We start from the raw sequence: 72,089 nt of genomic DNA on the forward strand, positions 1-72,089 counted from the left end.
GCAGTGGTCACTGAGTTTGGTGAAGCACATCTTACAAGCAAAATACTGTGTGTCTACTCTTTCTTTGGTGAGATATGGTTGCCGCCGGTAGCAATTTTGAATAGATAGAACAGAGACATCACAGCACTGCAAGAAGCACAAAGTAGCTCAGTTAAAATACGCATACAGTGTTGTTTAAAAGAGGAGGAACACAAATGAAATGTCTGAAAATTCGTGGCATGCAGTAGTTGCAAAATGGCGTGTGATCCAGTGAGGTGCACAGTTGAAAAAGGGAAAGGATAAGAGGTTACCTGAGACCAGCAACGACACCAGCTGGCATTATCTTTGAAGTTTCAAGGTATCTTTGTCCCATAACAAAGGTCAAGGCCAGTGCACAAACTGTTTGACACCAAAAGAATTGCATAGTTAGAACAGAAACAACAAGCTCAATGACTCATGGTTCAGGAAAGGCCCCAAGAGTAGATTGATTTCTCACGTAAGCACTGGTACCCTATGCCTATGGTAAGTTCCTACTAGAAAATATAATTTACAGTTCAAATTATATGAAAGGGCGATTTGACAAAATGCTCAAAACATTCCAATACAGAAGTGTTACTCAAAAAGGAAAACTACAGCTCATTGAGTTAGAAAATTACCATCTCAAACAAACGATGCTAGGCTAAATTAAGTCAGTGCGGACAAAATCACAGAAACTTCAACTGTTTTGGTGATGCGTCCACAAGCTCGTAATGATATAGGTATCATGCTCACATCATTGCTGATTCGAGGTAGAAAAATAAATAGATGATCCTACTACCAACTGATGCATACCGTATTGCTGAAACTAATTCTCAGCAGAGCATATTCAATCCATAACTGTTCAGTTCAGAACACACATGCATGTAAAAGGATAGAAAGATAAAAGGAAACACGCTAGCATTTACGTGAGATATCACAGTTAAGTGAATGATGGTTAAGGAATGAAGGGCCTCTTTGATTCCAAGAATGTTTAAAGGATTCCAATCCTTAGGACTTTTTTTCTAAATAGGTTATTTAGTTTCATGCAATAGGGGAATACTGTAGCATTCCCATGAAAGAATTCCACAGAAATCTAGACACCCATGGCCATCTCTTTTTAAGATGATTTTTACGGTAAGGCTATCCATTTGTATTGATCTAATGGTTTGTATGAATTCATACTAGTGCCTAAAACTAGAGTAGTGGAAATCGCACTGCTGACTACAGGGTCATAATTGGCAGAGCGTCAACAAGAAAGCCGGTAAATGGAAGGCCTCAGGAATTCCCGCAGCAAATCCCGTTAAGAATGGAGATTATCCAGATTTTTTTTTCGAAAAATTGTTTCCCTTAGGTTTCTCTCCTAAAATGTCCAGATCATGCCACATATCAAAAAAGTATTAATATAGGAATTTACACAAGCTGCTGATTGAGAAGGGCAGCCTGGCTAATTACGTTGCCATGTATTTTGCCATCTGGAGGTCCGCCATCATGCGCACAACGGTGAGCTCTGACGAGATAGATTATGGCCATTGCTTTGTAGCATGGATGAATGACACGGATGATCCATATCAAGACAAGTGAAGAGACAAAGGAGAAGAACATGGAAATCGCAAATTTAGATCTAGTTAACAGGATTTTAGGCAAGATTAATGGGATAATAGTGGGGTCAGTGCTATCATAATTGATTTTCTACTTAAAAAGTCTATAATGGCCCCAATAAAATGGCTAGATTTAAATCATACTACTCGCATCACAAAGGTAGTTAAAGGTACCGTACAAACTTCCCTTTTCAAATCCTACGAGGCTTTTGTTCCGGTACAACCCCCTCCCCCAAACTCAGATAAACTCAAACACAAAGACGGCTGAGATCGCTCGATACCCCTTCATAATTAAGGGCATGATGGTCTTTTAAAAAACTAAATGGGTATACGTATACAAAACCAGGTTGTATGTACGCCGTTGCCGGCTCATCGGTGACAACTTTGCCGGATGGTGGAGGCCGTGGCTCGAGGGCGGGAGGAACGGCAAGGCGGTGCTTCCCGGCCAAGTGGCACTGCAAGGCGGTGCATGCCTCATCCTATTTCCTGTGTTTCGAAATCCTTTGTTTGGCAATTGGCATGTCCATTCCTATCATATCTCTGTGTTTTGCACTTCTCTGTTTTATGTGTGTATTCCTATCATTTTTTGCCCTGTTTGTGTCAAACAAAAAGCCTTGTTTCGGATCAATTTAAGCAGTGATCCATCATCCTCCATAGAATGAGAAACCCAATATTTCCAAGACACGGGAACAACAACAAAAAATGGCAGGGTAATCCTGACAATGTGCACCTTTCTCTTTCTTTTATTTTCTGCAGTGGTACTAGAAAGCAAAAAATGTGGAGCTGGAATTGCAGAGAGATGGGGGGATGCGTATCGTACTGGTCTCGAGGGCGAGGGCGAGGTAGGAGTTGCGTCGTTTCTCGAAAGCCTTGAGGCTGACGAAGCCCGCGAGGAGGAGCAGGCCGCCAACGCCGGCGCCGCCAGCCAGGGAGGCGGTGCTGCCGCGGCGGAGGTAGCCGAGCAGTCCGCCGGCCAGGACCGCGAAGCCGTAGGGGATGGTGAAGCAGAAGTCGTGCATCTCGGAAGCTCTCAGATCTCTCTTTCGGCTGAGATCTTGGGAGCCTTCTTCTCTCTTTTTCTTTCTTCTTCCTGTGTGTGTGTGTGGCTTGGTCGTCGACTTGTGCGCGCAGGCAGAAGAAAGGGAAGGAGGCGATGTGGTGTGGTGGCTGACGCGGAGGGGCGATTTGGTCAATTTAGGCGACCGGGAAAAGTGTGTCCTCCACTCGCCACGCCCCCAACACGACGCACGCTGGCATTGGCGCGTTTGGTTGTCTGCATCAAAATCATGGCTTACTGAGCGAGATGGACTCACCTGCCGTGAACGGGCCATGGGCCATGAAAACCGGGTTGTTTGGTAGGCTATACAGTCTTTTGCACGCCGGAGAAGAAAGTCAGGCCCCATCATGTGGTTACATACGAGCCTAGTTCTAGCCTCACCATTTATCCACACGGTGATCTTACCTCTCACATCTTTGGCACGTCGACGATCACGAAGGTAGACACCACCATAGCACCACTGTCACGCCAGTCAAAGCTATCACCACGTCGCCGACCACGAAGACGAATAGCACCATGACACCATCGGTGACGCCGGTCACACGCATGAGCATGTCGCCGACCACGAAAACGAAGACCATCATGACACCATCGGTGACGTCGGTCACACGCATGGGCACGTCGCCGACCACGAAGACGAACACCACCATGACACCATCGGTGACACCGGTCACACGCATGAGCACGTCGCCAACCACGAAGACGAAGATCACCATGACACCATCAGTGACGCTAGTCACACGCATGGGCACGTCGCCGACCACGAAGACGAACACCACCATGACACCATCGGTGACGCTGGTCACAAGCAGCACCATGTCGCCGTCCACGAAGAGGAACACCACCAGAACACCGCTGGTCACGCCGATCACAAGCATGGGCACCGCAAAAGAGTATACTTGTGAGTCAATTATGTATCAGCGTATGTACACCGAAACAAAAACCTGTCAACACGAAAGTCATGCGGAATGGTGAGGTGAACCTACTCGAGAAAGAAAATCTCAAACGGTTGAGCGTGTGCGACGAATTTGACAAAATTCGCTTAAAACTTCATACACGAAATTGATGATTTAGGACTGACGAAACTCGAAACCGATTGTGGGAATTGGTTCGTATCATCGACACGCATCTTTTTCGTGTACATCTTATTTTGATTCGGACTATGTTTGTGTTGATTTGAAAGAGGGTGTGTGGATTAGTGTAAGGGAGAGTGAGCCTAAGCAAGAGCTTGTGCAGCCGTTGCATCGCTGGAGCCATTGTGCAGCCGTTGCATCGCTGGAGCCAAAGTGGCGTGAGAACAAGCCTGGATCTGGAGAAACTGCCGATTCGAGCGTTCCTCCAGATGCAGGCAAAAGGCTACTTTAAGAACCGTGCGATGCAATAACGCGATTGGGCCCAGGCAACCAAACGAGCCAAAAATTGCTTGGCCGATCCGAGCCAAGAGGCATGCAGGCCCCCACACGCGCCCCATACTGCCATGTTCAACTTGCGAAATGCTTTTCAAATTAAATTTTCCGTGGCGATGGCGCATTGGCGTGCACCTAACACGATAATGCTTCTATGGTAAAACATGGTATTTTTAGGGAATGGAATAACATGGTTAACCTAGAACCAGCGCGAGATAATTTTGTTCATTAAGACCTAGTAGGCAGAGGATGCGTCACTGCTCACGCCCGGGGGGCTTCGTAATGGGACGTCCACCATTGCCATGGATCGAAACTTCTTTGATGATCCGTCAATCTCAGGCTCCCTTCCCTTATCCTCCGCTACAGTAAATCGAGAGAGAGAGAGAGAGGAGGGCGGCGCAGTTGCTCCACCGTTTCCCCGGCGCCGCCGCGGGTTCCCCTCTCCTTCTCCGACCGCTGCGGCGGCGGAAGGGTGGGGGAACCCCGGATCTGTGCGTTTCGGGTGTAAATAGGGTGTGGGCGTGTGTTGCCGGCGGCGATGCTTCGGTTGGAGCGGCGGAGCTGCATACGGCGGTTTGGTCTTCCAGATTCGAGCTCCTCCTCGTTGTCGCTCCGTGCGGGGACGGCGAATCCGTGGAAGTTCCTCCGTGCGGATGGTGTGGCGACAAGGCCGTCCGTGCTCGGTGGGGATCCCTGTCCTTGCGCCCTTTGTCGACGCGTCGTCGTCTCCTCCAACGCCGGCGTGGGGTGGTCAAGGTTAGTGTGTAGGAGGTGGCTTTCTCCGAAGCTTCCGGAGTGGGGCTGCGGGAGTTGGTGGTCACCGTCGATGTATGCTCCTGCTGCGGCGGGAGTTGGCGTCGGCGAGCCTACGGTGGCTCGGGGTATTTCCCCGCCGATGTTCCTTCATCGTCCTCGATTCCGGCGGTCACGCCGGATGGTTACTGCGGTTCTTCAAGGCAGCTTTGCTGCGGACGGGCTCCGGTTGGCTCTGGATCGGTGGTGCGCTTGCCGTCTTCGTCTTTGGCGCCGTTTGGGCGGTGCTGCTGTTCGTAGACCTCAGGCTGTGTGGTGGTTCTCCAGTTTGCTTTGTTTGCTTCAGTGTGTGTGCGTGTGTTGTAATCTTCTTCAGGTCTGAACACGTACACTTTGCTCAAAAAAAAAAAAAAAAACTTCTTTGATGATGCTAGGTTCTCCGAGCGTGAGCAATGACGATGGTAATGAAATGCGAGGAACCGTGCCGATTTCCTTTGTGTTTGGTTGAGGTCATTGCCATCCTCACCAACATCTACAAGACTGAAGTTTTTTTTTCGATCGGTTGTGATTTGTGATGACTTGGACTAATCAGATTGGAAAGTTTCCACGCAAATATTCAAGGTAGCCTCTTCATTTGAGAGAGCTCAAGAGGGCAGATTCTTTTTACCCTCACTGACTCACTGATAAGATTGGTGATTGGTGCGCATCTTGCGGGGTGTCATATGCACTGGATGAGCTACAAGCTCACAAATAAATAGTCGGCAGGCCAGGCTAAAGCAGATAATATTATTTTCTGGAATATGGTGACAACCTTTTGATCAAGGAAAAAAATAGAGAAAAATAAGCATAGAAAAAATAAATACAAAACAAGTTCTATCTCAAGAGAATAAAACGTGTGAACTCGAGTGCAGGCGCAGAATCAACGGCGCTGTCATGGGAAGGCGTCAGAGTTAGGCTGCAAAGCTAAGAAACGGCAAGCCGAGGCCATTCCCAACAGGTTAGCACCTCCCACGGGGCTTCGCGCCCGATCCATGGAGGGTGACCGCGAGCACTCGGGACAGAGACGAGAGACGTGTGGCGATCTTGATGAGAGGGGTGAAAGGAGAGGTGGACGACGGGAAATCTTCTCCGTGGCATGGCCGAAGCGGCTCAAATCTATGGCAGGAGGTGGTGGCGGCGACATAAAGGATTCCGAGCGTACTCGTGCTGAAATTTTAGGTGATGTCTTTTCCCTAGTAATGGGGGAGGTGGCAAATATGGTCCCTGCGAAACGAGTATATGATGTTTGCGGAGGTAAATTTGCAGAAACTGTAAAATGAAAATTCAGGGCGACAAATTATCCTCTTCCTTTATCCTCTAGGTATAACATTTGCATCAATAGAGAACATTTTTCCTCCATATGAATCTATATTATTCCATTCTAATTTCTTCTCGACATTTCTCAAGAAAAATCCCAAATTGGGTCTAAAATTGATGGGTTAATGTGAACTTATCCATGCGGTTAGGCGCTTTTCAAATAGGAATCCATTTTCTAACTGGCTTTCGTGCTTCGGTGAGTCGTTCGAGATCTTTTCGATGACCTAAGTTGTGTTGAAGGGATATCCATATGATCCGATATATGATCCGATCGATTGCATAAGACCCATGGTAGCAACAGAACGAAAAAGTATACAGAAAAGACAGTTCTTTTCGATTTTAATTATCTATATATTAGTATTAGTTAGTAGTATTACTTAGTACCTTTGCGGTATTGTTTTTCTATGTGAAACCACAAAAGGACATTTATTATAAGGTTTACGCATTTTTGCACTATTTCTAGAATACAACACCTGCTACCGATATGAAACTCCAACTTCTTTTTGAGAGGAAAGCGAGCAAATAGGCCCTCTATATGAATCGAACCCATGGTCACATGGAAAAAACTTTTTTAGGGAAGAATAGGCATTTTATTAATCAACGGTTATATGGGGTACAAATTATGGTGGTTCAATGAGTAACACGGTGACTAAAAGGAAGCGAAATAGAATTCCTAGCAACTCGGTGAACTTCCTAATGACAATTTCTATTCTCATGTTGCAAACTAACAAACTCAAAGTTTCTAGATCTAATATTAATCAATTCGCAAAAAAAATCTAATATTAATCTCCTTCAAAATAGCACTATAAAAGTAGAAGCTCTTGTGCTTCATCAGCTTAATAACCTCTAAACAATCTGAAGACACCATCAACTTTGACAATCCCAGCTAGCGATTGAGCAACAGCCCCATCAACATTAATTTTCATCAAGCCTACGGGTGGTTTCGTCCAACGACCAACTCAGGGTAGTGGACCTGGCAATATATTTGTGTTGGCGTCAGAAACCCACCGGCGGGCAGTGACTGGCAACACAGTAGAGCCGGGAACAACTAGGGCTGCGGCTGGCCCCAGTCCCTCAGAGCGACGGCCCGCAAAGCCTCCTGGTCACACGTCCGATGCTATCGCAAGGGCGTGCCACCCGACCTATACCCGGTCGGGAAGGTGTTGGGTGATGCCTCGCTTAGTTTCCTGCATGGCATACACGTAAACGTTAAATACGAGCCTCGATCGGCTCTCGGGTTATCTCGTGAATCGGCTCAAAGAGCCGATCCACCCATGATTCGTACAAGATGTCCGAATATATGGTGGTCCCGCTTGATCAAGATAAAGTTAATGCGATCTACGACGATTTAGGGTTTTCACCGCATAATCGGATCATCCTACTCACGATTGGGCCTCGCGCTCGCGCACGGTGACCGTAAGCCGATCCTAGACAGGGCCTAAAAACCAACACGAGGTTGATCCCCGGAACGTCCTGTCTAGGGCTAGCAAACTCCACCCTACACGCCGCTGGATCCTCCAACCCTTTGTAAGGCCTAACTATTGCGGATGTTAAACTAATCCTTGATGAACAAGGAGCAACCGTAACGGATCGGATCTACTAAACTATGATCAAGCGGGGTGCCGCCCCTACACCTAAGATAGGTGTAAGGGCGGCTAGATGTGCAAGGGTTGCATTACGAAAGCATATGATACGAAGAACAATGCTAACCCTAACACATCTAAGATAACTACGTTGCTCGCCATCAAAAAGGCTTCAGCACGAGCAACGCATGAACAATGTGGGCAGGCTTGTGCTGCCTAGATCGCAAGATGCGATCTAGGCAGCATGGTGCTTACCGGAGAAACCCTCGAGACGAAGGAGTTGGCGATGCGCCGAGATTTATTTGTGTTGAACGTTGGTTGTTGTTTATTCCATAAACCCTAGATACATATTTATAGTCCAGGGGACTTTCTAATTTAGGCGTGCACCTAACCGTGCACGGGTAAAACTCTAACTAACCGACACGTAATCGAATATGTTACATGATACAAGGGCAAATTAGCCCAAACGTTGCACAAGGCCGATTCACGTATTTCTTCCATGTATATATCTTCAAGTCCATCTTGATCGCGGCCCACCTCTGACTCGGTCAAATTCTGGTGATAACACATGCCCCCCTGGTTTTGGAAATGACATTTCCAAAATCATTACGCTTTCCTTTCGTCGGGTCATGTCGTGGCAGAGCGTAACCGCCGCAGAATCTTCCATCATTACGCCTCGCCTCCCGAGCTTCTCTGTACGAATTGACAATTTCGGCATCACGTCCTCGAGAACCGTCATGGCATTAAATCTCCACTACACTCCTTTTATTTATCTGTGCCAAACGGTTCACCACTCCATCCCCTTGCTCTGCTCTGTCCACCAACGCCAAAAAACCCTCTTACCCTCGCAGCCATGTCTTCCTCTTCCTCCTCCGCTTCAGGCCTCCCCTCCAATCGTCGCCGAAGAACAAGGAAGAGGACGACCTCCACTCCGGGCGAACCCCATCTCCTCCGACAAGGAGAAGAAGGAAGGAGAAGCAGAGAAGACCAAGGCCTCCCCCTCCGCCAGGCTCCCGTCGAAGAAGCGCTCCCGCATGTGGGCGGACAGCGAGGACGACGATGACGACGAGGAAGGAGAAGATGAGGAGGAGGAAGACGATTCCTCCTCCTCCGCTGGGTATCCTCCAACGAAGCGCTTCCGCAGCTGGGCGGATAGCGAGGATGATGATGATGACGAGGAGGAGGAGGAAGCCCCAGCCGACGGCTGGGGCAGCAGCGGCGAGGACTTCTCCGGCAGTAGCGCCGATGGCGACGCCGACGACGACGCTAGCGAGGAGTAGTTATGTAGGAACAGTAGTCCCTTGAGCAATCGGCTCTTCTTTTGTTCTTCTTTCGAGCAGTCGGCTCTTCATTGTAAGAAATCCCAATATTAATGAAGAATTTCACTTAACTTGATTTCGCCGATTTCTTTCATGTTGATTTAGCCGATTTTTCCTCATCTGACTTTGTCGACTGTTGGCCTAATCCATGCTTAATGACTGATGGCAACGCATCAGTTTCTCACGATAATCTGCGAGACGAGCCAATTCGGCTCATCCCTCCAAACTAGCCGCTTCGCCGATGATGATGGCACAGCCGTTCTTAGCAGGCTGGCGGCTTGATCTTGAGCAGGCGTCTTTAACAGAGCCCTGGAACTGTCTTGGATGCTCAAACTGATGACTCCGTAACAGAACACCACTCTCCAGACCAGTTGCGATGTAGGGCTCAAATCATGATGTAGCCAGCCGTTTCCAACAACATCGGCTCCCCAGAGCAGAGAACCTTCAGGGTGAGCTGCCCCCCGAGCTTCTTCAGTCTACTTCTCGCGCCATTGATCCTCTGATTATCACAGTTATACCTCTCGAGTCGATGGCCACGCATCAGCTTTATATCCTTAAGTCGATGTCTGCTGCATCGGCTGTGCTTAAATTTTTTTTGAATTTTTTACGGCCGATTTATGTATCGGCCCCCATACCTCAATACCCATCATCAAAGAATATCTTGGGTTGCTGGGCACTTGCAAGACATTCCTACTACATATCCTCGTGTTTCATCCACTCGGGTGCCCCCCGAGCCGATTCGGTCAAGAGAATTGATGGTATCGGCTCTTTAGGTATTCCCTGTTGGATCAAATGTTGAACCCAAACAGAATGGAAGGTCAGGATAATTTTGGCCGATTGCTGGAATCGGACTCCACGTTGCTTGTTCGATGAAGGTTTTGTAATGTTCCTCCATAAACTTTTTGGGGCCGATCACAAGGATCAGCCTCACCACGTTTGCTCATTGATTTGCTCCAGCTACATGGTGAAAGATCGAGATGTCGCCTAGAGGGGGGGGTGAATAGGCAATTACAAACTCTTGCGGATTTGTCTTGTATGAATGCGGAATTAAACTATCGTTTAGTTTACAAGCACAAACCCTAAATATGCTAAGCTCAACTAAGTGTGACAATAGCAACTAGAGCTAAGCAAGATAGGCACAAGATATATGTAGCACAAGTGATAGCAAGATATATGTACTTCAAGCACGATGGCTATCACAAGGAAAGAGAGCTCGGGTATAGAAATAACCGAGGCACGCGGAGACGAGGATGTATTCCCGTGTTCCCTTGCTTTTCAACAAGGTACGTCACGTTTGGAGGAGTGGAGGTCCCACGAAGGATTCCCCGCGCCACGAAGGCTCACCCTATTCTCCGAACCACACCCACGAAGGATAATGGCCCTTTCCTTATGGTTAGCTTTTCCTCCGCTCCGGAGATGGCAAGCTCCACAACCACTTCACAAGCTCCACGAAGGAGAAGCCCGGACCTCTTCACAATCTTCTTGAAGAGATCACCGGAGCACCAATCACCAAGCCAACTAGGAGGTCACCCTCCAAGAGTAACAAGCTCACGGTCTCTCACTCGAACAAATCGTGGTGGAGAGCTCAACACTATGCAATGATGCAAAGCAAGAACACCGGAGGTGTTCAAGTCCTTCACACTCAAATCCCACCAAAGCAACGAATGCTAGGATGAGATTGGAGAGGAAGAACAAGGGGGAAAGTCAACCAAAGACTCCAAGATCTAGATCCCAAGAGATTCCCTCACTTAGAGAAGAAACGGTTTGGTGGAAGTGTAGATCTAGATCCCCTCTCTCAAATCCTCAAATATGAGCAAGAATGGTTGGAGGATTCAAGGGGAAGAGCAAGTTCTTCAAATAGTAGCAATGGAGGAGAGAGGATGGGAAGAACTAGTTGCTCAAGGTGGAAGAAGGGCTATTTATAGTCTAGGGAGAAAAATAACCGTTGGGGAAAAAACCAGATGAAAAACGGCTAAAAAACGAGCTAAAAAACGAGCCCAGCCGGTCAGCAGGCCGGCCGACCGGAGCCTGGGCCGGAGAGGCCGGAGGCCTGCCCGGTCGGACCGGCCCACCGACCGGGCGCTGCAGAAGGCGCGCTGGGCGGCCAAATTTCTTCAGGCCGCGCGGAGGCAGCCAGGCCGCGTGGGCCGGCGGCGGCCCAACGGTGCACGGGCGGCGCGGAGCCAGGCCGCGCGGGGGAGCAGGCCACGCGAGTGGGCCGCGCGGGGCGGAGCGGGCCTCGCCGGGCGAGCAGGCCACGCCTGCAGCGCGTGGGCGGCGCATAGGCAGCGGGCCGCGCGCCCGGTTGGGCCGGGGGCAGCGCCGGGTAGGCCGGTTGCGGATCGGGCCCCAAACCGGTCACAGGCCAAAATGCCCCTGGATCCCGGCCGGATGGCACCGGTGCCAGGGCCGGTCTTCGACCGGGTGGGCCGGCCGGCTGCCCCATTCCCCTTTTTTTCTTTTATTCTTTTCTCCATTTCCTTTTTCCTTTTTCTTTAATAACTATTGCTCCCGAACCCCGAACGACATGAAACCAATTTTGTTGGAAAGGTAACGACGAATAGAACCCCAAAAAAAACTGGAAATATGGAGACTCCTCACATAACATTTTTAGATGATTTTAGAGAGGGAGTCTCCCACCGTCAAGAAACGGTGAAGACGTCCAAACTCGAAAACGCAATAGAAGATGCACGCGGATTCCGTTTTCGATGAACTTGGGCTTGTTGTAAAGCTAGCAACAAGCACAAGAACCTCACACAGAGAAACACCAAGAAGCAATAAGGATATGCAAAGTATGCAAATGATTGAGCTCCCTAAGACGATGTGATCAAGTTACTCAACCGAAAGCCCCTCTTAATAGTGCGGCTATCTATCCTATAATCCGGTCTCCCAACATCCACCTTGAGACCGGTAAAAGGAAAACCTAGCAAGGCCATACCTTTGCCTTGCGCATCCCGCTTGATCTTGATGATAACTCTTCAAGCTCTACACAAGCCGGAATGCCTCACTTGATCAATGTTGCTTCGTGAAGACTCACAAATACTCCCCCATACACTATGATGGGAAAGCTCCATTGATGCACATCTTCACATGTCCATTATCACCAAATGGACGGCAAGCTTCAAGCATGTGATCCACTTGAGATGCTCATCTTGAACTTGCCCAACTCAACCTTGTATCTTCTCATACTCACATAAGATAGAGCATGGCTAATATTGAGTTCCACATAAGAACTCCATCTTCATTTCTTCTTCTTGATCATATCACATATGTATCTTCATACCGATGATCTTGATGCCAGTACACAAGATATACCTTTATCTTCATGGCATCCATACTTGAATCCAACACATGGAGTACAAGTTGTACCTATGGAATATTCCTTCATATAAACTTCAATGAAAACATTAGTCCATAGGGGTTGTCATTAATTACCAAAACCACACATAGGGGCAATGTACCCTTACAATCTCCCCCATTTTGGTAATTGATGACAACCACAATAAGAGGGTTTATATAATGAATATTAGAAACAAGTACGCAACTTATCCGAGAATAAGTTGTATACAAGAGGTTGTATTTGATATGGTCAAGTAACACAAAGCTACTAGCCCATATCAAAACCGGCTCTACTCACACAACTACAACAAATGCAAGAGATGTGAGTAGAACCAATATATATAGAGAAAACTCCCCCACAATGTATGCACGTGTGATGAACATGAATTCATTGCATATATTGTCAAGATTAACCTTTGGGATAGTTTCCACTATATATATACAACCATGCAAGACATATAAATATGGAATGCATGAGAGGCAAAACACTTAAGCACAAACCAAACTTAAGTATAAAACCATTCCCTTAAACCCTCTAAACTTCTCCCCCATTGGCATCGATTGTCAAAATGGGTGAAAAATTTAGAAGGCCAATATAATGTGAGTTCCTCCCCAACGTGTGCACTTCTCATAATTTGAGTGGAATCAAGTGCACATATCCAATGATGAATACTTGAAGGAAGTCAAACTATATTGAGGATCAAAGATTGCATAAAGATAACATGGTGAAGTGAGCTTCAACAAATAAAGCAAGCAATCAATGATCCAATTGGACAAACAAAGATATCATGATAAGTGAGATATAGTGCTCTAAAATAAAATAAGAAAGCTCCCCAAGGTTCGTGCATAATTTATAATGTTTGCATTTGAATACAATATGCACAAACATGGAATCCTCACTCCCTCTATATCATTTAGAGCACACCCAAGATAAAAATAATATGCTTATCAAGAATAACTTGAGTCCAACAATTACGAGATATGAGTGCATGAAGAAAAACAAGTTAACCAAGCACTCATAAATCTTCTTTACCAACACACTAAAAGCAAAAGGGTAAAAGATGGTTGGCAAGGAACAAGGATATCAAGTTGATGGATTAACGCTCTCATGTATATAAGTTTCTAAAGTGGACATAGTGATCCATAAAGAAACATGCACACACAAGAGGTTAACAAAAATAAATAAGACATGATATCCAAGATGAAGTCATAAAATATACCAAGGATGTTTGCTTAAAAAGCATATATAGCCTATGGCTCCAACTTTCACTTATGGTATATGAATGACCTTCAACCAAGTTAAATCTCAAAAACATCACAACTAACAATAAGGGAAGTAGAGCTAGTTGGAGTGTTTTGAGAAAGGCAACAAGTATCATAAATATGGATTTATTTCGCAATTTCATCAATATTGCACATAAGAGCTCTTTGAGGAATTGATATGAAATAAATTGCTAGAGGACATATTTGAGATAGGTGAACCATAAACATGATATATATATATATAAATATTCCTATCATATGCATCTTCTCAAATTACTCAAATGTACAATAAGAAGTTTTCTTTAAAAGGATTTTTCAAGAATCGCAATATTTTCGAAATAAAGAATTTCATGCCAAGATGCAACCTACAAGAGGTTGGATGCTATATGAGTATGCATGAAAAAGATACTTGTTACCGAGATACCAATGGCATGATGTAGTAGATAAGAGTTCATCGATCATCCTAGCTTGACTCCAATTTTCATATGGTGACAACACCTTCCTTATAGATGAGACAAGCCTCCATTGCATCTCCAATGTACCTAAAACAACATTCAAGTACATCTTGGTCCCCAAACTTATTGGGTCCAACATGGTTAGACTAACCACAATATATAGGACACACTCCATATAAACATGTGCATATTTAGATGAAGTTTGAATTTCATGCACATCTTAGCCATTTAGGATTTGACGGAGTATATCCTACATAATGGATCGAAAGAAAGCAAGCATGCTACAAGTATAAACATATTACATATAAGCATGCACCAAAACTTTTAAAGATCCAAGAAAGATATACTTTGGACAAAACACCATAGGAATTAAATAAGGCATAGAGGTGTCACAAAACAAATTTTTTTTTGTCCAAATTATATCTAAGAAGCAAATCACAAAAGATTTGTTCAACAAAGTTCAACAAATGAACTAAGAAAAGACCATTGAGTATAAAGGATGAAATAAAGCAAACACGCTCAAAGATCTTATCTCATTCAACATATAAAGCATAGAAGAAGGAATGAGATAGCAAAACTCCCAAAGGAGCAAGGTTCGAACAAATAAACCAAACCCACTACACTTTTCACAATGGCACAATGTACCGTAAGGAAAAGGTATGTATTCCAAAACAAACACTTGATATGAATCAAGGGGATTTATCAAAAGATTTTTCAAAGGGACAAGGAAGACATATGGGAGTTATAAAGATTTCTTTGAATAAAATAAGGAAGTAAGAAACAATCCAAGGTGAAGATGATCCAAAAATTCAACCACATACAAGGTTATCAATTGTCAAAGACAATGAGTATATTGGAAATAATTTCCGGTGGAGTATTGACAATGATAGTAAGGATCAACTTCACAATAAAAGGCATAGGATAAGTATATAGAATTATGCACTATGCACGGATGAAGATTCTTGATAACTTCAACTAGTCACACAATCACGCACGGCAATGATTAGAATAACTTGAAGCAAACGGTGTCCCAAATAAGATATAGAGATATGTATTTGAGGAAAAACCGCACCAAGAATTTAATATTCAAACAAGAGCCCACAAGATGAGTAATAAAATATTTTTATTAGGAATGGAGCTTGTTTGAGCAAACATGCCACCTAGGAGCAAGATAATTAAGAGCATCAACTCTAAGTGGCATAACCTCATATGTTCACATTTTCTAGGCTTGTGATATGTACAAAACATATTACTCCCCCATAATGTGATAAAACATTTCTTCTAAATAAGAGGCAACTAAAATTCAACTAGAGATGATTAATGGATATTTAGAATTTGAATTTCTCATGAGTATGGCACACCACATAGTGACTAGATAATCTTGCAATATCAATACTAAGTGGTGGTACCCATGTACACACATTTTAAAGGAAGAGAGATGCACAAAGCATATCACTCCCCCAAAATGGGATGGTCCATTAATCACTTCAAAGAGAGCCAAATAAGATATCATCAAGATGCATTAGGCTCAAAACAATACACAAGTATATGATGAGTCAAACAAACATACTTGAATACACAAGATCGGCAAGTAAGACACAACACATACATACACATATTTGGTACAAAACCAAACATGCAAAGGGGCAAGTAACTTACAATAAACATGAAGAGTTGAAGTATAAGTTACCGCAAAGAGGAACATTGGATATAAGATATAGATGATAATCCATACGACTTGGCTTGGTAAAAATATAATATATGAAGATCCCTTAATTCTTCATGAAGTAGCCAAGTCTCCAATGACCTCCATATACACCTATTGATCAAATTTGAGCTTGTTGGTCCCCAACCAAGTTGGGTCCTAAGAGGTTAGTCACAATAGGCTTGGCAACCCAAATGGTTCTTTTCTTGAAACCACTTTGAGTTCCAACAAACTTGGCAAACACATTGCCATTCTTATCCTTCCCTAGAGAATAATCATCATCAACAATTATAGGGTTAGATAAGGTACCACTTAAGCAAGAAGAAGCAAAGTGCCCCTTCTCACGGCATAAGTAGCAAGTGTTCCCCTTTCTCTTCTTTATTGATTTCTTCTCTTGGGGAACATTATCTTGATTCTTCTTGGGAAGTGGCCTATCTTCAACTTGAGGTCGAGCATGAGCTTGACCTTGACCTTGTGGCCGTTTCCCTTGTTGTTTCTCACTCAAGTGCTTCTTCTTCTTCAATGGGCATGATCTAACATGATGCCCTTTGTGACGCCCCGTTACGTTCGATTAAATCAAGCGTAACGGAAACCGTCACTTCAGAGTTGCGCCAGGACCAGCCAAGGAGAATAGTAGCATGTACATAGTGGAAACTTTCACCGTTTGAAAGCGGTGTCCTTTATTACATCGTCACACAAACTAAGACAATACAATCCCACCCGCTTGAACTACAAGCCTTAAATCTACTCCTCATAGCCTTGGACATCGACTTCCCCATACTCATACTCCACTTCAAGCAAAGTCGAGTCAAAGTCACCACAAGTGCCGGATTCGTCATAAGCACCGGTCTCTATCTCCTCAGAGTTGTCATACATCACGGCCTCTGGAAAACAACGGAGAAAGCAAGGCTGAGCACGTATAAAATACGTACTCCGCAAGTCGCCGGGGGTGGAGGGGTGGCGGGTGATTTAAAAAGGAAAGTAAAAAACTCAACGGCTAATGAGCCGTCCCGACCGACAACACTCTTAGGAGAAAAACTTCCCCGATTTCTAGTTTGTTGCAAAACCATATTTTTATTTATGAAATCTGATGGCGGCAAACAACGTGGGATCTTACATCCTGTGTTAGAGGAAAACCCACACGACGCACTTCCAAACCCGGAAGCTGGGAGTGATATCACATTTTACTCTGATCAGAGGTGTACTGCTTTTCCCATAGTGTCACTTGGTCGATTTCGTTCATGCGCTACCACGGCGCACAACTAGACCAAGGGACCAAAACCTTTAGCCAGCCCGTACACTACCTCTGCTTTTCCACCTTGCCTTAATCGCCAAAGGCCCGCGAGTCGAGACCCCTAACCGGCGGTCTCGCCCTAGGGTGACTGCACCTACCCGGCTACAGTCACCTTCTCACCCGTGCAGAGGTAGCTACTTGGCATGGTTAATCGGTTAAGCCCGTCCCATTCCAGGTCTATGGTCGGTACGGGTTGCGTCGCTTTTGAAGTAAGCGCCGGTTGGTTATATTTTTATTAGATAATCCCGTGTAGAGGAGCTCGACTTCCAAGCCAACCCTGACCGGGATGCTTCCACCAATTCCGGCTCCTCTACCACCAAATAATTAAAACACAACCCTGTCCGGGTTTTGGTGACATACCTCATACAAACCACCGGATCTGGTCCATTCGCCAAATCGGTGGATCTTTCTGATCCACTTCTCACATTTCATTTAGAAAACCAAAAGCTTTGTATTTGGTTCTCATGCGAAATTTTGGGATAAACCATAACTCATAAAACATTTTAGCAAAAAGATAGGAGCCCGACAACTTGCCTGGCAGCGCTCCGACCGACTCGGAAACACCGTCAGCGTCTCCTAAATTTCCATGATCGACTCCTAATATTTATTCACAAGTATTCTCAATATTTTAGTTAACTTAAAAATCAGTGAGCATCGCATTTAAATTGGGCAAATCCATTTACATAGCTAACAAGCATATGCTACGGTGCTACTGACCCATCGTGCCGTGAAATACCATGCATACATACATCAGGCCAGAACGAATATGCATGTCTATCTCCACCAAAGAAAAATAGTTTATCATTTGGTCCTGTGCTGTTGGAGCCGAGGCTAGCTATCCCAGGCTCCCGGCGCTCTGTCTCTCCCCCGTACTACTCTCTCTCCCGAAACAGAGTAGCAACGCCGGACGCAGCCGGCTCGATCTACCACTCCCGGCCACCTCCGGCGCCATCGCTGGCATCCACGGAACCCCCTCGTCCTCCTCTACTCGTTCCCCACACTCGCCACCTCCGCGGCCGCCTGGAACGACCTCGCCACCAGACCCTAGCGCCATCGTCCCCGGGTCCGGTGGGCTCGCCGCCGTCCCCTACAACGACGATTCCTACCTTCTTCTTTGCGCTCTCCATCTACACCGTCTCGTCCAGCAGCGCACACGGCCATGCCCGTCAGGGGGCAGCCATCACCGGCCGTGCGGCTCGACGGCCATGGTCGTCGCCACCGGGGCCGAGCCGGGACTCTCGCGGCCGAGGCAGCGCCACGGCATGCGCGGTATCAACGACACTCCTACTGCTAATCCTCTTCTACCAGGTCAGTGCTAATCCCTTTTCCCTCCTAATGCAACAGAGTCTACAGATGCGTCTCGCTAGTACTCGTTTCTCAGTTCACACTATGTACTGTGTATTGATCCATGTAAGGACCGGGTGGTTCTAGCTTGATCTCTAATTAATCTTTCTAAGTCCAGACCAAGTCAACATTGCATTAGCATACATAGGGGATGAACTAGTACAATCTCAGAAGCAAAACGTGTAAGGCAGCAAGTTGATTAACAATCTCTAGCTCTTATTATCTGTAAAGGCCTGAACTATATATAGCGCATCTCACATTTGTGAAGGAAAGGGGGTAGAGATATGCTAATCAGGCTAGTAACCCTCGGTGAAAACAATTTATATTAACTTCACATCGTACTGCAGATTTGGCAGAAGCAAGCAAAACTATGCCACAAGTACTTTATACATTCAATACTACAGATTACAAGCAAACCGAGTGTCCAATATGGTGCCAATACATGATGAAGCAGCGACAAGGTAGCACAAGCACAGCAGTGAAAAGGAGTGGAAGGGAGTGGCGCTGTCTGGGAGAGGCGGAGTGTGCGGTCGAAAATGCCAAACAGTGAAAAGGACTGACTATTTATAGTAGGGAGAGGCTAGGTCGGTTTAGCACAATTTGTGCCAGGTGGGCTGCATGCACAGCTTTGATGTACATGCGTGTTTACACTTGTATCTCTTCTAGCTGTAATTTTTACAAGTGGGTGAAAGTGAGCTGGTGTGAGTTGGCTATTACCTTGCCATTAAGCAATTGTAGGCAGGGACTAATTTGTAAATTTCGAATTTTTATTAGGGGATGAAAAGTGAAACTGATGTATAAGAACTTTGTAAGAAAATATTGCTGGGACTTTGGTGATTGAATTTTATTTAATATGAGATTAGCGTGAAATCATGTTTAGTGATATGTGATCAATACTAATGTTGTAAAAATGGTGTTTTTAAATTTTCGGGTTTTCACATCCCTTCCCCCTTAAAAAAAAATTTCGTCCTCGAAATTTAGGGTCGCACCTCGAAAAGATGGGGATACTTTTCCTTTAGATCACCCTCTTTTTCCCATGTCGCTTCTCGCACTGGATGGTTTCCCCATTGCACCTTGCAATATCTAATTGTTCTATTCCTTAGTTTCTTTTCTTCGGTGTCGAGGATTCGGCTAGGATGCTCTTCGTAGGTTAGATCATTTTGGAGGGTTAGCTCATGTTCCGAGACCCGCTCCAACGGTGGGTTGATGCTCTTGCGTAGTTGAGAAGCATGAAAAACATCATGCACCCCTTGCAAGTGTGGTGGTAATTCTATTTTATATGCAACCGTCCCTTTCCTTTTTAAGACCCGATACGGTCCAATATACCGTGGACTTAATTTTCCTTGTACCCCGAAACGCTTGACTCCTTTCATTGGCGAGACTTTAAGATATACGAAGTCACCAGGCTGATATTGAATATCTCGGCGCCCCTTGTCCGCATAACTCTTTTGCCTACTTTGAGCCGTCTTTAATCTCTCTCTAATGATGCGGACTTTTTCCTCGGTTTCTCGGACCAAGTCGGGCGGTAGGAGTTTCTTCTCTCCGGTTTCTACCCAACATATCGGCGTTCGACATCTTCGACCGTATAAGGCCTCAAATGGGGACATACCAATACTAGCTTGGTAACTATTATTGTACGCGAACTCGGCCAAGGGTAGATGTGTGCTCCATGAGTCACCAAAATCAAGCACGCATGCCCTGAGCATGTCCTCAATAATTTGATTAACTCTCTCAACCTGACCACTAGTCTGTGGATGGTACGCGGTACTAAATTCTAGCTTCGTGCCCAATGCCTCTTGCAATTTTTCCCAAAACTTGGATGTGAACATTGACCCTCGATCTGACACAATTTTGGATGGTGTTCCATGTAGAGCCACAATCCTCTGAATATATAGCTCAGCTAGTTTTTCTCTGGAACATCCAGGGGCTAAAGGGATAAAGTGTGCAGATTTTGTGAGCCGGTCTATTATAACCCATATTAATTCTTCTTTTTTCTTGGTCTTGGGCAAACCGGTGATGAAGTCCATATGGATCTCATCCCATTTCCATTGAGGAATTGGGAGAGGTTGTAATAGCCCAGATGGTCGTTGGTGTTCAGCCTTGACCCTCTTGCATGTGTCACACTCATCCACATATTGAGCAATTTCTTTCTTCATATTCCTCCACCAAAATGTGCTCTTAACATCGCGGTACATTTTTGTGCTACCGGGATGTATGGTGTAGGGGGTGGTATGTGCCTCCTTAAGTATTGTTTGTTTAATCTCGGATATGTTTGGCACACATAGTCGGTTTTTATACCAGAGTGATCCATCGTGTTCTACTTGGAATTGTGAAGGCTGACCATCTTGTATTCTGCGTTTTTCCTCGCAGATGAATTCATCCTTGACTTGGTTCTCCTTTATTTGGTCTAATAGATTGGGTACGACCGTTAATGTTGCTAGGATATGCTTAACCGGTTTATGCACGAACTCAACTCCCATCCTTTCCAACTCATTTGTCAGGCGTCTATCAAAGGTTGGGATCTCCATATGGTTGCATGAGGTTTTTCGACTAAGAGCGTCTGCAACCACATTAGCCTTTCCTGGATGGTAGTTAATACCAAGGTCGTAATCCTTGATAAGCTCCAACCATCGTCTTTGCCTCAAGTTCAACTCCTTTTGCGTGAAAATATATTTGAGGCTTTTATGGTCGGTGTATAATTCACAACGATTCCCATACAGGTAGTGCCTCCACATCTTCAAGGCAAAAACCACGGCTGCTAATTCCAAGTCGTGGGTGGGATAATTCTGTTCATGGGGCTTTAGCTGTCGAGAGGCATATGCTATGACCCTCCCATCTTGCATCAGCACACAACCTAAACCGACTCGGGAGGCGTCGCAGTAAACTGTGAAAGCTTTGCCCGGCTCAGGAAGAGCCAATACGGGTGCAGTTGTTAGTCGTCTCTTTAGCTCTTGAAAACTATTCTCACACGCTTCGTTCCAAATAAAAGGGGTGCCCTTTTTGAGAAGTTTGGTCATTGGGGCTGCTTTTTGGGAAAACCCCTCTATAAATCGTCGATAATATCCCGCTAGGCCAAGGAAGCTGCGAATTTCAGTTACATTGGTTGGTGGTTCCCATGCCAACACTGCTTCTACCTTAGAAGGATCTACGGCTATCCCTTTTCCTGATATAATGTGTCCTAAGAAGGCCACTTCCTCTAGCCAGAATTCACACTTTTTGAATTTGGCATACAGTTGTTTCTCTCTCAAGGTTTGAAGCAAACTGCGAAGGTGTTCGGCATGTTCCTCAGTGCTCCGAGAGTATATGAGGATATCGTCGATGAATACTACCACGAATTTATCCAGGTAGGGCATCAGTACTAAGTTCATTAAGTTCATGAAGGCTGCCGGGGCGTTTGTGAGCCCGAATGGAACAACTCTGAATTCGTGGTGCCCGTATCGGGTGACAAAAGCGGTCTTTGGTATATCCTCCTCCTTTACTTTTAATTGGTGGTATCCAGACCGGAGATCTATTTTCGAGAACACGCATGCTCCCTTTAACTGGTCAAACAAATCATCTATCCTGGGTAGGGGATACTTGTTTTTAATGGTTGCTTCGTTCAAGGCCCGATAATCGAAGCACAACCGACTACTTCCGTCTTTTTTCTCAGTGAATAAGGCTGGGGCGGCCCAAGGGGACACACTTGGTCGAATTAGGCCCTTCTCTTCCAGCTCATTTAGTTGCTTTCTTAATTCCTTTAGTTCTCCAGCGGACATGCGATATGGTCGCTTGGATATGGGTGTCGTTCCAGGGACGAGATCAATTGCAAACTCAATTTCCCTGTCTGGCGGCATACCGGGCAATTCTTCCGGAAATACGTCCAAATATTCTCGGACTACAGGGACGTCTTCGGCCCTCTTTGTGTCTAAGGCCGTCAATAGTTCCTTGTTTGGTTGCGGTTTGGTTCTTTTACAACTGTAGGTGATCCATGTACCCTCTGGGCTTCTCAAGGTTATGGACTTTCCTTCGCAATCGAGTTTGGCTCCGTGTCTTGCTAACCAATCCATTCCCAGTATAACGTCTAACCCGCTCAGGGTGATGACGTACATGCTGGCCTTAAAGGTTATATTCTCAATACATATAGGACGGTTGTGGCAAACATGCTCCACTACTATTAGGCCTCCGGGTGAGTGTACCTCTATATGCTTAGCCAAGGACGTGTGTTCCAAGCTATGCGTCTCAACAAACTGCCGCGAGATGAAAGAGTGTGTTGCCCCCGGGTCAAACAACACGAGACCTATTGCAGGAGGGATTAGTAGGTTACCTGTCACCACATCTGCTGATGCGTCCACTTGTGCCGCATCCATATGAGTTAGACGGACTGGTCCACGTGCTAGACCGCCACGACCACGTCCGCGATTAGCTACCGATGTATTTCCACGTACTTGTGCCGAGTTGGCCTGCCTTTGCAGCTGATTTGGCACAGCTCCACCTGTGCCGGGTTGTTTCTCACCCTTGTTCGGACACTCATTTTTGTAATGGCCCTTTAGTCCACACCCATAACATGTGATAGTTTTTGTCGGGCATTCACGAGCCATGTGGGGTCCACTGCATATGTGGCATTTGATAGGAGCCTTGGGAGGTCTAAACACCGGTCTTGACGGTTGGTCGAATGTGGGTTGAGGTGGTCCGGTTATCGGTGGACGGGGTGGTCCGGTCATATAAGGACGGGGTGGTCCATTCATTGGTGTACGAGCGGGGCCCGCAGGACGGCTCCCACTCCTCAGGAGGAACCTCGGGTCCAACCTAGCTCTCTTCCGTCGTTCTTCGTCTACGGCAACTTGTCTGTTCTCAATAAGGATGACCCGGTCCACTAGCTCTTGAAACTCTGTAATCTTTACGGGAGCTATGTGGAGTTGTATGGAGGGGCTCAATCCTTCTATGAATCGATACACCTTCTTGGCCTCGGTGTTTGTGTCATCCGGTGCATAACGGGATAAGTCATTAAACCGGTCTAGGTAGGCTGTAATGGTCCTTGACTCCTGCTTAAGGTTTAGGAATTCCTTCCTTTTTATTTCCATTATACTTTCTGGGACGTAATTCTCGCGAAATCTCTTCTTAAATTCGTCCCAAGTAATTATGTGATCTTGGGGGATGATATTTTGCACATTTCTCCACCATGTAGCAGCAGGACCAAATAACTGATGGGTTGCATATCGGACCTTCTCTTGGTCTATGCAACCAACAGTCTGAAGCTTTTGCTCTATGTCCCTCAACCAATCGTCCGCCTCTAACGGGTTAGCCGTAGTCGAAAAGGTTGGAGGTTTAGTCTTTTGGAACTCCCCAATACTAACACCTTGTTCTGGATTTTTAGATTGCTGGCCTCTCACGACACCAAATAGTTGTTCCATAAACTTATTCTGCTGCTCTAGTGAATCTCGACGGGACTGCTCCATCCACTGAAGCATTAGAGCAAATTGATCGGATCCTAGGACATGTGGAGGCAATGGTGGTGGTGGTGGTGGTAATCCTCCGGATGGTAAATCCCCCATGTTCCTTAATGACTCGGGCGCTATTTCTGTCGAGTTTCCGGTGCCTCCGTGCGAGTCACTACCGGACGCCATGGCTACCAACCTGATGGCAAGGCCTAAGTCATTTTACTAACTATCGTATGGGCAAGAAATTTTAGCAGTGACATTTTGCAAAAACCACACACGGGTCAATCGACCTTACTCTAACCATGTGAGCAGTAGTAAATTTTATATATACAAATCAGTTAAATACACCTACTTCCAATTTCGTTCAGGGCACTTTGTTCATTCCAATATCAACAAAGATCAGCTCAACGTACAAACTTAAATGTGTACGCTGCCGGCCAGTAAGTATACGAGAATAGAGACAGAGAGCTGAAACATGCATGTGCATCGATACAGTTTAGCAATGTATACACAAATGCAAATTCACCTCGTTGAGAACAAAAGAACAGACACCAAGCTAGGAACTAAAAGCATGTGAGCGTAACAAAAACAAAAAAAAAACCTCTATGCATTCACTAGGCCGATCCTTGCAGTAGCTGTAGTAATACGTACAACAACTTCTTTGCTAAGGATAACATAAGCATGGTAAAAACAAGGGAAAAGAATTCAGAGATGACATGTAGTGTATCACTCAAGATCATCTAGCAGCAGGATAGCATCACATCATACTTTCACGAGTCCATACAGAAGTACATCACAAGTCCAGAAGTCCATACATCAGCACATCACAAATTACAGGAACATCACCACATCACACACCATCAGGTTATCACGGCTATCTACACGTGTACCTGGAACAAAAGTATACCCCGACTAACTGTCCATCGGGATCAGTCTATCTAGCTACGGCTGTGCAACTCGGGAAGGGTAGCTACGGCTACAAGACCTTTCCAGAGATGTAGATGAACCAAATGACAGCCTGCACATATCTGCGCCTATCATCTACTAAGTGCTGAGACTACTCTGGGAGGAGCAACTATATAGTAGGCTGCTATAACCTTGCCAGAGCATAAAAGTCAGTGAACTACCACCAGCACGTCAGTCCTCCCTAACAAGGGGACTAGGTGGAGTGGTGAGGAGCAAGTCGGGGTCGAGGGCGGCAGTCGGTGGAGGCAGGGACACACTCGCCGCAGGAGGAAGGGAGGTCGCTGCGGCGTCAGACTCAGGTGCGGTGGAGTCGTGGGTGGAGCTAAGGGGGTGCTCGGAAGGAGTGACGTCGGAAGGGACACTAAGGTAGCCGGAAAGATCAGGAGATCCGCGGCCGGTGTCAAGTGCCAGAAGCTCCGAGTAAGTGAGGCCAGCAACCGAGTAACTAGGGGTGTAGTCTGGTGAAGGTGGAGAAGGGTCTGAAGGTGGAGACCCAGCTGGAGAGTGAGGAGTGTACTCGGGAGGTGGTGGAACAGGAGTGGAACTCAGGGTAGCACCAACCTGAGAAGGAGGCTCGACAGTGGCAAGAGACTCCTGGTCAATCGGGTATCCTACCCGGTCTGGAGTGGCAGAAGGAGAACTGTCGACCGGGACAGGGTTGAGGGCCATACCCGGACGGGTGTAGTCCCTCAAGGTAGCAGACAACACGCCGTTCTCCCGCTCAAGCTGGGAGCAACGCCTCTGTAAAGTGTTGACCCGGTCCATCAGGTCCTGAACAAACTGTGGTGTAGGTGGGCGTGTGTAAGGTGTAGAGGAACTAGCGGCAGCTCGAGAGGAGGAACCTCTGAAAACTCTAGGACGAGCTGACTGGTCGACCCGAGTGGGTGGAACTGTAGGGTACAAGGGTGGAAGAGGAGCTGTCGGGGCTGGTGGTGGTACAAACGTGGGAACGACAGGAACACAAGGTGGAAGTGGTGGGACAACCGAAGTGGACGCTAGTGGTGGAGCTGAGGTAGAACTCGCTAACCCCTCCAAGTGGTGAGGCCACTCTGTGATGCCCGCGAGTACAAGTGCGGCGCGATAAGTAGTGAAGATGTGAAATGCCGCCGCTCGTGCCGCTCCCTGAATCGCTAACCCGATGTCATAGTGTGCTGCACTATGCCTAGTAGAAACACATGCCTCCCCTGGGAGGTATACCGTAACTAGATACCCCATGTCACTAGGGCTCTGGTAAAAAGTGTAGGTCGGCATGGTCATCACACAAATAGCGGCAAGCAGCTGAAGCAAGAACAAAGCATAGCCACCATACTCATGACCCGTACCAGGCAACCTACTCTCCACCATCCTACATTTATCAAAGACAGATTTGATTAGTTATTATAATACAGGAAGATTTGATTAGTTATTATAATACAGGAAGAACTTCGACTTAGCATACAATGGTTAAACGGTATACTGCTACATGCGTACTACATTCGTTGTGATTGCAACAAACCTAGTCAGGTTGCTATTTATTTAGCTAGCAGATTCAGATGTCTTAGTATTGCGGTCACTTCAGGATTTTCAGTTTTAAATTTTGTTCTTTCATAATACACTCACTGCAGACCAAGCATGAAAAGGAAGAGACAAACAAGTATGAAAAGATAACTATTCTAAGACAAGAATTTGATTTAGGTAAGAAGCGATACTAACTTCCTAACGCTCAGGACAGTCTCCAACTAAGTACATGACTATTTCCTTAGCGGCGCTCTGATACCATCTCTTCTGTGACGCCCCGTTACGTTCGATTAAATCAAGCGTAACGGAAACCGTCACTTCAGAGTTGCGCCAGGACCAGCCAAGGAGAATAGTAGCATGTACATAGTGGAAACTTTCACCGTTTGAAAGCGGTGTCCTTTATTACATCGTCACACAAACTAAGACAATACAATCCCACCCGCTTGAACTACAAGCCTTAAATCTACTCCTCATAGCCTTGGACATCGACTTCCCCATACTCATACTCCACTTCAGCAAAGTCAGAGTCAAAGTCACCACAAGTGCCAGATTCGTCATAAGCACCGGTCTCTATCTCCTCAGAGTTGTCATACATCACGGCCTCTGGAAAACAACGGAGAAAGCAAGGCTGAGCACGTATAAAATACGTACTCCGCAAGTCGCCGGGGGTGGAGGGGTGGCGGGTGATTTAAAAAGGAAAGTAAAAAACTCAACGGCTAATGAGCCGTCCCGACCGACAACACTCTTAGGAGAAAAACTTCCCCGATTTCTAGTTTGTTGCAAAACCATATTTTTATTTATGAAATCTGATGGTGGCAAACAACGTGGGATCTTACATCCTGTGTTAGAGGAAAACCCACACGACGCACTTCCAAACCCGGAAGCTGGGAGTGATATCACATTTTACTCTGATCAGAGGTGTACTGCTTTGCCCATAGTGTCACTTGGTCGATTTCGTTCATGCGCTACCACGGCGCACAACTAGACCAAGGGACCAAAACCTTTAGCCAGCCCGTACACTACCTCTGCTTTTCCACCTTGCCTTAATCGCCAAAGGCCCGCGAGTCGAGACCCCTAACCGGCGGTCTCGCCCTAGGGTGACTGCACCTACCCGGCTACAGTCACCTTCTCACCCGTGCAGAGGTAGCTACTTGGCATGGTTAATCGGTTAAGCCCGTCCCATTCCAGGTCTATGGTCAGTACGGGTTGCGTCGCTTTTGAAGTAAGCGCCAGTTGGTTATATTTTTATTAGATAATCCCTGTGTAGAGGAGCCTGACTTCCAAGCCAACCCTGACCGGGATGCTTCCACCAATTCCGGCTCCTCTACCACCAAATAATTAAAACACAACCCTGCCCGGGTTTTGGTGACATACCTCATACAAACCACCGGATCTGGTCCATTCGCCAAATCGGTGGATCTTTCTGATCCACTTCTCACATTTCATTTAGAAAACCAAAAGCTTTGTATTTGGTTCTCATGCGAAATTTTGGGATAAACCATAACTCATAAAACATTTTAGCAAAAAGATAGGAGCCCGACAACTTGCCTGGCAGCGCTCCGACCGACTCGAAACACCGTCAGCGTCTCCTAAATTTCCATGATCGACTCCTAATATTTATTCACAAGTATTCTCAATATTTTAGTTAACTTAAAAATCAGTGAGCATCGCATTTAAATTGGGCAAATCCATTTACATAGCTAACAAGCATATGCTACGGTGCTACTGACCCATCGTGCCGTGAAATACCATGCATACATACATCAGGCCAGAACGAATATGCATGTCTATCTCCACCAAAGAAAAATAGTTTATCATTTGGTCCTGTGCTGTTGGAGCCGAGGCTAGCTATCCCAGGCTCCCGGCGCTCTGTCTCTCCCCCGTACTACTCTCTCTCCCGAAACAGAGTAGCAACGCCGGACGCAGCCGGCTCGATCTACCACTCCCGGCCACCTCCGGCGCCATCGCTGGCATCCACGGAACCCCCTCGTCCTCCTCTACTCGTTCCCCACACTCGCCACCTCCGCGGCCGCCTGGAACGACCTCGCCACCAGACCCTAGCGCCATCGTCCCCGGGTCCGGTGGGCTCGCCGCCGTCCCCTACAACGACGATTCCTACCTTCTTCTTTGCGCTCTCCATCTACACCGTCTCGTCCAGCAGCGCACACGGCCATGCCCGTCAGGGGGCAGCCATCACCGGCCGTGCGGCTCGACGGCCATGGTCGTCGCCACCGGGGCCGAGCCGGGACTCTCGCGGCCGAGGCAGCGCCACGGCATGCGCGGTATCAACGACACTCCTACTGCTAATCCTCTTCTACCAGGTCAGTGCTAATCCCTTTTCCCTCCTAATGCAACAGAGTCTACAGATGCGTCTCGCTAGTACCCGTTTCTCAGTTCACACTATGTACTGTGTATTGATCCATGTAAGGACCGGGTGGTTCTAGCTTGATCTCTAATTAATCTTTCTAAGTCCAGACCAAGTCAACATTGCATTAGCATACATAGGGGATGAACTAGTACAATCTCAGAAGCAAAACGTGTAAGGCAGCAAGTTGATTAACAATCTCTAGCTCTTATTATCTGTAAAGGCCTGAACTATATATAGCGCATCTCACATTTGTGAAGGAAAGGGGGTAGAGATATGCTAATCAGGCTAGTAACCCTCGGTGAAAACAATTTATATTAACTTCACATCGTACTGCAGATTTGGCAGAAGCAAGCAAAACTATGCCACAAGTACTTTATACATTCAATACTACAGATTACAAGCAAACCGAGTGTCCAATATGGTGCCAATACCTGATGAAGCAGCGACAAGGTAGCACAAGCACAGCAGTGAAAAGGAGTGGAAGGGAGTGGCGCTGTCTGGGAGAGGCGGAGTGTGCGGTCGAAAATGCCAAACAGTGAAAAGGACTGACTATTTATAGTAGGGAGAGGCTAGGTCGGTTTAGCACAATTTGTGCCAGGTGGGCTGCATGCACAGCTTTGATGTACATGCGTGTTTACACTTGTATCTCTTCTAGCTGTAATTTTTACAAGTGGGTGAAAGTGAGCTGGTGTGAGTTGGCTATTACCTTGCCATTAAGCAATTGTAGGCAGGGACTAATTTGTAAATTTCGAATTTTTATTAGGGGATGAAAAGTGAAACTGATGTATAAGAACTTTGTAAGAAAATATTGCTGGGACTTTGGTGATTGAATTTTATTTAATATGAGATTAGCGTGAAATCATGTTTAGTGATATGTGATCAATACTAATGTTGTAAAAATGGTGTTTTTAAATTTTCGGGTTTTCACACCCTTCAACCTTGCACTTGAAGCAAACCAACTTGGCCGAATCCTTGACTTTGTCTTGGCCCTTCTTCTTGTTGTTCTTGCTCTTGGACTTGTTCTTGTTATTGGAGTTGAATCCAAGTCCACTCTTGTTATTGGGGGATTGTTGCACACTTAGCATCTTGTCAAGTGTGGATTTCCCTTCATGACGCTTTTCCAAGTCTTTCTTCAAAGAAAGGACTTGGGCCTCGAGCTCTTTTATTTCCTCTACATGGTTAGTAGAAATACAAGTACTAGAGGAAGTAGAAGCTTCATTGTTAGAGCAACAAGGCAAGGCAAGTAATCCAACACAAGGTGTATCACTAGTTTGACTAGATGGATTACAAGGACTAGCACATGGCAATATAGCATTTGTAGTAGAGATTGTGCTAATGTCCACATGAGGCTCACAAGATGTTACCTTAGTGATGCTAGCCTCATGAGCTAACTTTAGCCCATCATAGGAAATTAGAAGGTCATCATGAGAGCCCGAGAGCTTTTTATGACTTTCTTCCAATTCCCTATAATTGCTAGTTAGCAACTCAAGTTGAGCCATCAACTCAACATTCTCCTTTAAGATAGATGCTTCACAAGAATTAGAGTTAGTAGCACAAGCATCAATAATAGTTTCCTCATTTTCATGCACATAAGATTCCATTTCTTGCTTAAGACCATGAGTTATGCACCTTTCGTCTTTCAGCTCTTGTCTAAGGAGATTGAATCTCCGTTGCTCATTTTCAATATGAGATTCCAACTCCTCAATGGACTCATTTTTTTCTTTGAGTGTGTCCATCAAGTAATCGAATTTGACAAGAGCATTACCACGAAGAGTGCATCTAACATTAAAGAGTTCCTTAAGCCTAGCAACTTCTTCTTGTTCATCATCATCACTCTCATCATTAGAAGATGTGTTGGGATTCAAGGTAGGAGTTACCTTTGGTCCCTTTGCCATAAGGCACATGTGCATACCGGAGGATGACGATGAAGATGTTTCGGAATCTTCATTCATGAGAGTCTTATGCCTCATATATTGTTCAATTTCCTCTACATTGTTAGACAACAAGCAACTAGAGGAAATAGAAGCATTTTGTTCATGGCAAGAAGACAAAGTAAGCATATCATCATGGGATTTATGCAAGCAATTCACACATGATATGCAAGGACTATCAACACAAGCATGTAGATTGTTTTTAGTGCTATATGTGTTCAAGTCCAAAGAAGAAACAATGCAATGGGATATAGATGAAGAATCATCACTATTGAGTACAATATCATCATTGCAATTTTCCTCACCACTTACCATATCATTACCTCGTGTCTTTCTACACGTTGGTGAAGTGGAAGAAGATGAGAACTCATCATGGCCGGAGGTGGAAGCAACTTGGAGCTCTTCATGATGTGAAGGGGAAGAGAGCTCCTCGGAGTCACCACCGACCAATTTAGAAGTGGATCCACCAAACATTTCCTTGAGCTTGATCCACATCTCATGAGACGATTTTCGCTTTATTTTTATCAAGAACCTATGAAAATCGGGTCTCAAAGAGAATAAAAGCTCATTAGATACTTGAGCTTCAAGATGTAAGTTTTTCTCATCCTCTAAAGATAGATTTTGAGAATCCATCGGAGGAGAAAAACCTACATCTAGAAATTGCTCAATGTTTGGACACAAGGTCCGAAGTTTACAAAGCAAGCAATTTCGCCACAAATGATAATTTGTGCCAACAAAGATAATTGTGTCATTGTGCACTAAATTACTAGCCGACATCTTTACTCTCAAGGCGGTGAAGCCTAAAACAAGGAGAGACCTTGCTCGATACCAATTGAAAGATCGAGATGTCGCCTAGAGGGGGGGTGAATAGGCAATTACAAACTCTTGCGGATTTGTCTTGTATGAATGCGGAATTAAACTATCGTTTAGTTTACAAGCACAAACCCTAAATATGCTAAGCTCAACTAAGTGTGACAATAGCAACTAGAGCTAAGCAAGATAGGCACAAGATATATGTAGCACAAGTGATAGCAAGATATATGTACTTCAAGCACGATGGCTATCACAAGGAAAGAGAGCTCGGGTATAGAAATAACCGAGGCACGCGGAGACGAGGATGTATTCCCGTGTTCCCTTGCTTTTCAACAAGGTACGTCACGTTTGGAGGAGTGGAGGTCCCACGAAGGATTCCCCGCGCCACGAAGGCTCACCCTATTCTCCGAACCACACCCACGAAGGATAATGGCCCTTTCCTTATGGTTAGCTTTTCCTCCGCTCCGGAGATGGCAAGCTCCACAACCACTTCACAAGCTCCACGAAGGAGAAGCCCGGACCTCTTCACAATCTTCTTGAAGAGATCACCGGAGCACCAATCACCAAGCCAACTAGGAGGTCACCCTCCAAGAGTAACAAGCTCACGGTCTCTCACTCGAACAAATCATGGTGGAGAGCTCAACACTATGCAATGATGCAAAGCAAGAACACCGGAGGTGTTCAAGTCCTTCACACTCAAATCCCACCAAAGCAACGAATGCTAGGATGAGATTGGAGAGGAAGAACAAGGGGAAAGTCAACCAAAGACTCCAAGATCTAGATCCCAAGAGATTCCCTCACTTAGAGAAGAAACGGTTTGGTGGAAGTGTAGATCTAGGTGGTCGCCGTCTCATCCTCAAATATGAGCAAGAATGGTTGGAGGATTCAAGGGGAAGAGCAAGTTCTTCAAATAGTAGCAATGGAGGAGAGAGGATGGGAAGAACTAGTTGCTCAAGGTGGAAGAAGGGCTATTTATAGTCTAGGGAGAAAAATAACCGTTGGGGAAAAAACCAGGTGAAAAACGGATAAAAAACGAGCTAAAAAAGAGCCCAGCCGGTCAGCAGGCCGGCCGACCGGAGCCTGGGCCGGAGAGGCCGGTGGCCTGCCCGGTCGGACCGGCCCACCGACCGGGCGCTGCAGACAGCGCGCTGGGCGGCCAAATTTCTTCAGGCCGCGCGGAGGCAGCCAGGCCGCGTGGGCCGGCGGCGGCCCAACGGTGCACGGGCGGCGCGGAGCCAGGCCGCGCGGGGGAGCAGGCCACGCGAGTGGGCCGCGCGGGGCGGAGCGGGCCTCGCCGGGCGAGCAGGCCACGCCTGCAGCGCGTGGGCGGCGCATAGGCGAGCGGGCCGCGCGCCCGGTTGGGCCGGGGGCAGCGCCGGGTAGGCCGGTTGCGGACCGGGCCCCAAACCGGTCACAGGCCAAAATGCCCCTGGATCCCGGCCGGATGGCACCGGTGCCAGGGCCGGTCTTCGACCGGGTGGGCCGGCCGGCTGCCCCATTCCCCTTTTTTCTTTTATTCTTTTCTCCATTTCCTTTTTCCTTTTTCTTTAATAACTATTGCTCCCGAACCCCGAACGACATGAAACCAATTTTGTTGGAAAGGTAACGACGAATAGAACCCCAAAAAAAACTGGAAATATGGAGACTCCTCACATAACATTTTTAGATGATTTTAGAGAGGGAGTCTCCCACCGTCAAGAAACGGTGAAGACGTCCAAACTCGAAAACGCAATAGAAGATGCACGCGGATTCCGTTTTCGATGAACTTGGGCTTGTTGTAAAGCTAGCAACAAGCACAAGAACCTCACACAGAGAAAAACCAAGAAGCAATAAGGATATGCAAAGTATGCAAATGATTGAGCTCCCTAAGACGATGTGATCAAGTTACTCAACCGAAAGCCCCTCTTAATAGTGCGGCTATCTATCCTATAATCCGGTCTCCCAACATCCACCTTGAGACCGGTAAAAGGAAAACCTAGCAAGGCCATACCTTTGCCTTGCGCATCCCGCTTGATCTTGATGATAACTCTTCAAGCTCTACACAAGCCGGAATGCCTCACTTGATCAATGTTGCTTCGTGAAGACTCACAAATACTCCCCCATACACTATGATGGGAAAGCTCCATTGATGCACATCTTCACATGTCCATTATCACCAAATGGACGGCAAGCTTCAAGCATGTGATCCACTTGAGATGCTCATCTTGAACTTGCCCAACTCAACCTTGTATCTTCTCATACTCACATAAGATAGAGCATGGCTAATATTGAGTTCCACATAAGAACTCCATCTTCATTTCTTCTTCTTGATCATATCACATATGTATCTTCATACCGATGATCTTGATGCCGGTACACAAGATATACCTTTATCTTCATGGCATCCATACTTGAATCCAACACATGGAGTACAAGTTGTACCTATGGAATATTCCTTCATATAAACTTCAATGAAAACATTAGTCCATAGGGGTTGTCATTAATTACCAAAACCACACATAGGGGCAATGTACCCTTACACATGGTTAGGCCAGTGGATAAAACCAGCCCAACCTCTGACTTTATCATGTTGGTGCGCTTGCCGTCGTCCACCTCGAGTGCATCGTGTAATCGTGGAGCACTAAGCTTCGTCGGAAGGACGAGCACCATGTTTGTGCCAGCCGATGTTTCATCATCGGCTTTCCTTTGCTTGGGGCGCCACTCCATTTTCCGTGGACGACCCTCTTCATCCAGGGTTCGCTGAACTTCCGCGGCCAGATCAGGTCGTGCCTTCCTCAGTGTATGCAAGTATAGCCTTTCGGCTTCCTCTAGGCCGCGCAATCGCTGAACCCTGCGCTTTTGGGAACGGCTGAGCCCATCAGGGCACCACCTTGGTCGATGGTACTGTCTTCTTCTTCCCCCTCGTCTTCGAATCCTCGAGATCTTCTAACCGAGGGAACTCAGCACGTTTGCTTTGTGGCGGGAGAGGCCCTAGGCGCTTGAACACGGACACGTTGGCTGTCTCCTTCTTCTTCGGTTGCATTCGGGCGGTTGCCGATTGTGGGCAATCGGCTCATTCCTGAATCCCAGCAGTGTCTGAAGAAGGGACAGTCCCAGTGCCTGTCCTCGTCGTCTCGCTCCCCTGACTTTTCCTTGGCACGGCGCTCGTGCTCCTCCTCATCGCGATCGTGCCGACGACGTCTTCTGGCTTCTCTAGCCAGACGATCTCTTTCATCATCATCGCCGTATCGCCGGCGTTGGTCATACTGACTCACATACTTGTTGAGGAGGTGATCAGAGAGAGGTCGCTGATATCTTATGTTTTTCACTTCTCCCTCTGTAACGTAGCGCTTGCCGTCTTGGCGGAGCCGATCGCGTGGAGCGACTTCCTCTGTATCTTTGCTATGAGAGCAGCTGCCCTCATCTCCGTCCTTACCAGAGTGGTGCCCAAGCTCTACCATGTTGATATTGCACGAGAGACCTGGCTGGCACCCTCCATGGTAAGTATACTCCACCATGTTCACGGCGGGGAAGGGGTGTGTGTCGACTTTCATGGCGTACTGGTTGAAAATTAGCCGTCCATTTTCTATCGCCATTTGGATCTGCTGCCGCCACACCCGGCGGTCGTTGGTGGTGTGGGTGAACGTGTTATGCCACTTGCGGTATGGCTTTCCGTTCGGCTCCTGCACCGTGGGGATCTTGTGGCCTTCGGGTACCTTTATATGCTTCTCCGTGAGTAAGAGATCGAAAATCTGCTCGGTTTTGGTCACGTCGAAGTCGAACCCTTTTGGAGGGCCTTGTGGCTTCACCCATTTGCGGGACACGGGGCCCGCCGCTCGAGTCCATTCAGCCACTGCTACCTCTCGATCTCCCGCAGCACCTTCATCCTCGTCCGCCTCAACCAGGGTCACCGCACGCTTGAACTTGTCCCGGTAAACATCCGGGTGGCGCTGTTCATATGCCGACGGCTTCGCACCATGTGCGCCAATGAAGGGTAGTCCGCTTGGGAGGCCACGTCCTTGATAGATGATGAGAGACCCACCACCGCCAACTCGACTGCTTCTTTTTCACTTACGTGAACCGAAAAGCATCGGTTCCTAATGGTCTCGAAGCGGCTGGATGTACTCGACACTCGTCTCCCCGCGCTTCTGTCGTACTTGTGCTAGATCGGCGATGCCAGCCTCGGAAGCCTCTGAGTGATACTGCTCATGGAACTGCTCTTCCAACTGCTTCCAAGTCCGGATGGAGTTCGGTGGCAGCGACGTGTACCACCCGAAAGCCGATCTTGTGAGGGACTGTGCGAAGAACCTCACACGCAACTCGTCTGATGCTGAGATCGTGCCCAGCTGTGCCAAATATCGGCTCACATGCTCGATGGAGCTGGAACCATCTGATCCACTAAACTTTGTGAAGTCCGGGAGCCGATATTTGGGTGGTAGTATCAATTCGTAGTCGTTGGGGTACGGCTTGGTATAGCCGAACGTCTTCCTTTTCGGCATCATGCCGAACTGATCTTTCAGAATTGTACAAATCTGATCCGCGGTGATGGCTGAAGGTGTCGAACCCTGAAGATTCGTCGGGGTGGCATACTTGACCAGCCATGCTTGCTTTTCCGGTTCTAAGCCAACTGCAGGAGCTGGGCTCTGGAGGTTTGTCGGAGTGGCGTACTTAGCTAACCACGTTTGCTTCTCAAGGTCGGCTCCCGACGTTCCTCCTGCTGTTCCAGAGGCCCCTGCTGTTGCAACCTGGTTCGAGAGTGCCCAGGTATTGCAGTCTGGTACGTATGCGCACGCGTATCCGTGCGGGATCTCCTTGGGCGCCTCGGGTAGGAATTGGTAGTCACTAGGATCACCACCAATCTTGTAGACGACGTATGCCGATGAGTTCGGCACTTCGGTGCTGCCCATGCGAACGGCAGCGGAGGATGGGACTGGAGTGGCATCTCTCCTTTGTAAGTCCCTAGAGCTGGTCCCGACGGAGAATACCGGTGGCTCATGATTTCCTGGACCACACGCAGAGCGACACGCTCCAAAGTGTTCACCAGGCTTCTCAGAGTGGCGGTGCAGCGAATGAGCCACCATGTAGTTGATCTCCTGACGCAGCGACCTGGTGCGTTCTTCCGACGGGGCGGACAGGTCCACTCCATCGAGTGCGCCTTCAGGTGTGAACCCCTTCCACCTGACGCCATGGGAGCGGGTTCTGTGAAAAGAGCCGATGAGTTCGGCTTCGAGGACTGCCTTGATTTCGTCATGCTTCTTTTTGAGCTCGTCAGTCAGATCCTCGTACTTGACCGGAGTGCTTTCCGCCATCTCGGATGTAGATGGCGATGTGGTGGATGTCGAAGGTGGTCCCACCGGGCGTGCCAGAATGTGTTGGCGTCAGAAACCCACCGGCGGGCAGTGATCGGCAACACGGTAGAGCCGGGAACAACTAGGGCTGCGGCTGGCCCTAGTCCCTCGGAGCGACGGCCCGCAAAGCCTCCCGGTCACACGTCCGATGCTATCGCAAGGGCGTGCCACCCGACCTATACCTGGTCAGGAAGGTGTTGGGTGATGCCTCGCTTAGTTTCCTGCATGGCATACACGTGAACGTTAAATACGAGCCTCGATCGGCTCTCAGGTTATCCTGTGAATCGGCTCAAAGAGCCGATCCACCCATGATTCGTACAAGATGTCCGAATATATGGTGGTCCTGCTTGATCAAGATAAAGTTAATGCGATCTACGACGATTTAGGGTTTTCACCGCATAATCGGATCATCCTACTCACGATTGGGCCTCGCGCTCGCGCACGGTGACCGTAAGCCGATCCTAGACAGGGCCTAAAAACCAACACGAGGTTGATCCCGGAACGTCCTGTCTAGGGCTAGCAAACTCCACCCTACACGCCGCTGGATCCTCCAACCCTTTGTAAGGCCTAACTATTGCGGATGTTAAACTAATCCTTGATGAACAAGGAGCAACCGTAACGGATCGGATCTACTAAACTATGATCAAGCGGGGTGCTGCCCCTACACCTAAGATAGGTGTAAGGGCGGCTAGATGTGCAAGGGTTGCATTACGAAAGCATATGATACGAAGAACAATGCTAACCCTAACACATCTAAGATAACTACGTTGCTCGCCATAAAAAAGGCTTCAGCACGAGCAACGCATGAACAACGTGGGCAGGCTTGTGCTTGCCTAGATCGCAAGATGCGATCTAGGCGGCATGGTGCTTACCGGAGAAACCCTCGAGACGAAGGAGTTGGCGATGCGCCGAGATTTGTTTGTGTTGAACGTTGGTTGTTGTTTATTTCATAAACCCTAGATACATATTTATAGTCCAGGGGACTTTCTAATTTAGGCGTGCACCTAACCGTGCACGGGTAAAACTCTAACTAACCGACACGTAATCGAATATGTTACATGATACAAGGGCAAATTAGCCCAAACGTTGCACAAGGCCGATTCACGTATTTCTTCCATGTATATATCTTCAAGTCCATCTTGATCGCGGCCCACCTCTGACTCGGTCAAATTCTGGTGATAACAATTTGACCTTCCAAATCCTTAAGAAACCTCTTCACAAATTCAAACGTGCTGACCTTCCTTTGAAATTGGTCCTCATGTACCGCCTTGCACCTAGCTGTCCTTACTACGACGTGACCAACATCTTGACAAAACGATTATAAAATCTGTCAGATTTTGTCAATTTCGTGTAGCTAGAAAACAAATTAGTTTGCATTGATATTTTTCACCATATATCATTTGTTACCTCTAGAATTTTGTTCTGGATTTGTTTGAAACTTTGAAACACGAATTTTAAGGGTTACATGTAGCTCGGCTTCCGTTTGAAGTTTTTCATATCTACAACAGTCTGCTTACCACATCTTCGTTCGAAACGAAATGGATCTATAGGAAAGTAAACTCAAGTTGCGTCGTGGATGGTTACTAACCTAAGCAATGTGGTTGTAGTTTTGTTCATAAAAAATACTGTACTAGAGCTCAACAAGTAAGAATTATTTTTATCTTCTTTTTGAGAATGAAGTTCTCATTTTGAAAAAAAAAATTTGGGTAAAGAGAGCAAATGCTCATATTATCAAAGGTGAATTTCCTAGTTTTTTTTTTCATTTCAAGTCACCAACAAGTCACAAGTGGATGGAAGCTCCACAACTGTGAAGGTTAGGAACAGATCGTCTTGTCGCCTCAACCACTCATTCCTTGCAGCGAGATTTCCATATGCTTGGAGCTTTTTTTCTTCTTTTGGTTTTCTTAGGCCAAAAAATGCCAATCGTCTGGAACTCTTTAGTTTTTTCGATCCAAACAGGGCCTCAATTTCTTGCATTAGCAGAGTTCAAATCCTCCGCCAAACCTTCCATTTTTCTGCATTCAAAACCCTTCCCTAAAAGGATCCCCTTCCAAAACCCTAGACTCCCACCAAACCGCCAGACAGCCGCCGCCATCCCCAACCCATCACCGTCCCCCGCCTCGACAACAGGCATGGCGGCGAGCGAGGCCCCGAGCGACCCGCACCGCCGGGAGCCTGGCCAGCGCCGCCCCATGTGCGCCGTCTGCACCAAGCCCCTGCGCGCCTGCCTCTGCGGCCGCCTCCGCGGCCCGCCGCTCGACACCGCCGTCGGCGTCACCGTGCTGCAGCACACCATGGAGGTCAACCACCCGCTCAGCTCCATCCGCGTCGCGCGCCTCGGCCTCCGCAACCTCGCCGTCACCCAGGTCACCGACGTCAACTACCGGGCCAGCTTCCGCATCAGGACCCTCGACGCCGCCTCCAACCTAGGAGGCGGAGAAACCGAGGCTGTTTCTAGGCAAGGTGGTGCTGAAGGATTAGAAAATGGGAAATTAAGCAATGGTGTTTCCAGTGATTCAGATCGACAAGTTGGCCGTGACTCTAATGGGGATTTTGAAAGGCCAGTCTTGGCAGTAAATCAGTTGGAAAGCTCTGCAGTGGATGGCCCAAACACAAGTGAGACAGGCATGCCAAATAAGGTAAATGGTGATATTCCTCATCCTTCAGTAGAAAATTGCTCAGTTACTAGCTTATGCACCGAAAACACTGAAGTTGCTAGTGCTGCTATTGGGGAAGGTTGGACCGTGGAAAACATGGACAAGTGCTCTGTTGCATACACAGAAAAAGAACTCAGGATCGACATCGAGCGCGGCGTGAAGCCCAAACTCAGATGGTTGTCGAGAGCTCCTCTGGGTATAGAAGCTGCCGAGAACGGTTTTACCGTCACGAAAATACAGAAGAAGAAGTCCAAGCTTACCGGGGAAGTGACGGAGCTTGAGGACTTCTCCATCACGATACCGCCACACTCAGCTCTGCTGTTTCCATGCCAGCGCGCAGTCAGCATCGATGCTTTGGATTGTCAGGTAAAACATTTGATCGTGCTGGATGGCACCTGGGCAAAGGCTCAACGGATGTACCATGAAAATCCATGGCTACAGCTCCTGCCACACGTCATGCTAGATACAGATAGGGTTAGCCTGTATAGTGAGGTGCGGCATGAGCCCAAGGCTGGGTGCTTGTCCACCATTGAAAGCATTGTTGTCACCATGAAGAAACTTGGAGAGGATGAGGAGGGATTGGATGATGTTCTGGGTGTTTTCGAGTCAATGATCGTGGATCAGCGGCGCTTCAAGGAGGAGAATTGGAAACCAAAATTGAAGTAGTGTTGGCCCCTGTTGTGTTGTCATCTTTTTTTTTTTCTTTTTACAATTTACTGGATGCATTTTCAGTCCAGATGTTCCCCATATCATTATTTCATACCGAGCCACTAAATTGGCTAGTATGGTGTTTTTGTTTGCCACCACTTTCGGGGCTGTAAGGATGGAGGCATATATACTATCAACCTTGTACTAATTGGTAACTCATTTTTTCACGTAACCACTGAGCGGGGTGCATATGGTTACCCTCAACAGGATGATGATGCTTGTTACTTGCAATGGTGCATGCCCTGTTCTTGTTTCTCACCAACTATATAGCTGAAAAATGTCACTTTGACTGGTGATAAAAACTTAGCTTCATCCTCACTGGGCGTTGTCTCGCCAAATTTTGAGACAAGTCCACATACTAATGAAACATCGAGCAAATTCCTGTAGGAAAAAGAAAGTCAGTTGATCACCGTGAATCAGCATTTCATGATCCAGTTACAAACTATCATATCAACATAAGCATTTGCATTTTTTGTGGGGAGAACCAAGCATGTAATGCCCACATTCTATTCCGTTCCTGCAAATTCTTATGGAAACATGTACTAACGGAGTTCCATAAAACAAGGCGTATGTAATATTTTTGAAAAGCCAAACAGTGCAGTGTTTGACCATGTTTGTAGAATAAACTATAAACATCTATGATGTCAAATTAATCTTATTAGTTACATCATGGAATATATTTTACTAAAGCTATATAACGTTATAGTGGTGGATAGTTTTTCTATAAACTTAAGTCAAACTTTACACTGACTATGGAATGTGTGCATATCATTACTTCCATTCAAGTGAGTAAGGTATCATTTTCACTTAGCTTCAACATTGTAGTTATATAGAATGGTTACACACTAATATACTGATACAAACAGCAACTCCCGGTTAACCAGTATACTACAATATAGAGCAAAAAGCCTCATCAGATTGTGTTTACCAAACAGTTGTACACACATATATACGGTACATGGCAAACACTTCCCAAACTATGTTACTCAACCATATATGATTGTGTTACTTGTGTAGGTGTTCTCAAGGAGACATCAGGATTTTCCGGAACTCAGGGCTGCTGTCCTGGATGCACTGTGAACCATACAGTGAATTTATCCACACGTCATCTGTTTTTACTGGTTCTTCATCATCATTCCTGTGCCATGTCCAGTGAGCATGTGTGGAGTTAACAATCTTTAGCTCGCCATGCCCAAAGCTTGCTTCCCGGAAGACCGACCAAAATGGTTTGGGATTATGGTACCTGAAGATACCAAGATAAACATATTGATCTAGTGACGCTTAAGTGATTACAATTCAGATGCATTAGCCACGAGGGTAGGAGAAAGGTACCTTTGGGCCAAGCCTTCCCGGTTACCACCATCCCCGATAGTTATATGCACGGCACCACATGGATCAAGTCCACCCTTGTAGACCCGCCCCTGCGCAGATAATAAAATGATCATATAGAACTTCACGTAAATGGGTTACATGGTTGGAGGCTCAAATTTGAAAATTCGTGCAGTTAAGAGATCTGCAAGAAGTCATACCGAACGTTCATAGGCATGCACATGACCTGCGATCATAATATCTACATTAGCAGCATATAGCAATGGCTCCATTGCACTCATCATACTGTCACCTTCACCCTGATGAGCAAAGTTGCTATTATACCATGGCACGTGGAACAACACAATGAGCCATGGTGTCCTCTTTCTATCTATATTAGCAAGATCAGCCTGCAAAGCAGAAAATGGGGGCCTTCTATCAGCAAAAATGATTAGGGAGCGCTTAAATGTTTTGAGTTAACAGATATTCTCTTAGGTAAAGATTAAAGAACACACCAGCCAGAAATTAATTAGTATTTGCATATTCAAGATAAGTTTTGAGTAGAAGCACAACTACAGATGGTTACTTTACCTTTCTAGTAAAAGTACTATTAGAGAAATACTTCAATTCTTTAGGAGAATATGCCTTCTTATTCAAGATTGATGCTCAGAAACAAGCAACAGGTAAAGCAATATGAAACGGGAGTTAAGAGTTTATGTACCTTAAGCCAAGCATACTGATCTGAACTCTCATCATAATCTGTATAAGAACCTAACATTATAGCATGCACCCCTGCAACCTCGAATGAGTAGTACAAATTTGACTTGGATCCACTCTCTTCATAAGGCATCTTCCATCGTGCATTATATGATTGAAATCCAGACTTAAAAAATGGTATGCTCTCCTTTTCATGGTTGCCTTGTGTCACCATCCAGGGCCGGGTGCTAGCAAGTGGTTGCACCAACGTACCAAAGGAATCCCACAAATGTTGCATAAAATCAGCATAAGAAAGATCACCAGGAAGTAAAAGCATATCATATTCACATTCCTTAATGTGGTTTAGTGTTGATGTCGTCCAACTGGTTTGCCCAAGATCTCCCACAACAGCCAATGACAACGGAAATTGAGAAGGAGGTGTCTTAAGTTGGAACTCTGAACCTTGTCCTCCGCATCGGTAGTAGTATATCGTGTTGTCTTCGAGAGGTCCAATAACAACATGGTGGATCTTTCCTGAGCTATACATTAAGTAGCTGTACGATGTGCTTTCTCCATGAGATGAGGATGTGTATGTGCTGGCTTTAGTTCCATAGTCCACAACTGAAGGGACAGAGTTATCATCTGTGACCCATGTAATTCTCATGTGCTTCTCTCCTGATAGCGAAACATGAACCTGTAGAACATATTTTTACATACAGTTCAGCGGTTAAATAACTTATATAATACAAAAAAAAGTTCCAACACCAACAATATGAGTGTGAATTTCGTAAGTACTGTAGGATTGCAAACAGTATTTACTGCGTACAACTGTGAACTTATGGGATCAGGTGGATTCAGGAAACTGAACACCATTTTGTGGAATACCCATGTGAGAAGTCCAAGAAACCCTTCCGTACTGTTTTCAAAAGTACCAAGTTAGATTGTCCAGCTTGCATGCCAAACCCTTTTTTTTCCAGAAAATAAGGGAACATCATTGTCCATAAATTGACATTATGGAAACCTAAGAGTTAGAATCCAACTGATCATGCACAACCAAGTAAGAATTACCATTTTACTAGTTGAGACCACCCTAAGAAGTAATTAGACAGTAATGAGAAACTAGAAGACATTACAAAGTAAGATATCACCACTAGTTAACACATCTTGAAGTTGATATGCTGGAGTGTGTGGAAGGCCAACACAGAGCTAAAATATAACTAGGTGACAAGATTAAGTATAAACCGAGATGCTGCCAATTTAACAGAACATGCAGTATGCTTACTTCCATCATTTGTACTTCTGTATGACAAATTGGTCGGGCCAATCCAAGCTACAGGAAGTAATTTTGTACAGCACAGGTGCACGGTACGCTCAAATAATGAACAGGCACAGAAGTTCACTGAACCTCATCATATCAAAACACACTATCATCCAAGATCAGAATTAAGATAATTCGGGAGACGAAATGTAACGATTCCATGCCGGATCTAATAAAGAGCAAGCAGATGAGCTCACTCGACAAGCAAATATAGAATGGAGCAAGTAAATGAACATCAAGTCAAAAGTAGAACTACATATCTGAGGACAACCAGACCTGTTTTAAGACATTGGTAGTCTATAAATATTTGTGGCAACCGATACAGAGCTAAACCAATTCAGCATAGAGCAAATCAACTCGATCCTGTTTGAATTTGACCCAAAACTAGCCAGGATGACGTGATCAAGAAAAGGGCATTGCTTCGACTACAGAAACGTTACCAATCCCGTTCGAATTGACGACCAAATCAAGAGCAACGGGCAAGAAAATGGGCAAGACGAGAGAGGTCACCTGCTGGGGATCGGAAGCGGAAGAGGAGGTCTTTTTCTTGCTCCAGGGGAAGAGGCCGAGGAGGGCCTTGCGCTGAGCGCCGAAGTTTCGGGCCGGCGGCCGGACGTAATCCTCTCCGACCGGAGCCCCGGAAGCGGCAGCCGCGCCACAGGAGGACAAGGCGAGCGTGAGGAGAAACAGGAGGGGGAGGATTCGAGGCGGCGCAGGCGCGGCCGCGGCCGCCGGAGGCCTCCTCCGGGCTGCAGCTAGGGGTTGTTCCATCGCACCGTTTGCTTGTTCAGTTCTTTCTGTCTGTTGGAGCAGCGCAGAGCTGTGTTATGTTTGCGTGTGAGCGCATCCTACTACTGATTTTATCGAGCACTAGTCCATCAGATTAAATCCTAAACTAATGATACCACCGAGTTTTCTATAGGTTGCTTTCCCACATGTAATGCGTTGAAATCCTAGCGACAGATTATATCTCCATCTTATAAGCACCCTCGAGAGAGACTCTCCACCTTGAAGTTCTTGCATAAAAAATAATGTTGGAGATTAGCTATTTTTCGATAAAAATAATATATTAATATCGAGAGATACCAATTACACCTAGCCTCTGCAATAATACCCTAATAGCAGTACAGATGCACACAGTAAAAAAACAAAAAAAATTAGAAGTCCCAGTATTTCAGCCCTAGCAGCAAGAGGACATCCACCACCTAAGACAACACCTGAATTACAGAATCTATAAAGGTGACGCCTCCAAAAGGAAAACAATGCATAAACACCATTGTTGCCCGATTAAAGACCTTAGATTTTCATCCTGTAGATAGATTAGCTATGTTTTCACGTTACTTTTTTTTATTTCTCTAATATTCAGAAGTTCATTGCATCCCTATTCGACTCCTTTTCGTACTTGTGCATACGGCGTCTACTACAAATGCTTTGTGAGAAAAAATGTTTTGGGCCTAAAATGTTTGTCCCAATAGTATGTTGAATCCAACAGTGGGTTACCATGTGGCAAGGTACAAGGTAGAGAACCAGAGTTCACCATTTGCCCTAAAAAAACCAATGGCTATCGGTGTGTGCCGTGGTGCCATTTGAAAACATGTGAGCGCAGTATAAAACTTGGAAGTTACGAGCAATGTCGCGATCTCAATAGAAAAGCAGAATCATGCTAACATTCTATCTATTCCACTTCACTCAAAATTTTCTTAAAACTTATGGGCTGCCCTATGTTATGTCTTATAAGTCCTTGTGAATTTATTGTCCCTCGATGTTGTTGCCGATTTAGATGGACGTGTCTAAAGTTCAAACACCGTAATTTATTGGTGTCGAAAAGCTGAACACAAAAGAAGAGACAACAATGGATAAGGTGCTAGGCAACAACGTCGATAGGGAAAGTTTTGCATCCACCGCCTCTCGAACAAGTCTTTGTGACTTCTTCATATCTCAATCTTCCTATACACTCAAGGATTGAATAGGTGTAAGGTCTTACAAGTCTCCGCGACTTAGCCATCCAACGAAGATGCTTGCAAGACGGGACCTCTAGCACGCATTCGTGGTGTGTTGTGCAACTAGGCCAAGGATGCAACAATGTGTAGTGAACTGTCGGTCGCATTCTTGTAATGGTTAGGTTGGAGGCACAACTGCGGCAAGAGCAGGAATGAGGGGCGACAGGGCCTCGTGAGTTTGCTTCTAGTAGCGGTACCTAGTGTTTATTAAGGGGTGTCGCGTTGTAACTTCTGGTGTCGTACTTTCTATATTTTTTTGAGGGCCGTACAACGTCGTTAAATGCAAATTCCAATGTCAACAAGGGGTGAAAGGTCCAGGCCACTCCAAAACCCTACTCTCCTACTTGCCACCACAATGTCACCGGCTCTAGAAAGCCAAATTCACCCGAACGGAGCAACATGGCTAAGGATTTGCAGTCCCCTGCCTTACCGCTTGGCCATGCCGCCAAAAAATCCAAGCGAAAATCGAGAAAAGAGGAAGTATTCATCCATGTTTTCTTTAGAAAACCCCTTTTATTTTTGAATATAATTCTACTTACTTTTTCCAATCTTAAAAAAAATCCTGCTTTTTTATCAAGTTTCTACTCTTCAATAGATTCTATCTTAAAACATACATTGTTAACACAATAAAACTTTATGTTTCTTTCTATTGAGATTAAAAAGGAGAAAAGGTGGATTTATAGTCACATGCCGAAAAATTCAGGACAAAATGGAACCATTAACTAGAATTCTACTTTTTTAATTGCAGTAGTAAAAGACTCTTAAATAGGTATTATCCCTTCCTTTTAATGGCATAATAAAACCACCGCTCGTACTCCTTGATCATGGTCTTCACTGCGACAACCGTCATTTTTGCCCAGTTGAAGACCACGTCATTCACGTGTGGTACTTTCTTTGACTTATTGTAACTCTCTTCTTTTGTAATACGTCGACACAAAAGGAATTTCCTTTCACCAAAAAGAATTTGACCATTTAGCAACGGACGCGTTGATTCAAGGGTGGCACGAGTCTATAATAATAAACTCGAAGAAAGGTTATTATGTGGATGTGAAAAAGCAAAGACACCTGCAAGAGCCGGTAATGGAGGAAGTGATAGGCAACAATGACGACAACATTTTTTAAGGAGTGCACTGCACCTGAAAAAGAAGCATTATTCGAGGACTTGTAATGTTTATGTTTTAGATGCAGGATTAGACAACTAACGACCACTGGACTGCATCGTGATTCATGCTAGCTATAAGTTTGCAACTGAGTTTTTCGGTTACACATGGGTTGCTACTGATGAAAAATGCTCCCGGTTGTTGAATTGATTCATGTTGTTGGGAAAAGGAGCATGTGGCGGGCTATATCATGATTCATGCTAGCTATAAGTTGCAATTCTTGATTCATGATTCATTCTAGTTATGAATTCAAACTAAGAAAAATATATCAGACCGCTTACTTGAACTAAACTGAGAAAAATATATCAGACCGCTTACTTGAACCTTCTCGTGCGTGTTACGGAGCTTTGTCGTCAAATGAACTAAACTGAGAAAAATATATCAGACCGCTTACTTGAACCTTCTCGTGCGTGTTACGGACCTTTGTTGTCAAATTAAGATGCTCCATGGCGGTGCGACTCAAATCTCTCTTAGATACCGGATCCACAAAGGGAAACTACAATTTGCAATGAACGAAAGGTGTGTGTACATCTTTTCCATCTAACCCGCCGTCCACTCGTGTCATCAAACAGATACTCAAATCAGCCAGGTGTGAAGCACGTCGCACTCAAGAGACACCCTTCAGCAGATGCACGCTGCACTTCAGGTGCATGAAATTCTAGACCTGCATGATTTCTCCATGAAACCTGCCCGGCACGCCAGCACTATCAGTGATCAAGAAAATAAAGCCGGTGCCATGAGCGCACAGGTCACGGTTCACACTAACTTTACCTTATAATAATAAAGACATCATTTCACACATTACAGGAAAGACACGCATAACGGGTAATCCTAAGCATTTGCTGAAACGAGAAGCATGCATTACAGACCGACCTATGTATTGGATAAATTACCTATGCATTGGATAAATGAACATTAAAAACCAAAATTGAGCTGCAATCATAATTTTCACAACATTTGCGTTACATTAGATTACAGACTAGATACTGGTATGTTTGCACCACAAGTCAAAGCGGCTAATCATGAGCACAAAGGAAACACCGTTAACTCCAAGAGATCTTTGCATCTAGAGCGTCTTCTGTTGATGCTGATGCTGAGTAAATGCAAAGGTGGATCCCTACTTCTAATTATCGTGAACTACCTGTGGACATCAAAGAGTTTCTTGTTAGCTAGTAGAATCTATAACACGGGAATCAATACCGACAAACGGGGTCAGAAATATTTATACATGGGACTTCCAGAGAATGGTCAGATACTACCAGGCATAGTTCTCTTAAGAACTTGCCTTCCCAGGTATACATCTAGGTAGCCCTGCAAGAGAATACATCGTAATTTTCTTTTAGCCAATAAGAACAGAAGTAGAATCCATTCTTTAAATAGAAAGAGAATATGTAAACCACCTGAACGAGTCCTTCTACGCTTTGAGATTCATATTCTGTTAAAAATCTACGGATGGCTGCTTCTGTCCGCGGTACCTTTTGGCCCAACGTGAGGGTCACTTTATCTACGGCTTTCTTCACTATAATTTTGTGGATTTCCCGGGATAAGAGCCCTTGTTCCCACAGAGGCTTCAAGATATTCTTTATGAATTCACCAAGGGCACATCTGAAGGCATGAACTGATATGCTACTATCGTGAACACAACTTGCTTGTGGTGGCCCACTACGTGACTCGGAGATCTGAGCCTCATTTGCATTCTCTCTTCCACGCACTCCTCCAGCAAATTCGTTCTTTTCAGGTTGCTTAAACTCTTCTTCCTGCACAGCAGTTCCACTACAGGCTGAAAGGCCTTGGCTAGCATCATGTGGTATGGAAACATGCCCTCCAGTAAATTCATTCTTCTCGGGTTGCTTAGACTGTTCTTCATCCACAGCAGTGCCACTACAGGCTGAGAAGCTCTGACTAGTATCGTGTCCTATCGAAACATGCCCTCCAGTAAATTCATTCTTCTCGGGTTGCTTAGACTGTTCTTCCTCCACAGCAGTGCCACTACAGACTGAAAAGCTCTGACTAGTATCATGTGGTATCGAAACATGCCCAGTTACCTGATTAATCACTTCCTCAGGTGCCACATCTTCATCTGCGGTCATACTAGGCAAACAATTCAAGTCTGGTATCGCAAAACGTGGAGTGCTATCAGCTGGTTTTGCAACGCCATAATTTGTTATGTCAGCATCAGATTGGAGGGATATCTCTTCATTTAAAGGTACTTCAAGAACTTCAGGTAACTGATAATCATCATCTGTTTCTTCCTGATAAATGTTAATTTCAGAATCTGCCAGTTCTGGAGACCTTTGTTTGTTTCTTTTGCAATTCATGGTATCCAGCTGCACGTCTCTGCAACCACTTCCCTTGGAGCAATATTTTATGTCTCTACAAACACTTCTACAAGAGCAACCAATAGGTTTGTTTCGGTAGTTGTTTGTGGCCCCCTTATCCAAAATCGACAAGCTGAATGGAGTAGCTTCACCACAATCATTGGAACACCCATGGACCTTCACACTGCCATCATGCGGCAAGCAAACTGCAACAGTTTCTTGATCCAGCAGTGTTGGACCAGTTGTCATGCTGGCTGTCTGCTCACACAAATTGGCATCATAGTTTTTTACTTTCCTTTTAATTTCACAGCTGACACCCAGTTTACATTTTCTCCTAGCATCCAAATGGTCGTTAATTGCTTTGTGCTGAGAAATATTTTGACGCACGCTACTATCAGGATGTGAAGCAACTGCTTGATCCACCTTGTTAGTATCTGAACCCCTGTTCTGCCTAGGCTGGATTTGGCTAGTATCAAAACAGCTGTTCTGATTGGTTTGTACCATGGCATTTGGTTGATCAGTTGAGATCATGCAGCATGAAATTTTAGTCTCTTCATTTTGCTGCGTGATTTCACCCGGTTTTGGTTCTGGCGGAACCTCCAGATTGCACTTTAGCCCTTGCTCGGCCAAGCTTTTGTTGCAATTGCTGTCACTAAGGCATCTGAAGGGCTGCTGTGGGTTTGTCTTAGCTATTTCTTCACCACGCTTTTGTAATCCATCAGGTGGCATAGCACTTCTACATTTTCCAGAGTTGTCAAATGCTGTTTCATTTTGAGCCGTGCTTTCTGAGCTCCCTGAAGGACTCACAGGTTCATTGATATTTTCATCATCACTTTCTGAGCTACCAGAATGAGCAGATCTTTGATTGGTCTGTACTAGTTTTTCAGCTTCAGGACCACTGTCCTTCCTCAATCTTCGTGTACTTCTCCAAAGATCCAAGCATTCACGAAGTAATTCAGATGGAGTACTATCTGGTTGTTTTGCATGGACACCCTTCTCAGTGTGAGTGGCGGGAAGATGCTGCAGGTTAGGCGTGGAAACCTCTCCAGCTGCGTTCTCTGTGCAACCAACAACAATGCGCTGCTGGTCAGATTCTAGTTTCATGTTGCTACTTCCTTCACTCTGTTTTGGGTCATTTGATGAAGCTATGGTTTTGATGCTGTACTTTGGGCTTAACACATCTGAGTTCTCATTTGACTTTGTTGAGCCACATGTAGCAGCTGTCAATATATTCTTCGTTAGATGGCAGGCCCCTTTTGCTCCACTATGACCTACTTCATCGGTTGTTTCAGCTTTTCCCTCTCGGTCATCATTTCGTATCACATCAGAACCACCACAATGTACCTCATGATGCAGATATGGTTGCTCGTCCTGCTCTCGGATTAAACTGAATTCTTTAGGGTGCTCCTTACAACTCATACGCTTCTTAGCTCTCTCTCCAGCCAGCTGATCACCATACCTTTTCTGGCGGCTCTTCTTAGCTTTCGGTTCAGACAGCTGATGCTTATACCTTGCCTGTCGACGGTCTCTCCCATGTGTACTAATGCAAGACCCATATGAATTGTTTTTATGAGAAGTCCATTTTTCCTTTGTTCTTTGTAACATCTTGGTACAATACTTACTCCTGCAATTTCGACTCATGTCCAAGCGGTCATGAAAATCTTCACCTGTAGAAAGCTCAAGCTGTGCAGCACGGATAGTGTGCAATTTATCAGATGGATTCTTCGTGTGAGCCCTGCTTACTTCATCCCTACGATGCGACCGACCAGCTGAGGTGTGATCAGGTTTACTCTTAGTGGACAAACTCTCCATGTAGGCCCGATGCCCTTCTTGATCTATCTCAGAAAAATGACTAACCAGGGAGTAAGTTGGCATATATCTTTCCTCTAGATAAGATTCATTCGGAGTGCTACTCCCCTGGTCAAACCCAAAAATCTTGCCAAGGCTTACTGTTGCATGTCCATCAGATCCTTCTGCATGATCACAACCAGGGTCAACAGACAAGCTAGTCCTCTCAGTCCTGCATTAGGAAATAAACAGTTTAAGGAATCTTTGGGTCGCAGGAACTAGAAAACATAGGAGTAGGAAAAACACAGGAATGAGGTGTCACATACTATGGACTCCTAAAGGGTCTCGAAACATAGGAATTTTTTAAAGATGCCTTTGGGTGGTTGAAATGAAGAAATGAATTTTGGAGGAATGAGATGACAGCTAAGAGAGATATAGAGAAGGTGCATTGAACTTCTCGAAAGAAAAATGAAATGGCGTCTGAGGTCAAGTTGGTTTTTGTATGAAATTGATGCCATAGCAAAGAATTACATCGGAATTTGAGAACCTCAATTCTATGATAGGAAAAAATTCTTAAGTATTGGAATCCTCCAAAATTGCAATTGATAACCTGCTACACAAGGAAGCCCTTGACCAGCAGAAATAATAGTACAAAAGTGCATCCCTCGATGAAATTACTATAGCAGCTACCCAATATTCTACCCTGTCTCTGAATCATGAAATTCCATCAAGAAATCTACATTTGAACAAGTAAAGCTAAACAACATAATGAGCATGACATGAAATCTATGACTTAAATTCATATGCTAATCCAAATAATAACCTGCTGACTGTATGCACAGGGTTGTTGACGTTTGCACCACGATGGGGTCGCTCCCATGCTGTGTGTTCTTTCTGACGAAGGGTTAACTGCTGCCACTCATATTGCTCACTGCAGCTATATCCTCCAGAAATGAGTCCAAAGGGTAGCCTGTTTGAACCCATTAATTCTGCAACTACTGAAACAAGATGACACTGACAATGCACACCCCTATATCATATACGAGATGGAGAAGTCAATTAACAATTCCCAGAAAATCATTTGATGGCTTCTTGCAATGCTTCTTCACCTGCAAGAGCATATAGCAGATCAAACCACAGATCCCTTTCAAGGATTACTTTCTGGACCCTACTTTTGTCGCTTGGTTCCACTCAATCCTAAACTATCAGGCATCAGCATAAAAAGCCAGTTAGGAATACAATTGAATAATGAAGTATCTGGCCAAATGGAGATTTTCCATGGTACTATAGCTAGATAACTATGATATAAGAGAAAAAAAAATACACACATTGCATAAAGAGTGTTTAAGTTGTATTCCAACTTGCTAATAATGCATTGCAAATAACACCACAAGTGTAAAGTCCAAATCATGGCATCATGCTTACTTCTTTAGTCATTTAATATGTATATTATGGTGGTCGATATTAAGGGCACATATAGCGCAAACCTACACATGCTATTGTGCTTGCCTTTTGGCTACGGCATTGTGCAACCAAAATCTAAAAAATATACAAATGGCTCACACGCTCGTCAAGCAATATATGCAAACAAAAAAAATCAACAGTGCTGCTAGGAATAAAAAAAGTGACTGAAGTCATAAGTTGAAAGTAAGAGATCAGAAGCTAACGTACTACTCAGTCCTCCCATAAGATTCATGACCCTTGTGGTTCATTCCTGTTGTGCAGAGTTTGAACGTTGAGTTTTGTTCCATATGGTGATATGTGACTTAAAACAAACCCCGACATATGTGCTAGGATCCTTTTAGCTAATTCAATGACCTAACTAAAGGACTACATCATAGGACCTAAGAAAACAGTTCGCAAAAGATGCAACCCTAGATATGTTCGGTAAAATGTCTGAACAGTAAGCTGGTATAAACCATAAACTGGTTTAACTAAAAGTAACACCTGTTTTTTGTGTGCGATAGATTTCGTACAGCCTATCTGGCATCACAGAATTTCCCAAGACATGAGTTATACTGCAACCATTTTTGGACTACCAAATCTGTCATAAGTTACAAAGCTAGATTCAATCATCTCTCAGACTGCTATTTAAACCATCTTCACAACCAGTTTTCATCGGTAGTATTATAATGATGTCCAGCTGATGAATCATCACTGCCTCGTTCATTGCACAAACAGCATAATGAGTTTGCAGTTAATATTCTGCAATGTTACTCTTAATTTGCTACTCCATCCGATCCATAATAAGTGTTGGGGATCTAGTAAAAACTTGTACTAACTTTGTTCTAAATCTCTGACACTTATTATGGATCGGAGGGAGTAATAATTTTTTCGTTGCTAGTTTAGCACATTTAAATTACTTCCAATAAAATGCAATGATTATACTGCATCATTTATGTAACCAAGAATGATCAAATTCAGAACATAGACAGCCAATTCGGTTCAAATGTTACTCTCTTCAAAAATATATAGTTAACAACACGGATCTAAATCACCGCCAATTTACAAATACAGGAATAAACATAATTTGTAACTATTCCCCTCCAAAACTAGAGAAATTATGCCAATTTATCAATGGTCAAGTGAATCACGACCAAAAACGGATTGTATTTGTCCGAGGGAAGGGGGCGCAATGAAATAATTAATTGTTATACGACCAACTAATTAGCATTTAATGTATTATTTACTGTGCATCATACTAATATGTCCATTTAATTTGAAATTAAAATATACAATTTAATTAAGTATAACTTACATCATGATGATGTTCTACATTGCTTTATAAATATTACATATAGCGATGAATTTAATTTAACATAGAGAATAGAAGGTTTTACGATTAAATAAGGCAGCCAATTAATATGGAAATAATCAGTTAAAGCGTCGGAGACCAACATAGTCTGTACAAATAGGCTGTTTTTACAGCAAACTATCGACAACCAAAGCATATCTATATATAGACCCTCGTTATTTATTCATTGCACAGTAAAAGCAACGTTTAGATTGAATTGGAATACGTGGGTGCACAGACCAGTTGTCAAGGTACAACCGGGGCACTACATTGATAAACCCTACAAAACTGATCTGATAGTATCAAGTTAGGTTCCTCAGTTGGGCTGGTGGCCACAGTCCGTCTAGTAGGCCTAGGTTGTCTAGGCGGTGCCTAAAAGACATAACTCTTATTTCTATTAATGCGTCGAGACATAAAGCTTTTGTGTTTTCTCGAGAAAAACAGGTGGGGGTCACCAGCCGAAGAAGAAACTTTAGAGGAAAAAGGCAAGATTATAAGGATGGAGGGCTGCTGAGTGCTGACATGGCCTATCCAAACCATCACATCTCTTCAATGCACTAACTAAACTGGTTGGTCATCTTCTGGCACACTAGCAAATTAGCAACCAGCAGCATAAGTGCCAAGTGTTGTGTTGGTGATAGCTTCTCCATATACTTTTCTCATTTCCGGCCTACTCCTTTACTCAGAGCACTTAAATCCGGCAGCAAGAATGCTAAGGCGGTGCGTGGATCCACGGATGTGGCAGCAGCGCACCTCACCTCGAGCCATGGCGACGTGATCCGGCGTTCGTGCTATGTGTATGCACAGCTTGTAATCAAGACGGTTCGCGCCGTCGAGCACGTAGGTTATGTCTAGGAGGTCAATGCATCCAAAACATAAACTAGTGCTACACATGCAAGAGCATGCACACGGTGCCTCCCAGGTAGTAGAAGAGAAGGGCCAAGCAATGGAAGCACCGCTAGGCCCCAAAACAAAGTTAGTTGAGCGACAGAGAAAGGGTGTGCGCTCTGTGGCCACACAACAATGGAGGCACAGAGAAAGCATTCCTTCCTCAAGATGTGTAATGAATTACCTACTAGTAGCGCAATTATTAGTTGGGAAAAGAAACGAGAAATTGCCATGGAGGCCGCCAAACAGGCGTCAAGTCCCTTTCGCAGGGGCACATCAGAGAGTGATTTTACCTTGGCCGAACCGAAGATCTTTGCGTCTGGAATTTTGTGACAGATCAACCTGAAAGCAAGTAGTCAGATCAGAACTCGGAGAGAGTACAGAGGTTATCCGAGTGAAGACAATAAAAAGTTGGATTCGTCGAGTGGGGAGTGGACCTACAGCCCCACCACCTGCTTGACTTGAATTTATTTATTTTATTTTCTCGAGCATAAACCTCGCCGTCCTGGTCCAAGAATTTGGGCTCCTATTCATTAATTTGTTGGGGCACCTTGTCGATTTTCCTTTGGAAAGAACTAAATACTACAAGAAACCCTCGGTACGAAGATGCAACGAAAAGGAAGCAGATTTTCCAAGAAAGAAAGAAAGCAGCAGCCAGCAGAAGGCAACAATAAACCGATCTTTTATGGGGGGAAAGAGCGCAAAGAAGCCACAATCTGTAGACGGGGAGAGGGCGGAGAGGAGAATGCAAAGAACTGGAGGCGATCGGCGGCGGCATCGTTGCGCCGGCAAGCAAACCCTAACCACCTCCAAGATCGCGCAAAACGGAACAGAAAAAGAATCGCGACGAAAGCTACTAAAAAGGGGCCGTGATGATCGGGCTTACCAGGACAATGTGACGTGCTGGGTCTTTTTCGGGTAAGAGCAGGGCTTGGAGAGCGCCGCCGCCGCCGCCGAGGCGGAGGAGATGGGGAGGGGGGCACGGCGGAGAGCAGAGGAGCGAGGGAGCGGCGGAGATTGTGTATATCCCAGTTGGTTTTTTTGTTGCTAGTAAAAACCAGGCTCCTCCGCCAGGAAGGGAGTATAGAGAAGAGGCGTGCGCGAGGAGGGATGGTCAGGCTGTGTCAGTGTGTGTTGACTGTTGAGTCGCGTGGAGATTCGGGCCCATGTATCGTCACGTCGCTACTCGGGGCTCCACCGCAATTCCCGACGGTCAAAAGCGCCTTCTCTCTCTCGCCCTCGCCTTGCTCATCAATGTTTGCTTGCTCGTGTGGTTTTGCTCTACACGCTGGCCACAGACCCGCAGTGAATACCGCCAATGCTCGTTACACCCTGTATTATTGTAGGAGTAGTATACTCTTTATTATACCATAACTGCATGTACATGTATTTGTCCAAAATAAATCACAAGCATAGGTCTCCATCCGACTTCCCCGATCCACATACGGTAAGGTCTGTCAAAATCTTCAATTTATTTCCTAGTTTATGAAGGATTTTCTGATGCAAGTCATAGTTTGTGTAGTTGCATAAAACTCAGCTTTACCCTTAACATTTGTTTACATGGTGACATTACCTCTCATCTTTCACCTGCCACAGTCAGCACCACGCCAACACGTTGAAAGAATCGATTATCGGAATGAAGTCATATGAATCAACGCGCAATTTTTCATGTACATTCTATTTTGATTCAAATCATGGTTGTGTTTGATTAGAAGGGGTAGATGAACCATAGGGAAACTGATCTGAACCAACTCACTTGCCCCACGTGCAAGGTTGCATCGCTAGGCCTGCTTTGAGGTCACGCTTCGGTGGCTCGCTGCAAACAGTCAATTCGCTACTTTAAGAACCGCACTAGACACAAGGTAGTGGAAGCACACAATAGTAAACTTCATGTTTATTATTGAGTTTATCATTTATTCTATAGCTATTGCGTTTCTCAATATGATATTCCAAGAAAAGCTCAGAAGCACGTGTTGAGAGATAAAAAAAAATAAAGAATAATTTCTAGTCTTGCCTCTAAATATGACTAGCTCATTAATTTGTTGTTAGATGATCAAGCTTTTCTGATCATGTGCATTGTTATTGTACTAAACAATAGCACCAAACAAACCCAAGTCGGTAATATGCTATGAGACATATTCGTCATTTTTAATTGCAATTTCTTTAAGTGCTATCGTATGTAAAAGTCCTTAGACCATGAGCATATTATAGCAACCTCGTATTGGAAGGAAAATGTGTTGATCTTATAAAGCCTCGCTAATTAAACCTAGGTGTAGGGAAAGTTAAAATTCTAGTATACCCGTATGTATGGGAGCTTAATGATTCAAGAGTGGGATTTGTTCCTCTTGACGAAGGAGGGATATGATTTGTGCCCTCTCGGTATTGTGATGTCAAAGTAATATATCTACGCAGACAACATGTGATAGTGATCACAAGACATCATGAGTATACACCAAACGAGAAACAAAGTATTGATACCAGTTAACAAGTATTGTGATCACGAAGTTGATTCTCGAGAATACTTGAAGTCTCACCTTAGGTTATCAATATATCGTGAGGCAAAGGGATTAACATACGTATCAACACGTAAGGTTTGTTTCGCTATATCTTCGAGTATGCAAAGGAGCCATCATGGACGTCTAGGTCCCAACGTAGGTTATTGATCTGTAGGTGTTCGGTATGATGATTGTGCATTAGCGAACCTTTCGGTCACAAGCGTAAGGTTGTATGGTATGTGGTGGGAGTTCTATATATGGTATGTGGCTACGAGAAGATATTCGAAATAGTTCTGACATGTTATAAATAATAAAGAAACTATCAGAATCACTTCGAGGTTGTCGAAAGTGATTGGAGGTGACATTGTAAGTGTTCGGGGGTTTTCATATATATGGAATTATTGCTGAAGTCATTTTGATGATATTCGGAGGAAACCCAATTACTATGAAGTCCAGAGTGTGCGGAGGTCATGAGAATAAGAGAGTGAAGTGTTCTGGTGGGAGAGACAAGGTGGTTCCTAGCTGAGCTGCTAGGACCCTCAAGGAACCATGGCTGAAAGGATCGTATGTCGCACATGTAGAGGGGGTGAATATGTGCTACCCAATTTTTAGTTATTTTCCAATTAAGGCTTGACGTAAAGGTAAATTCTCTAGATATGCAACTATGTAAATTTACCTAGATGACAAGATAAACAACTAAGCAAGATATCACTAAGCAAGATATAGTGATGCAATAAAAGATAGAGCTAACCGAGAGTGGAGCACGTGGAGACACAAGGGATGATTCCTGTAGCATTCCTTTTGAGGGTAAGTACGTCTATGTTGGAGGGGTGTGGTCGCCTCAAAGACCTAAGTGTAGTGATTCGTAGCATAGAAAACAAAAAATTTCCTACCGCGAGAACGCAATCCAAGACAAGATGCAATCTAGAAGATGGGAGCAACGAGGGGATGAACGAGACTAACCCTTGAATATTTCCAAAGCCTACAAGAGGAGGCTCTCGTTGCTGCGGTAGACGATCACTTGCCGCTTTCAAAAGCGTGTAGAAGATCTTGACGGTGCCACAATCGGGCAGCACCTCCGTACTCGGTCACACGTTCGGTGTTGATGAAGACGACGTCCTTCTCCCCGTTCCAGTGGGCAGCGGAAGTAGTAGATCCTCCTCGGAATCCCGGCAGCACGACGGCGTGGTGGCGGTGGTGGTGGAGAACTCCGGCAGGGCTTCGCCTATGCGCTGCGGGAGTTTGTATGTGGAGGAGGGGAGGCTAGGGTTTGGGGAGAGGGGGCTATGGGCGCCGACCTCAAGGGGGCAGGGGTGGTGCGGCCAAGCCATGGCTGCCCCTCTCCCTCTCCTCCTCATTATATAGGTGGAACCCCAAGGGTTTGCCCAAAGTCTTCGAATAAGACCCCAACAGAAAAACTGCCTTATGGACAAAACCTAGAGGGACAGGGACTCTCCCCTTCCCTCTTTTCTTGGCCGGCCAAGGAGGTGGAATCCATCATGGACTCCACCCTCCCACTTGGTTGGCTGGTTAGGGTTTGTGGAGTCCCTCCGGGACTCCTCCTTCCATAGTGATTTATTCCGGATAATTCTAGAAACCACCTTCCATAAATTCACCGGATCATTTCCAAACTTGGAAAGTGACTTCCTATATATGAATCTTATTCTCCGGACCATTCCGGAACTCCTCGTGATGTCCTGGATCCCATCCGAGACTCCGAACAAAACTTCGAACTCCATTCCATATTCCATATCTACTTAGACGACATCAAACCTTAAGTGTGTCACCCTACGGTTCGCGAACTATGTAGACATGGTTGAGACTTTTCTCCGACCAATAACCAATAGCGGGATCTGAAGATCCATAATGGCTCCCACATATTCAACGATGACTTTAGTGATCGACTGAACCATTTACATACGATACCGATTCCCTTTGTCACGCGATATTTTACTTGTCCGAGGTTTGATCATCGGTATCTCTATACCTCGTTCAACCTCGTCTCATGACAAGTACTCTTTACTCGTACCGTGGTATGTGGTCTCTTATGAACCATTCATATGCTTGCAAGCTATTAGACGACATTCCACCGAGAGGGCCCAGAGTATATCTATCCATTATTGGGATGGACAAATCCCACTGTTGATCCATATGCCTCAACTCATACTTTCCGGATACTTAATCCCACCTTTATAACCACCCATTTACGCAGTGGCGTTTGATGTAATCAAAATACCTTTCCGATATAAGTGATTTACATGATCTCATGGTCGAAAGGACTAGGTAACTATGTATCGAAAGCTTATAGCAAATAACTTAATGACGTGATGTTATGCTACGCTTAATTGGGTGTGTCCATTACATCATTCATATAATGACATAACCTTGTTATTAATAACATCCAATGTTCATGATCATGAAACCATGATCATCTATTAATCAACAAGCTAGTTATACAAGAGGCTTACTAGGGACTCCTTGTTGTTTACATAACACACATGTATCAATGTTTCGGTTAATCCGATTATAGCATGGTATGTAAACATTATCATAAACTCAAAGATATATTATAATAACCATTTTATTATTGCCTCTTGGGCATATCTCCAACAGTCTCCCACTTGCACTAGAGTCAATAATCTAGTTTACATTTGTAAAGATATAACACCTTGGCCTTCCGGTGCTTTATCATGTTTTGCTCACGGGAGAAGTTTTAGTCAACGGATCTGACATGCTCAGAAACGTATGTATTTTGCAATTCATTTGCGTCTCAACGCATCACTCATTTTTCAAATGAGTCGGCATTAAATATGTTTGGTCTTCTGGTGGAACCTTAATTCCGCGGTCTGAAATATGTCACTAATATTGTCACACACAATATAGCTTCAAAGTTCTGACACTATCGAAACTACACCAAGTTCTCAAAGAACCTCTTGATTTAACATCCTCAGTCATTGTCAAAACAATGACATACTCTGCCTTCATTTGTAGAATCCGTCACAATATTTAGAATTCTTCTAAATCTAGCATAGACAACTTCTAGCTCATTGTGATACCTTTTAAACAACACTTAGCCTAACTGAGATTGAAATTTTATTTTTATATGTGACCAAACTAATATCGGTGTAACACCTTACATCGATTTGTTTGTCATTACCCCATATAAAACTATATATATATATATATATATCCTTGGTTCTTCTAAAGCACACAAGGATATTCTTACTTGTTTGTCCAATGATCATCACATGAATCATTCTGGTATATGCTCCTAACCTTTTAGAGCATAGGACATCTGATTTTGTACATATTATTCGTGATCTAAAATCACTCATGTGTTTTTACTCATCGAGTGTCAATTACACTCAAGTCTTGTTAAACCTTCGCATGAAAAGAACACCTTCTTAATATTTCTATATTGAACTACTTCAATATCCATTCTATGTACTTTGACTTAAACTTATTATGTGTTTCAATCTATCTTCATAGATCTTGACACTAAATATGTTTTAGTCTATATCCTTTCATTAAAGTTAATTCTCAATGAAACCTATTAATCAAGTATATAATTACATTATTTATAACCAACTATATGTCATCTACATAAGTATTATAAATATGTCTCAGCGCTCCCACTTAATTTCTTGCAAATGCAAGCCTCTTCATCGTCTCTGGTGAAATCAAAAACTCTTTGACTATTTTCATCTGGTGAAGATTCCAACTCCGCGATACTTACTTCATCCAATTGAAGTTCGTATACCTATCTAGTATTCTACGGACTAGCAAAACTCTTGGTTGTATCTTGTATACACCTTTAATACACACTTCTGTTAAGTATTGTATTTTGCCATCCTACTAGCATATCTCATAAAAGAAATATGTAGCGATTACTAGAATAATCCACATATACTATAAGCATTGCTACGGAAGATCTAATCTTATCGTAGTCAACTCTTTGAACTTTGTCATAAACAACTTTTCGACAAGTCAAGCTTCATCAATTTTATAGATCCATTTACTTTCAATAAGTATTCATCTATCTTGGATTTCATGGCGTATAGCCATTTTAACGGAGTCAGGGCCCATCATAACTTCTTTGTATGTAGTTGGTTTATCATTGTTCAAAATCAATCCTTTGTCCACAAATCATTTATTTGATCACAAAGTAAACCATACCTACAAGGTTCAATGTGTACTTTGATCTCCATGGCTAAAACACTTTGTAGTCATGAGAGCCATGATCGTCGTAGCCGCTTCCGGAACCAATTCCGATGCTGCGCTACTCTGATCATTATGCTCAGGTTCATAAACCTTATCAAGTTCTATTGTCCTCCCACTCAAATACTTCGCTAGAAACAATTTCTCGGAAATAAGAAACATTGAAAAACACTTTTGACTTTGTCTCCATAGTGGAAAGAATTCCCAATTAATTCTTTGGGATAACCAACAAAGACATTCATTCGATTTTGGTTGTAAACTTATTTACTTATGCTATGCATACCAAAATTTAAGAAAAGACTATTAGGGTTCATACCCATGTCATAACTCGTATGATGTCATTTCAAACGGATCATGATGATGCTCTATTCAGTGTAAAAGCGGTAGTCACTAAAGCATAATCCACAAAAAATATAATGGCATCAATATTGTATCTCATCATTGATCCAACAAAGTTTGGATACATCTCTCGGATACTCCATCATCACTATGATACTCCAAGAAACATGAGTTGTAGAATAATTTCATAACTCTCTTAGATGTTCGCTAAAACTCGTAATTCAAATATTTCCACCATGATCCAATCATAGATGTTTGACTTTTCTATTACGATGATTTTCACTTCATGCTGAAATTTATTTGAATCCATTCAAATGTTTCAAACTTCTTCCTTATTGAATATATCCACATATATATACTCAATTCATTGTTGGAAGTTCTCATGAAGTAGAAGAATCTCCCGCACACAACTATGCCCAGCGAACCACATACATCAGCATGTATGTTTCCACTAAGTTAGTTGCCCGTTCAACTCTTGGCCTATGAACGGTATTTTAGTCATTCTCTTTAGAAAAGATTTGCAAGCGCCAAACGATTCAAAAATCAAATGACTCCAAAATTCCATTTGCATGGAGTTCCTTCATGCGTTCCTTTCTAACATGACCTAAATGGCGGTTCCACAAATAAGTGGAATTCAAATCATTTGCCTTTTAGCGTCAGTATTATGTGTGTGTGTTTCACCATTAAGATTTATAATAACTTATCCATCGTACATGGAGTAATGTCATAATTTGAACAACTCATTGTTTTCATTTGACCAGAGCAAAATAAAAATTATTAAGTTCTTTATTATAAATTCTAAGGGCTAGGTAGAATGCCAATGATAAACATAACAACACTTTATTATGTTCCAGACGTGCATTATTACCATATTCCTTATTAATCACTTAGGCCATCGTATTCTTGTATTGCGTTGTATTGTATGACATCTCATACCAACCAACCCGGTACAAATACCCAAGAATTTCATTATGTGACTAAACAAGGAATACATCCATAACATGTATATCATTTATATACACCTGAGCTAGACTTTCTAGTCTTTTCTTTCTTTCTGCCAATAATCTTTTGTAGTTTCTCTTTTAGCTTTCCTCATTCTCAGAAAACACTTCACCTTCAATAACTTCTAGGTTTGTTGGTCAAATACCAATAACCTTGAGGTTCTTACTTTGAAGTTGATCATCATATGACAAGTGTTTCAGATTTCACTATTAGTAACTTTGTAATATGATGAACAATTTCACTCATAATTGTATCCATCATATCATGACGACTTTTCCGAGACCATGTCTGTACATGCTAGGCTCGTAAAGTTTAACCTTAGTATTCGCTTGTGCAAATCTGGCTTGCACCCGTTGTATGCACACGTAGAATCTATACCTTAGTATTCGAAACGACGAGTCTTTAGCAACAGTGCATACTAAGGACGAACACTTCATGGATATGTGAATATCGTTAGTACCCAAATAGTTGGAGGATTGGGACGCCTTGCGTCTTCAACCTTCGTACATTCCCATAAAACTTATGAGTTTATGTAGTCTCACCAAATTATATTCTATCATCTTGCAATAAGGTCTTAGATATCACATATATCTTATACCTCGCTCATTTCTGAAAACAAAATTTTCAGCTCCTTACTTTTCAAACAGATTTGAACTTCAAGTTTCACGGAGACAAGATGACTTTAGGTACTAATTGAAACCATAGCTCTTTGAATCAACAATGTGAGGTTTACTAAAAGTTTGCAATAGTACTTAATCATTTCTTGATTCTTTAACAATACGGTACCAGTCCGTAAAGTTTCTTGTCAGACTTACCAGTATTTCTATCTCAATTACAAGACTAGCGCATGGTAGAAAAACCGATGCCAATACTACAAAATTAATTCAAAATACTACTCAGACTATGTTTGTGATAATTAGTTCATGTTTTAATCTAATTACTAATGAACTCCCACTTAACACAACATCCCTCATAGTTGTTAAGTGGTACACGATCCACATCCACTACACCAAAACCGATCATCACGTGAGATGATGTAGCTTCAATGGTGAACATCAACATGTTGATCATATCATCCATATGACTCGTGTTCAACCTTTCGGTTTTCGTTGTCCCGAGGCCATGTCTGTACATGCTAGGCTCGTCAAGCAAACCCAAGTATTCTGCGTGTGCAACATGGCTTACACCCGTTGTATGTGAACATTGAGTCTATCACATCCGATCATCACGAGATGCTTCGAAACGACGAACTATATCAACGGTGCAAACAAGGGGAGAACACTTTATTATCTTGATATTAATGTGAGGGATCATCTTATAATGCTACCGTCGCGTTCTAAGCAAAATAAGATGCATAAAGGATTAACATCACATGCAATTCATATGTGATATGATATGGCCCTTTAGTATTTGCGCCTTCGATCTTCACCTCCAAAGCACGGACATGATCTCCATCATCAACGGGCATGATCTCCATCATCATCGGCGTAGCATCAAGGTCCATGGCGCCGTCTTCATGGTTGTTCACCTCATGTAGCAACTATTACAACTACTTTGAAATACTACTCAACATGAAATTTAAAGACAACCATAAGGCTCCTGCCGGTTGCCACAATACAATAATGATCATCTCATACATATTCATCATCACATTATGGCCATATCACATCACCAAACCCCGCAAAAACAAGTTAGACGTCTCTAATTTGGTTTGCATATTTTACGTGGTTTAGGGTTTTCGAGTGAGATCTAATCTACCTACGAACATGAACCACAACGGTGATACTAGTGTTGTCAATAGAAGAGTAAATTGAATCTTCACTATAGTAGGAGAGACAGACACCCGCAAAGCCTCTTATGCAATACAAGTTGCATGTCGAACGAGGAGCAAGTCTCATGAACGCGGTCATGTAAAGTTAGCCCGAGCCGCTTCATCCCACTATGCCACAAAGATGCAAAGTACTCAAACTAAAGACAACATAAGCATCAACGCCCACAAAACAATTGTGTTCTACTCGTGCAACCATCTATGCATAGACACGGCTCTGATACCAATGTAGTGATTCGTAGCATAGAAAACAAAAAAAATCCTACCGCGAGAACGCAATCCAAGCCAAGATGCAATCTAGAAGATGGGAGCAACGAGGGGATGAACGAGACTAACCCTTGAAGATTTCCAAGCCTACAAGAGGAGGCTCTCGTTGCTGCGGTAGACGATCACTTGCCGCTTTCAAAAGCGCGTAGAAGATCTTGACGGTGCCACAATCGGGCAGCACCTCCGTACTCGGTCACACGTTCGGTGTTGATGAAGACGACGTCCTTCTCCCCGTTCCAGTGGGCAGCGGAAGTAGTAGATCCTCCTCGGAATCCCGGCAGCACGACGGCGTGGTGGCGGTGGTGGTGGAGAACTCCGGCGGGGCTTCGCCTATGCGGCTGCGGGAGTTTGTATGTGGAGGAGGGGAGGCTAGGGTTTGGGGAGAGGGGGCTATGGGCGCCGGACTCAAGGGGGCAGGGGTGGTGCGGCCAAGCCATGGCTGCCCCTCTCCCTCTCCTCCTCATTATATAGGTGGAACCCCAAGGGTTTGCCCAAAGTCTTCGAATAAGACCCCAACAGAAAAACTGCCTTATGGACAAAACCTAGAGGGACAGGGACTCTCCCCTTCCCTCTTTTCTTGGCCGGCCAAGGAGGTGGAATCCATCATGGACTCCACCCTCCCACTTGGTTGGCTGGTTACGGTTTGTGGAGTCCCTCCGGGACTCCTCCTTCCATAGTGATTTATTCCGGATAATTCTAGAAACCACCTTCCATAAATTCACCGGATCATTTCCAAACTTGGAAAGTGACTTCCTATATATGAATCTTATTCTCCGGACCATTCCGGAACTCCTCGTGATGTACTGGATCCCATCCGAGACTCCGAACAAAACTTCGAACTCCATTCCATATTCCATATCTACTTAAACGACATCAAACCTTAAGTGTGTCACCTTACGGTTCGCGAACTATGTAGACATGGTTGAGACTTTTCTCCGACCAATAATCAATAGCGGGATCTGGAGATCCATAATGGCTCCCACATATTCAACGATGACTTTAGTGATCGACTGAACCATTTACATACGATACCGATTCCCTTTGTCACGCGATATTTTACTTGTCCGAGGTTTGATCATCGGTATCTCTATACCTCGTTCAACCTCGTCTCATGACAAGTACTCTTTACTCGTACCGTGGTATGTGGTCTCTTATGAACCATTCATATGCTTGCAAGCTATTAGACGACATTCCACCGAGAGGGCCCGAGTATATCTATCCGTCATTGGGATGGACAAATCCCACTCGTTGATCCATATGCCTCAACTCATACTTTCCGGATACTTAATCCCACCTTTATAACCACCCATTTACGCAGTGGCGTTTGATGTAATCAAAGTACCTTTCCGATATAAGTGATTTACATGATCTCATGGTCGAAAGGACTAGGTAACTATGTATCGAAAGCTTATAGCAAATAACTTAATGACGTGATCTTATGCTACGCTTAATTGGGTGTGTCCATTACATCATTCATATAATGACATAACCTTGTTATTAATAACATCCAATGTTCATGATCATGAAACCATGATCATCTATTAATCAACAAGCTAGTTATACAAGAGGCTTACTAGGGACTCCTTGTTGTTTACATAACACACATGTATCAATGTTTCGGTTAATACGATTATAGCATGTATGTAAACATTATCATAAACTCAAAGATATATTATAATAACCATTTTATTATTGCCTCTTGGGCATATCTCCAACACTAAGCATCGCCACAAAGGCCTCACCCTATTCTCCGGTGAGCAACGCCACAAAGGCCTAACTCACTTGTCCACTAAGGGATTTCCTCGAGGTGGAAACCAGGCCTTTACAAGGTTCTTGGGGCACACATCCACAACTGAATTGGAGGCTCCTAATAGTTGTAACAACACAACAACAAGATCAAATCAAGTAACAAGAACTAGGGTTTCCAAAATAAACACTAGCAAAGGGGCCCTCAATCAAATGAGGGAGAAATGCAAATCGCTTCGGTGAAGATGTAGATCGGGGTCTTCTCCTTTGATTCTCCAAAGATCAAGAGCTTTGGGTGGTTGAGGGAGGAGTGATGTCTACGGGTGCTTCTATTCTTGTAGACAGTGTTGGGCCTCCAAGAGCAGAGGTTTGTAGAACAGCAGCAAGTTTCCCTTAAGTGGATCACCCAAGGTTTATCGAACTCAGGGAGGAAGAGGTCAAAGATATCCCTCTCAAGCAACCCTGCAACCACAAAGCAAGAAGTCTCTTGTGTCCCCAACACACCTAATAGGTGCACTAGTTCGGCGAAGAGATAGTGAAATACAGGTGGTATGAATAAATATTAGCAGTAGTAACGGCGCCAGAAAAGTGCTTGCTAGCGTGTGGTTGATGGTGGTAATATTGCAGGAAGTAAAGATGCAGTAAAACAGTAAACAAGCAGCGGTAGCAGTATTTAGGAACAAGGCCTAGGGATCATACTTTCACTAGTGGACACTCTCAACTTTGATCACATAACAGAATAAATAAATAGATGCTAGACTCTACACTCTCTTGTTGGATGATGAACACCACTAACTGTGTAGGATTACACGAACCCTCAATGCCGGAGTTAACAAGCTCCACAATATTTGATGTTCATATTTAAATAACCTTAGAGTGCATGACAGATCAACATAACCAAACCAAGTACTAACATAGCATGCACACTGTCACCTTCACGCTACGAAAGGAGGCATAGATCACATCAATACCATCATAGCAATAGTTAACTTCATAATCTACAAGAGATCACAATCATAGCCTACGCCAAGTACTACACGATGCACACACACCATTACACCGTGCAGGAAGAATAAACTACTTTAATAACATCACTAGAGTAGCACACAGATAAATTGTGATACAAAACACATTGCAATCATAAAGGGATATAAATAAGCACTTCACTATGCCATTCATAACAGTGAATAAGTATTCTTGAAATATAGCCTAAGAGACCCACACGGTGCACACACTTGTCACCTTTACACACGTGGGACAAGGAGTCTTCGGAGATCACATAAGTAAAACCCACTTGACTAGCATAATGACATCTAGATTACAAGCATCATCATATGAATCTCAATCATGTAAGGCAGCTCATGAGATTATTGTATTGAAGTACATAGGAGAGAGATGGACCACATAGCTACCGTTACAGCCCCGAGCCTCGATGGAGAACTACTCCCTCCTCATGGGAGACAGCAGCGTTGATGAAGATGGCGGTGGTGTCGATGGAGGAGCCTTCTGGGGGCACTTCCCCGTCCCGGCGGCGTGCCGGAACAGAGACTCCTGTCCCCCAGATCTTGGCTTCGCGATGGCGGCGGCTCTGGAAGGTTTCTCGTACCGTGGCTTTTCCGTATCGTGTTTTAGGCCAGGGACCTTTATATAGGCGAAGAGGCGGCGTCAGAAGGTCAACGAGGCGACGACACAACAGGGGGGCGCGGCCCCCCCTTGGCCGCGCCGGCCTACTGTTTGGTGGGCCTGTGGCCCCCCTCTGGCGGCTCTCGGGTGTTCTGGAAGCTTCATGCAATCCTAAGATGTTGGGCGTTGATTTCGTCCGATTCCGAGAATATTTCCTTACTAGGATTTCTGAAACCAAAAACAGCAGAAAACAACAACTGGCCCTTCGGCATCTCGTCAATAGGTTAGTTCCGGAAAACACATAAATATGACATAAAGTATGCATAAAACATGTAGATATCATCAATAATGTGGCATGGAACATAAGAAATTATCGATACGTTTGAGACGTATCAAGGAGATCTAACGATTTTTGTGGCTCAGCTTAATGGTGTGTTCTTGGGGAGAAGGAGCAACTTTACAAGGTAGAAGAAGGGTCCCTTAAATACCCCTCAGCCAAATCTACCCGCTGGAGATGTTTCAGCAGCAGTGCCAACCTCCAAACCCCAATAGTGTCGCCCCGTAGAAACTAGGGTATTTGGTCGAAAGTGTCCAGGAGGCAGTGTCGGCCTGATGCAGGCGGCAGTGCTGGGCTGCTTCCACCGGCAGTGCCGGCCCGGAACAGCCGACAGTGCCGGGATGCATCCACCGGCAGTGTCGGCCTCTTGACAACGGCAGTGCCGGCCTGGGGCAGATTCAGCACAATTCTTGTCTTCCTTTTTGGGGGATCAATTTCAATGGAGGTGACAACTTACTTCATCTGCACAATTAGCATCCTGTTAAATTATCACGGGCGTTGTTGTCAAACACACAAAACCCTAGAGATCATGAAATGTTCTTTCAATGGCGTCCTTCCTCCGGAAGGGGGGAGTAGGGTTTGGGAGGTGGGCCGTCTCACCCAGGCCAAACCGATCATGGGAGGGCGGCGGTGGCCAACCTCCTTCCCAAGTTGGTAGCCCATTTCGAACTACTTCTCTCACGGCCCTTTGCTTGGCCTTTCTCTCTCCCTCTACACATACGCACGATGTAAGACGGTGTGTCGTCGGGGCGTCGGGGGTCCTTCGTGGTAACCCGCATCGCTCCAACGGTGACTATCTTCCCCTCAAGGAAGTGAACATCGGGATACATCATAGTCTCCACGTGCTTCAGTTATTTATATCCCATTTATTATTCTATGATGGGCATCTTGCTTGAAGTTGATTATTGCTTCATGTAGGTTTTTCATCTAGTTTGCATTAGGCCACATAATTTTATCCACACAAGCCTAAAATTGTAAATAAAATTAATAAAAGTTTGTAGAACCTATTCACCCCCTCTAGGTTACCCTCTCTATCCTTTGAGGCCTCTCTTGATTTTAGCATCTTTCAATTAGATTGTGAATGGGAATAGTTATATTTGGAGTGCTCCATGATTCTCCACGTGGATAATATTTATGATAATCTTATAATTCAGCTACCCCTTTGTTTATCCGGCCACAGTTAAGGATCTTTGGATTCCCAACCAGAAAAGTTGGAATGTGGATTTAATAAAATCTTTGTTCACACCTAAAACTGATATTGATATTCTTGAGACTCCTATTGTTAATACTGATGGAAAAGATACTCTTGTTTTAAAACTAACCCCTTCAGGTGTATGTTCGTCGAAAAGAGCTTATAAGCACTGTTTTAATATCTTGGTTTGCCTACTAACAACATACCAACATTTGTACGTCCACAGATTGTTAATCTTCTCAATGAGGTATGGCAAGAGAAACAAATGGCGCCAAGAGTCCATACTTGTGGTGACCCTGCATACCATTGCATGTTGTAGTATGCTAGTCGTGGATATAACAGTTGCGAAGTACCAATCCACAAATATTACATCCCTCAGAGTGGAATAACAGAAACATAGCTTGTCCTTTATTACTCACTTAATATTACAAGCCACAAATACACATCACAACAGAGCTCCTCCTTGGTCCATAGAGGACAACTCGGTAGTTCTAGTTGAACTCTACTAAACCTATAAGCTAGTGGTAGAAGTAGGCTAAGTACCATGACTACTCAAGCAGCTTTATTCTATAGTGTTCGGTGTTGCTCGACTACTACTAAGATAACGACTCTGCTCTTTATGCCTCCTCGTCAACTTCCTTCGTTCTGTACTCAATCATGTTCTCCACCCCTTCGATGCCTCCCGACAGGTCTGGCTCCTCGTAGTAGACGTCCTCTGCGTTCTCAGCTCCTTCGTTGGTCTCCTCCGTATTGTTTTGGTAATCTAAGCATGGGATTCAAAGAGGGATGAGTACGAGCGTACGCAACAAGTTCATTATAGGAAAGAGTTGTTTAATGCACTAATTACAACCATGAACCAGAAAGTCCAAGGCCAATGCATGTTTTTGTAAACATTTCTTCAAAAGGTTGCTTTTATTCTGAAGAACTATGTATATCGGCCTTCACCGGGTGTCTAGAACTTCATGGCGTTCCTTTCCAGCGACGTTCACAGTTCCAAACCCGGAACAGGGAGTGACAAGCCATAATTTGATGCACTCTGCAGAGGTGTGTTTCTGTACCCATAAGAGATCTTAACCTTGTTACCAGCCGGGCTATAGACTCTGTCCACACTTCCTTGGTGTGAGGCCAGGTATAAGGTCTTAGCCAATCACTGGGCCTTCCTGCAACCTCGCATACCCACCCAAATGTTGTAGGCATGCTGAGTTTAGGTTCCGCCTTCACCTTGGTCGCTTACCCCTTGGTGCATGACCGTCAGACACACCCTACAACTCCTCGTAGATACACCAAACCGTAGGAGCAATAATGGGGCCCCCTTCCCGCCAACGTCAGCCAGCCCACCGGGAGGTGTACCCGTTGATATGCGAGAGGGAAAATAACAACTAACTTCTCCGTCCTACTCCAGATCTTATGGTAAACACGAGTATATTACGTTGCAAGAATCACTGGACGACATTTGTTGTTAAGTCCTAGATGAATAACCCAATGCAATGGAACCTCCACCATACTCAGAACCATGGTTCCATTGCCCACCACACAGTCATATTCATATTTGTGAAAGTAATACTTTGCTTTTAAATGCAGGAGTGATAAGTATAATACTTTGCAAGTAATTTGGTAAAAATACTCAAGGTGACATGAGCAAGCGATGAACTTTCCTAAATACTGCTGGATATTACAGTTGGATGGTGTGGACTGACCCTTGTCCTCGGTTTTTGAAAATTAGCATCATTGTCCAATAAGGGCAATGGTTAAAGATCCAAATGATGCATGCTTTAGGGTTTTAGTGTTGATTACCCCCAGTTGATGTTTAGGGTTTTGCTTTTAATTTTCAGAATTTTAGGATGAGAAAGATTTATAGATCCTCCTTAAGAGTTATAAAAATAAAATTTTGATGTTTTATATAAAGAGTCATGTTCAAAGAAAATATTTATATTCTTTGATTAATTGTTAGTAAATAAGGTTTGATTTAATAATCCATTTTTTGATTTTTCTAAAGGGTTGAATTTTCCTTATACAACTCCCTTTGTAATTTTCCTTAATAATTATTTTTAAATTTTGTTTAAAATTTCATGGAAGCATTTGTTTTGCATAGAGCATAATTTTTAAAGTGGTATACATATTTTTCTTTATTTTTAGAGTTTTTCTAGGGTTTTTGGAATTATTTCTAAATTCTTACACTGTGTTTGGATGCATAGAATTGAGAATGGAATTGAATTGGACTGAAAATTCCAAATCTATGATGGAAATGAATTGGCTCCCAATTTGAATTCTATTGTTTGGATGTGCTTAGAATTTGATGTTAGAATCAAAGGGTGTAACCAATTCCAAATCGTGTTTGGATGTACAAACCATAGAATTTGATGTTTTTTTGATTTTGAACAATATTTTTCGAAAAAAATGAATTTGGTCAACGAACAAATAGATCCACTCAGTCCCAGACCAAATTGAGTGAGGGGTCACGAGCTGGCTCGTGAGGGAGTCGCCGTCCGGCGGTGGAGTGCGGGAGGGGCCGGTAGTGGCCGGAATCGGCCGGCTCCTATTGAGGCCGGTGGAATCCCATCCACCAAGCGTCGGGGCGGGCCGAAGGTTGCGGCAGGGGGAGGGGCCACTTCGCTGCAG

General features: G+C 44.6%; 4 protein-coding genes across 4 annotated transcripts in view; 1 reads left to right on the forward strand and 3 right to left on the reverse strand.

Annotated features, from left to right (window-relative positions):
• LOC124698697 (protein FATTY ACID EXPORT 5-like) overlaps positions 1 to 2,735 on the reverse strand; it is a 2,898-nt gene extending 163 nt beyond the window's left edge. The window contains exons 1-3 of the mRNA XM_047231161.1: positions 2,416 to 2,735; positions 291 to 378; positions 1 to 126 (exon numbers count right to left, since the gene is read on the reverse strand). The exon at positions 1 to 126 is cut by the window's left edge and continues 163 nt beyond it. Coding sequence (XP_047087117.1) covers positions 54 to 126; positions 291 to 378; positions 2,416 to 2,614 — 360 coding nt within the window. The 5' untranslated portion in view covers positions 2,615 to 2,735 and the 3' untranslated portion in view covers positions 1 to 53. The remainder of the gene's footprint in view (positions 127 to 290; positions 379 to 2,415) is intronic.
• A 35,906-nt stretch (positions 2,736 to 38,641) lies between these two features.
• LOC124698698 lies at positions 38,642 to 40,325 on the forward strand. Its single transcript, XM_047231162.1, has one exon. It carries the CDS (start codon positions 38,660 to 38,662, stop codon positions 40,109 to 40,111), a length of 1,452 nt encoding a protein of 483 aa, XP_047087118.1. The 5' UTR covers positions 38,642 to 38,659; the 3' UTR covers positions 40,112 to 40,325.
• Positions 40,326 to 40,939: 614 nt separating this feature from the next.
• On the reverse strand, positions 40,940 to 44,280 carry LOC124702737 (purple acid phosphatase 18). Its single transcript, XM_047234894.1, has 5 exons — positions 43,986 to 44,280; positions 42,183 to 42,851; positions 41,683 to 41,871; positions 41,486 to 41,574; positions 40,940 to 41,396 (listed from the first exon to the last, which is right to left on the reverse strand). The coding sequence occupies exons 1-5, from the start codon at positions 44,244 to 44,246 to the stop codon at positions 41,177 to 41,179; spliced, it is 1,428 nt and encodes a 475-aa protein (XP_047090850.1). The 5' UTR covers positions 44,247 to 44,280; the 3' UTR covers positions 40,940 to 41,176.
• Positions 44,281 to 47,677: 3,397 nt separating this feature from the next.
• Positions 47,678 to 51,725, reverse strand: LOC124701405. The gene is made up of 4 exons (XM_047233452.1): positions 51,565 to 51,725; positions 48,036 to 50,973; positions 47,864 to 47,946; positions 47,678 to 47,776 (listed from the first exon to the last, which is right to left on the reverse strand). The coding sequence occupies exons 1-3, from the start codon at positions 51,723 to 51,725 to the stop codon at positions 47,884 to 47,886; spliced, it is 3,162 nt and encodes a 1,053-aa protein (XP_047089408.1). The 3' UTR covers positions 47,678 to 47,776; positions 47,864 to 47,883.
• Between the last annotated feature and the right edge of the window lie 20,364 nt (positions 51,726 to 72,089).

The sequence above is a fragment of the Lolium rigidum genome, chromosome 3 (assembly GCF_022539505.1).
Source record: "Lolium rigidum isolate FL_2022 chromosome 3, APGP_CSIRO_Lrig_0.1, whole genome shotgun sequence".
In the NCBI taxonomy this organism is placed as follows: domain Eukaryota; kingdom Viridiplantae; phylum Streptophyta; class Magnoliopsida; order Poales; family Poaceae; genus Lolium; species Lolium rigidum.

Bases quoted from the DNA above. Each gene is read 5' to 3' on its own strand.
- LOC124698698 (XM_047231162.1), top strand. From the start codon at position 38,660: ATGCTTGGAGCTTTTTTTCTTCTTTTGGTTTTCTTAGGCCAAAAAATG.
- LOC124702737 (XM_047234894.1), bottom strand. From the start codon at position 44,246: ATGGAACAACCCCTAGCTGCAGCCCGGAGGAGGCCTCCGGCGGCCGCG. The intron at 42,852-43,985 runs GTGACCTCTCTC...TATGTTCTACAG, and splicing joins CCGCTTCCGATCCCCAGCAG to GTTCATGTTTCGCTATCAGG. The intron at 41,575-41,682 runs GTATGACTTCTT...TTATCTGCGCAG, and splicing joins TGCATGCCTATGAACGTTCG to GGGCGGGTCTACAAGGGTGG.
- LOC124701405 (XM_047233452.1), bottom strand. From the start codon at position 51,725: ATGGGTTCAAACAGGCTACCCTTTGGACTCATTTCTGGAGGATATAGC. The intron at 50,974-51,564 runs GTTATTATTTGG...TTCCTAATGCAG, and splicing joins CCTGTGCATACAGTCAGCAG to GACTGAGAGGACTAGCTTGT. The intron at 47,947-48,035 runs GTGGTTTACATA...ATTCTCTTGCAG, and splicing joins GCGTAGAAGGACTCGTTCAG to GGCTACCTAGATGTATACCT.